Here is a 60,948-nt window from a genome sequence, read left to right as displayed (position 1 = left end):
TTCCACAGGGTTGTGGCTTTTCCTGAGGGTTACGGCCAGAGGGATGGGCTTTTCCGCAAGTTTGGGGTCTCTCCTTAAGGTTGGGGCCGGACAGGAAGGGGCTTTTCCTCAGGATTGGTGCTTTCCCACATGGTTGGGGCTAGAGGGGAAGAGGCTTTTCCTCAGGGTTCGGGCTGGAGGGGAAGGTGATTTTCCTCAGGGCTGGGGCCGGAGGGGAAGGGGCTTTTCCTCAGGGTTGGGGCTGCAGGGGAAGGGGCTTTTTCTCAGGGTTGGGGCTCGACTGGAAGGGGCTTTTCATAAGGGTTGTGGCCTGAGGGAAAGGGACTTTTCCTTAGGGGTGGGGCTGGAGGGGAAGGGGCTTTTCCTCAGGGTTGGGGTCAGAGGGGAAGGGGATTTTCCTCATGGTTGGGGTCGGACTAGATGCGGGTTTTCCACAGGGTTGGGTCCGGAGCGGAATAAGATATTTTCTCAGCGATGGGGCTTTTCCTCAGGGTTCGGGCCAGAGGGGATGGGCCTTTGCTCTATAGGTGGAGCCAGAAGGGATGGGTCTTTTCCTCAGAGATGGGGCTTTTCCTCAGGGTTGTGGCTGTAGGGGAAGGAGCTTTTCCCAAAAAGTTTGGGCCTTTTCCTCAGGGTTGGGGCCGGACGGGAAGGGGTTTTTTCTCATGGTTGGGGCCAGAGGGGAAGGGGCTTTTCCTCCGGTTTGGGGACGGATTGGCAGGGGCTTTTCCTCAGGCTTCGGGCCTGAGGGGAAGGGGCTTCTCCTCAGGGTTGGGGTCAGAAGGGAAGGGGCTTTTCCTCAGGGTTGGGGCCGGAGGAGAAGGGTCTTTTCCTCAGAGCTGGGGCTTTTCCTCAGGGTTGAGGCCGTAGGGGAAGGGCTTTTCCTCAGGGTTGGGGCCAGAGGGGAAGGGTGTTTTCCTCAGGTTTGGGTCCACAGGGGAATAGGATTTTTCCTGAGCGTTGTGGCTTTTCCTCAGGGTTGGGGCCGGAGGGGAAGGGGCTTTTCTTCCAGGTTGGGGCTGGAAGGGAATAGGATTTTGCCTCAGGATTGGGACTTTTCCTCATGGTTGGGGCTGGAGGGGGAGGAGCTTTTCCTCAGGGTTGGACTTTTCCACAGTGTTTGGGTCGGAGGAGAAGGGGCTTTTCCTCAGGGTTTGAGTCAGAGGGGAAGGGGCTTTTCCTCAGGGTTTGAGTCAGAGGGGAAGGGGCTTTTTCTGAAGGGTTGTAGCTGGAGGGGATGGGTAATCCTTTATATTTGGGGCCTGAGGGGAAGGAGCTTTTCCACATACTTGGGGCTGGAGTGGAAGGGCTTTTCCTCCAACTGGCGGTCACCGGGGTGGCTCCTCGGGGGCGCCCTGGAGCCCGCCGGGGGTCACCGGGGCGGGTCCTCTGGGGCGCCTGGTGGCCCCGCCAGGGGTCAGCGAGGTGGGTCCTCCGGGGTGCCCGGGGCCCCGTCGGGGGTCGCCGGGGTGGGTCCTCTGGGGCGCCCGGGGGGCTGCCGTGGCTTGCCGGGGTGGGTCCTGCGAGGCGCCCGGGAGCTCGCTGAGGGTCGCTGGGGTTGGTCCTCCGGGGCTCCCATGGGCCCGCCAGAGTTCGCCGGGATAGGCCCTCTGGGGCGCCCGGGGGCCCGCCGGGGGTCACGGGGGGCGGTCCTGCGGGGCGAACGGGGGCCTGCCGGGGGTAGCCAGGATAGGCCCTCCGGGGCGCCCGGGGGCCTGCTGGGGGTCACCGGGCTGGGTCCTGTGGGGCGCCCAGGAGCTCGCTGAGGGTCGCCGGGGGGGGTCCTCCGGGGCACCTGGTGGCCCCGCCAGGGGTCAGCGAGGTGGGTCCTCTGGGGTGCCCGGGGCCCCGTCGGGGGTCGCTGGGGTGGGTCCTCTGGGGTGCCCGGGGGGCTGCCGGGGGTTACCAGGGTGGGTGTTCCAGGGCGCCTGGGGGCCCACCGAGGGTCACCGCAGTGGGTCCTCCGGGGCGCCCAGGGGCCTGCCGGGGGTCACTGGGGTCAGTCCTCCGGGGTACCCTGGTGTCTGCCGTCAGTCACCGGGGTAGGTCCTCCGGGGTGCCAGGGGGCCTGCCAGGGGTCATGGGGGTGGGTCCTGCGGGGCGCCCGGGGGCCCATTGGGGATCACCTGGCTGGATCCTCCGGGGCGCCTGGGGGCTAGCCTAGGGTCACTGTGTTGGGTCGTCTGGGGCGCCTGGGGGCCCACTGGGGGTCACGGGAACAGGTCTTCCAGGGCACCCGGGGGCTTGCTGGGGGTCGCCGGGGTGGGTCCTTCGGGGCGCCCGGTGGCCCGCCGAGGGTCGCCTGGATGGGTCCTCCAGGTCTCCCGGGGGCCCACTGGCGGTCACAGGGGTGGGTCCTCCGGGGCGCCCGGGGGCCAGCCGGGGGTCTATGGGGTGGGTCCTCCAGGGCACCCAGGGACCCGCCGGGGGTCGCCGGGGTGGGTCCTCCGGGGCGCCCAGGGGCCCGCCGGGGGTCGCCGGGGTGGGTCCTCCGCGGTGCCCATAGGCTTGCTGGGTGTCACCGGGGTTGGTGTTCCGGGGCGCCCGGGGTTCTGTCATGTGTTGCCGGGGTGTGTCCTGCGGGGCGCTCGGAGTCCAGCCAGGGGTCACTGGGGTGGGTCCTCCGGCACGCCAGGGGGCCCGCTGTGGGTCGCTGGGGTGGGTCGTCCGGGGCGCCCGAGGGCCCGCCGGGGGTAACCGTGGTGGGTCCTGCGGGGTGCCTGTAGGCGTGCCGGGTGTCACCGGGGTAGGTCCTCCGGGGCGCCCGGGGTCCCGCCGGGGTTCGCCGGGCTGGGTCCTGCGGGGTGCCCGGGAGCTCGCTGATGGTTGCCGGGGTGGGTCCTCCGGGGTGCCCAGGGGTCCGCCGGGGGTCGCCGGGGTGGGTACTCCGGGGCCGCTCGGCGGGCCTGCCGGGGGTCGCCGGGGTGGGTCCTGGGAGGCGCCTGGGGGCCCGCCAGGGGCCCCCTTTAAATATTTTCAAAGCTGAAGTAAAAGCCTGGGGATTGTTGCTTCTAGAAACACCCCAGTTCTCTTGTCTGCACTCTGCATGGTGTTGAGCTGAAAACCAGATGGAAAAAAAAATGACATACCTGCTGCTTGTCCTGCCCTGTCTACTTTGTTGTTTTTTGCCCCTCCCCTTTCCCAGGTGATTGGGTTTGGGTGCTGGGCGGGGCCAAATGGTACATGAGCCCCAGTCATTGTGCCTGGGCTGCTCTTAGGGGTAAGTGCTTTGTTTTTCCTTCTGTCAGTTGCAGGGTTCTTTGGGTGGGTTCGAGTCTATGGACTGATGCGTACCAGTCTCTACTTGGAAATGCACATCTCTTTGAGGTAAGGGCTAGAAGGATCTGTTAGAGGAAAGCAATCTATATAGTAGGAGGAGGTGCCTTTATTGCATGCAGCTCTTGTTCAGGTGAGTAATTGTTAGAGCGTGTTTACGGATAGGGTGGTAATGTTAGCTTGTGTGTTCTAGGTCCCTTAGGATTTTGACAGATTGATTGGGGCTTCCTGTGAGTCTTGGCCTGTATGTCAAATATTATCCAAGTTCCAGCTGTGGCGGTAAAGTGATGGAGCAGGGTTTAGGAGAACTGGATCATGGAAGCTCCCTGTGCAAGCATGTATCTGCAAAGAGCAGCAGGAGGCAGGTAAGGTGTAGTCTTTTCCAGGGTTAGGGGCAGCTTGTTATATTTCTGGAGCTTTTGCCTGTGGTTTGGCTGGCTGTGGAGTCTTTAGACCTTGCAGCCTTCTAGATGTTAAGTGCTTGGAATTCATGTACTAGAGGTATGTTTAGGAGGGGTTGCTGGCTAACATGTTTGGGAAATGGTGGGGTATGGTTCCTTATTTTGGGGTTCTATTTTAATCTCTAGATATATCAAGGCATTTGCATAACTGTCCAGAGGAGTCACAAAGAGCCTCAGTATGCATGGCAAGGGCCTTGACTGCATAAGGGCAGTATGAGGAAGAGGCTGAGCAGGGTCACCTTTTTCATCTGTGAAGGGTAAGTCTGTGATTATCCCTGCTGGGGCTGCTGTGCATTCATGGCCTTTTGGCCTTTGTGGACCTGAGGGTGTTTTTTTTCTGGCTCTGGTCTCTGTGCTTGAGACCTCTGCAAGGAGCTGTAGTGTTTGCGTGTCCATCATGGGCGTGGCCTTCTCTCTTTGTTTCTTGTAGGCCTTGTCATGGGCATGGACTAAGCTGAAAACTTGAAAGAGGCACGAGGTTGAGTGGATGGCAGTGTGGGCCTTGAGTTGGTGGGTGGATTGTTAGTCTGTTTGGCCTGTTGGGCAGGCTTTGCAAGCACTTGTGACAGCATTGTGCATCTCTTGCCATGTTCCTGAGGGGCATCAGCGGGTCCAGTTCCTGAAATGCTGACCCATCAGCATAGCCTTTTGGTTTTCAGATAGCCTACTCAAGTGTGTGATTTTCCCTGTGAGTGATGTTATTTCATGGAATTGGTTTTTTTCTTTTGGCGTGTCATCTGTGATGCACCTAGATTTTTCTTCCTATGCAGAAAGAAAGCTTTAATGCCAGCTGAAGAAGATCAGTTACTTGCTTGGTTGTATGGTCCTCTCAATATTCAAAGCTGAAGCAAAAGCTTGGGGATTGCTGATTCTAGGAACACCCCAGTTCTCTTGTCTGCACTCTGCATGGTGTTGAGCTGAAAACCAGATGGAAAATAAAAAAAGAAAACCACAGCTGCTGCTTGTCCTGCTCTGTCTACTTTGTTGTTTTTTGCCCCTCCCCTTTCCCAGGTGATTGGGTTTGGGTGCTGGGCGGGGCCAAATGGTATATGAGCCCCAGGCAAGGCCTGAAGGGGAGCTCATTGTGCCTGGGCTGCTCTTAGGGGTAAGTGCTTTGTTTTTCCTTCTGTCAGTTGCAGGGTTCTTTGGGTGGGTTGGAGTCTATGGACTGATGCGTACCAGTCTCTACTTGGAAATGCACATCTCTTTGAATCACAGAATCATCTAGGTTGGAAGAGACCTCCAAGATCATCTAGTCCAACCTCTGTCCTAACACTAACAAGACCTCCACTAAACCATATCACTAAGGGCTACATCTAAACGTCTTTTAAAGACCTCCAGGGATGGTGACTCAACCACCTCCCTGGGCAGTCCGTTCCAATGCCTAACAACCCTTTCAGTAAAGAAGTTCTTCCTAACATCCAACCTAAAACTCCCCTGGCACAACTTTAGCCCATTCCCCCTCGTCCTGTCACCAGGCATGTGGGAGAATAGACCAACCCCCACCTCTCTACAGCCTCCTTTAAGGTACCTATAGAGAACAATGAGGTCACCCCTGAGCCTCCTCTTCTCCACGCTAAACAACCCCAGCTCCCTCAGCCGCTCCTTGTAAGACTTGTTCTCCAGACTCCTCACCAGCTTCGTTGCCCTTCTCTGGACTCTCTTGAGCACCTCCATGTCCTTCTTGTAGCGAGGGGCCCAAAACTGAACACAGTACTTGAGGTGCGGCCTCACCAGAGCCGAGTACAGGGGCACAATCACCTCCCTAGCCCTGCTGGCCACACTGCTTCTTATGCAAGCCAGGATGCTGTTGGCCTTCTTGGCCACCTGGGCACACTGCTGGCTCACATTCAGCTGCCTATCAACCAGTACTCCCAGGTCCTTCTATCCCCGGCAGCTTTCCAGCCACTCATCTCCCAGCCTGTAACGCTGCTTGGGGTTGTTGCGCCCCAGATGCAGGACCTGGCACTTGGCCTTGTTGAACTTCATACAGTTGACCTCAGCCCATCGGTCCAGCCTATTCAGATCCTCCTGCAGAGCCTTTCTTCCCTCGAGCAGATCGACACACACACCTAACTTGGTGTCATCTGCAAACTTACTGAGGGTGCACTCGATCCCCTCATCCAGGTCATCGATAAAGATATTAAAGAGGACTGGCCCCAGCACTGAGCCCTGGGGGACTCCACTAGTGACCGGCCTCCAACTGGATTTGGCTCCATTCACCACAACTCTTTGGGCCCGGCCATCCAGCCAGTTTTTAACCCAACAAAGCGTACGCCAGTCCAAGCCACGAGCGGCCAGTTTCTTGAGGAGAATGCTGTGGGAAACGGTGTCAAAAGCCTTACTGAAGTCAAGGTAGATCACATCCACAGCCTTCCCCTCATCCACCAAGCGCATCACTTGGTCATAGAAGGAGATCAGGTTCAGATTTTTCTCACTATGCACAAAGAAAAGTTTAAGCCAATGCCAGCTGAAAAAGATCAGTTTTTTGCTTGGTCATATTGTTAGCGTTCATGAAGACACATAATCCACAAAGTGATTATATGAAGGTGCTTTATTAGGCGCCGGAAGTTAGGGGCATGCCTGCCCAAATCTAACTTCGTCTGATTTGTTCTCTTAGTTCTCTTTTATCTCCTAAGATACTACATATGCATTAGGTTTCACAACTCATCTATGCATATTCATTTCCTAGCTCCGCCTAGCCTCGCTTCGTATGCTAATTATCTTATCAGTCCTTCTGCGCTTGCGTATTACTCTCTGGTGGTCGTCCGGGTGGTCGTCGGGATGAAGTACGATGTCTTCATCAGAGTTGAACTTTTTAACCTTTCCTTTTCACGCATGCTCTCTGAGCCCTTGGTCTCAGTCCAAACCGCAAGGTTGGTTTGACCCAGTTCCCAGAGTCCAAGAAGCCCCAGTTATCTAGATGTCTTGCAAATTGAGCATTCTTTTAATCCTCCTTACTCCTCATCATGAATTGGGGCATTCTCATGTTACCCTTGCACATAGTTTTTGTATCTTCCAAGCGCAGCCTCGGAACAGTACATCGCAAATGTAACATACTAAACAATATTGTATTATTTCTTCTTCTATTACTAACATTTCCCCCCTTTGAAAGCATTTCACTCCTTTCGAGGAGGGCAAATGCTTTCACTAACTAACTAAAATATTTTACACTCAGTGCTCACCAATAATATAATCATGGAAAATTACATCATTAAGAATCAAGGAAATTACAAAGATTAGGATTGTCACAACATTTCATAAGTCCACCACTTCTGCTTTATGTTACGTTCACCCTTCTGGTTGGGTTCACTTGATCTGAAACTGATCTTGTCTATTCGGTTTTCATTCAATTTCACTTCCTGGGTTCCTCAGATTCTTTCTCTGAAATCCAAAGTTGTTAGATGCCGGTGGAGGATATTGAGGATGTGGTTCCATTTGCTGAGCAATAGTTTGCATCACTGTCCGGTTCCAGGTTGTCTTCCTTAGAATCAGACTTTTCAGCATTATAAATGTTAACCAAATTAGTACCCCTACAATCACCAATATAATTATTGTCTCCAGTAAGGACTTAACCCAATTACTAATATTCCATCCACTAAAAATTTTATCCAACCAGCTTGTTGTCATATCTTTCTCTTCCTGTTCTGCATCTTGTTCCACTCAAGCCAGTTGTTCTATGACATGTTCTACATCAATAGTCACATTTGAAATGTGGATGCAGCAATGATCAATATGATCTTTTAGAAATCCACATACTCCATGTTCCTTTAATAACAGTGTATCTAATGCCAATCGATTTTGTAGCACCATTTTAGTTGTAGATTGTAGTTGGATATTAAGGTCTCTAAAGCCTTCTTTCGTGGCTCTCGTGCCTACTCACTTGTCCTGTAAGTTTATAAATCATTTCCCTATTTCGATAAGTAGCTACCTGTGCAAATAGAGATTCTAACGCCCAACTGAATTTTACTCCATCCGAGGGTTCATGCCATATATCTTCATCTGCCCCTTCTTCTAAACTTCTTTTTGCCCTACTAATTTGTAGGGTTTCCAACTTTCCCTTAAAAGGAGACTTTTTCCATATTGGACGCAGTGTGGGGAGGGAGTCCTAGAGTTATTTCTTTTACTTCCCCATCTATCGGCGGGTGTGTAGTCCAAGTTCCATTACTGGCTGCCCATACAAATTGTCCTGGACTTTTTATGGTACTATAGCTACAATCCACTGCGACTTGACCAGCCTGGCTATTTCTTTCCGAATTGTACTTAATTCCTCGGCAAGCACATCCTGCCCTAAGAGCTATCAATACCGGAAGTAAGTGCTTGATATCTTCATTATTACTGTCGCAAGTATATTTCTTCTCACAAGTCCACCAAGCTACCTTTGTTGACTCTTGTCTACCACTACTGTCAACCCGGCTTACTGTATAAAACTGATCAGTTCCATTCTGCTTCCCCTGCCATTTAATACACCATGATGTATTCCCTCCATACTGGAATTTCTGCAATAAACTTACTGTCCAATCACTATCCCACCCTTTCATTCCTTTTGGCTTATTTTTCTCTTGACATTCCCAAACAATCTTTTCTCTAACTCCTTCTACTACACGTAGTTCGTCGTAATAACACTGTCCCACATTCTTAAATCTGCCTATTGTTATGCAATGGTAGTTCTTCTTTTCACATTCAGACCTTGATGTTGGGGGGCTCAGTTTCCTATAGTATTGTGTAACATTTATCCTCTCTAGAACTTTCACTTCTTTACATTGAATTGTTTCATTTCCTTTTACTTGGGGCAGTGGGGAGGTTATTATACCCCACTCAAGCGGGTCCCCCGTTGCTTTTGGGATGGGCAAACAAGCAGTAATTCTATCAGTTCCTTTCATTATGGCAAAATCTTTAATCAATCCTACCAGTAAATTCTCTGATGGTTGCCTGTGTGGGATCTGTACCACTTGTGTCCATGGCACCTGGCCCTCTCTTTTTCTTCTAGATCCTTTCCAGTGGGCTACCAATATTCCTTTATCCAATTTCGGATATACCAATATTTCTCTTATCCCGTAATCTGTGCTATTTTCATGTGTTACCATGCACCGGTAGTTTCCTTTGTTGACTTTAGTAACACTAAACAGGGTTCAGGTGGTAGCTCCTCTCAGTTGTTGGCCCAATTCTATGGTTTTACTTACGTATGCCTTCCCCTTCCATCCAGCCTTCAGTCCTGTATTGTCCCTGGTTGTGTCTACGTATATTTCCTGGCTATGTCCGGAGTCACTTGTTTTTTCCCAGACCACCTGTAGAGAGCTAATTGTTATTGGTTTATCGTTGTGCATTCCACATTCCAAAGTAACATTTTCTCCTCTGAATATTTCCTCTTTCTTATATTTTTCTGGTATTTCTAGGAACCCAATTACAAGGTATTTACACAAAACAATTACTGTTATCGTTACTGTTGTTAAGAACCCCAACATTGTATGGTTATACGCGCTTCATCTGTAGTTTTGTATCTCCGATTGCTCGCACTGACCAAAATTCGGGAACCTTTTTCACCCGAGTATAATGAATCCAAGCATCCACCCCTTCTACCTTTAAAAGTAGTCAATAATACTTGATAAGGTCCAGCCCACCGTTCTCTCAGGGGTTCTTCATTCCAGTTTTTAATGTACACTTGGTCACCTGGCTGAATGTCGTGGACAGGATTTTCCAGTGCCAACGGTCGGTTCCACACCAGAACACTTCGAAGTTGAGCTAAAGTTTTACCAAGAGACAATACATAATTATAAACATCCTGGTTCCCTGTTATATGCATATTAGGATTTGGTTCTGGGGATTCATAAGGCTTTCCATACGTAATCTCGTATGGGCTTACTGACATTCCACTCCTTGGCTTTATCCTTATTCTCAGTAAAGCTATAGGCAAAGCTTGTGGCCATTGTATTTTGGCTTCCTGGCAGATTTTACTGATCTGTCCCTTTAGAGTTTGGTTCATCCTTTCTACCTGTCCACTAGATTGGGGTCTCCATGCAGTATGTAAATTCCAAGAAATTCCTAATAGCCGACTTACGTCTTTAACCACAGATGAAACAAAGCGCGGCCCCCTATCCGAGGATATTCCTAATGGTACCCCAAACCTCGGAATGGTTTTCCATTATGTAACCATTTTACTGTCTCTTTAGCTTGATTGGTGCGACAGGGAAGGGCTTCTGGCCATCTGAAAAAGGTGTCAACCCCTACTAACAAATACCTACATCCCCTAGTCCTAGGTAACTCTACAAAATCAACTTGCCAGTAATCTCCTGGTTCTATTCCTACTCTAACTCTTCCCATTTCAGCATGTTTTCTTGCTACTGGATTATTTTTCAGACAAATCTCACACTTTGACATTACTGATTTTGCCATTGTTAACATATGTGTAGAGATAATGCTACGTTTTAAAATGTTACCATTGCCTCTGCACCCCAGTGACACTCATTATGTCTTGTCTGAAGTATTTCTCGCATCACCAAGGGGGGTATTACTACCTGGCCCATAGCAGTTACATACCGTCCATCAGAGTTCTTTCGGGCCTTTAGGAGATTTGCTAATTTCTCATCCTCTGGTGAATATCTTGGTTCCTTGGGAAGATTAAGACGAGTGGGGCCTACCTTGAGTGGTACCAAAGCCATTACATTCCACACCTCCCGAGCAATTTGTCGAGCTGCTCGATCTGCCAGCCGATTCCCTTCTGATATTTTCAAGGTTCCTCCTTGATGAGCTTTACAGTGCATAATAGCCACTTGTTTTGGTTTTTGCACCGCATTTATCAAATTTAACACCTCCTCTTGATACCTTATATTGGCTCCTTGTGAGGACAACAGCCCTCTTTCTTTCCATAATGCTCCATGAACATGGACTACTCCAAAAGCATACTTTGAATCTGTCCAAATATTTACCATCTTCCCTTTACTCAGTTCCAGTGCTCGAGGTAGGGCTATCAGTTCCGCTCGCTGTGCTGATGTTTCAGGTGGTAAAGGTTTTGCTTCGATCACTGTCTTCAGGGTTGTTACTGCATACCCTGCATATCGTGTTCCATTCTCCGCAAAACTACTACCATCAGTAAAAAGTTCCCAGTCATACCTTTCAAGGGGTACATCCTTCAAATCCTCACGGCTCGCATGGGTATGTTCAATTATTTCCACACAATTGTGTTCCAACGGTCCTTCTTCTGGAACAGTTCCTAGAAAGACTGCTGAATTTAACAGGTTAGTTGTTTTCAAGGTTACGTCATCTTGTTCAGTTAGTATTGCCTGATATTTCATCATTCGGCTGGGTGATAACCAGTGGCCCCCCTTTTGTTCTAAAACAGTTGTTACCATATGTGGTACAAAAACTTCAATATGTTTTCCCATTTGAAGGCAAATAATTTTCTACTATCTTTATCAAGAGGTATGCAAAAGAAGGCATCCTTTAAATCTATCACAGTAAACCATTTATATATCTCTCTCACAGATGTTAACAATGTGTAAGGATTAGCCACTACCGGGTGAATGTCCTTTGTTATTTCATTTATTGCTCTAAGATCTTGTACCAATCTATACTCACCATTCGGCTTCCTTACTGGAAAAATTGGAGTATTGTATTCCGATTTACATTCTTCCAGAATCTGATGTTTGAGAAATTTGTCAATAATTTTCACTGTCCCCTGCCTAGCTTCTATCTTAAGTGGATATTGTTTGATTCAAACAGGTTTGGCTTCCCATACTGTTGGTATAACTGCATTTTCTACTTCTCTTGGAATATTAACAAAGGGTTTATCTTTGATCATTAGGATTTGTCCTACTTTGGACTCAGGTACCTTCATTATTAATTCTCCATCCTCAAAGGTTATTGTTGCATCTAATTTAGCTAATAGATCCCGTCCCAAGAGTGGAATCGGGCATTCTGGTACATACAAAAATTCATGGGTTAGTTCCTTACCCCCAAAACGCAAATCAAGGGGTTGTAAGAATGGCCGTTCCTCCTCCTTCCCTGTGGCTCCAATTATTGTAGTTGTCTTAGTTCCCAATCGTCCTTTTAAACTATTTAACACTGAATATGTTGCTCCTATTACATTTAACACTGAATATGTTGCTCCTATTACATTTACAGACTAATTAACACAGAGAAAGAAGCTCCTGTAACCAACAACAACAAAAATTCAAGCCTCTCTCTTCGTTTCCTAGCTTTATTTCAACTAGTGGACCTGCTAGGGTAGATGCCCCAGGTCCCTGTCATTTCTGACTGTTGTAAGTTTATCCTGCAGCCTAAGACAAATTCTTTCTGATATCAGGGGCCGATTGCCCTAGAAAGAGGCTAGCCAATTGCCTCTGTTTGTTTTCTGAAGCCAGGTCCAAATTTTCTGTCTTTTTTTTTTTTTTTCCATTGCATTTCAAAGTTGGTCCAAAAATTCAAAAATTCCATAGGGTTTTCTTTTGGACCTTGTTGGAACAGATTCTCAATTCCCAATTTAACCAGATTTTGGTATTTACATAATTTCCGGGGTGGTAAGGGTCTCGGGGGGGGGGGGGGGGGGGGGGTCGGTCAGGGGAATGCAATGGTTGAAAGTTCCCTGAGCGGTCCCATTGGCAATCTGAGCTTACACAGGAACTCAGGTTGTTTTAAGAGTTAGCTGCTTTTCTGTTTCCGTGACAACTCTCTCCCGGACCCATCACGGTCCCTCCGCCCCAGAGGGCTCACACCGCGATTTTGAGATCTCAGCCTCGGGTTGAGGCGGAACTATTAACATTCCTACATCCTCTTCCCCTGCTCATTCAACTTCAAACAGCTCTGTTAAATACTACATGCCACACAGCCTTTAACACCTTCAACAACCCTTTTAACACTTCCTTTATCTTCCTCCAGCCTGTACTTTTCTAATGCCAACACCAAAGCCTCAGTCAGGGGCCAACTTAATTCCATACCTTTTCCCTCCAAGATGCTGAAACAACATATCAGTATACAACATTTCATCCTATTTTCCTTCTCTCCTCAAAAACAACATTAATTGCAAGACACTGTTATAGTCAATTGATCCATAAAGTGGCCATTTAGTTTATACAGTGGCCACAACTGATTGCAATACTTAGTGGAAATCCTCTTGCTTTCCGCGCCCCCCCCCACTCCCCCTTCCGACAATATCCTTGCAATGTGCCAATATACACCCAAGGAGGCTTTCTTTAAAACGTCTTTGTTTTGGATATTACCCATTTCCTTGATTTCCCATTCCCTTTTATTTATTTATATTAATTACTGTCCCTTGTTTCAATTTCCACGCAAACCTTTTTATTGCAGGTTTTTACTATGTTTTCCTAGTCTTCTCAAATGTCCCAATTCTCTGGGATTAAACACCACATACAAACTTCACTATTTCAGATTATTAATGAGCCCCGTTCCAATCGTAAATCCACAGGACTTCGGAAAAACACCTGAAGCACTCAGCCTTCCGTCTTCTAGACAAACAATACCACCTTTTCCACAAAATTTACATTTCAACAAGGCCGAATTTCAAGCCGAATGCTAATTTTTCTCATGCACTTTGTTAGTAAGCCTACACAAAACAAGGAATCACTCCTGTGTATCCATCAAGACGGGGGTTTAAAAGGTATTGAGGCCTAAATAAATTTGCTCTCCCCCTTCTTACCAAATTCGCAGGGCTCAGGCCCGAACCACCAAAGAAGTGACTCTCCGTTCTACCGCTTTGATAATCAGTCAGCCCCCCTCCCCCGATACTTGGGAAACTGACCAAACACCACCGCAAATATACCGAAACTTTTAAACTGTTACTTAGATAATGCTCCCACCTTCCTCCTTGTCACACTCAAAACATTTAAGAACGAAATAGGATTGCAAGATGCACCGCCGGGCCCGTGTATTGGGCACCACCAATCAACATTTGGATAAAGCAGCACTTCTTTTCGGTCTGTCATGCGCTTCGTTCATCTCCGGCCGCTCCCCTCGCGGAGAATACGGAACCGCGGATCGGAACTCCGCACTCGCTTCGTAGCGATGCTGCGTCTCACTCACAACACAATCACGCAATCACACAGAGAGGCCCCTTGCACTCTCGCTCACAAAATAACATTAATTGTAAGATAGTATTGTACTGTAAGGTTCCGTTTTCTGGCCAACTTTCTTGATCTTCTAGTTCATACTGTGGCCACCAAACATTACAGTAATCAACCAGTTTACCCTTTCGTGACTCCTGCCCGAAACACCCCTCCTTCCAGTGTGCTAGTAAACAGCCCAAAGGGGAGGATCGCGGTACCGAAGCATTACCGCCCAGAATACTTTTAAGTTTTTCCATTATCAGCTATAGCTTTTACCGAACCGAACCAGATGCTGAGCCTGCAGCAAAACCAGACCACTGATGCCGAACCTGCAGCGCTTTCGCGACTGTCTGACGGACGGCGCCTAGGCTTACCACGGGAATTCCCTAGCCCAACCGTGCGTGGCTTTCGCCGCGTCTGACCGGCAGGCTCCCAGACCAGATCGGTACCGATTACCAGAAAGCACCTTTTTCTTACCCTTTCAGAGGTACGTTGTGAGCAGCGGGGGTCGGTCGCGGCCGATGGCTCCCCGAGAAACTCCTCGGTGCCGGCTGGAGCGTGATCAGTTCGCGAGCCGCCTCAGCAGTGCCCACGAGGTCCCACCTGGGTCGCCAAAATGTTAGCGTTCATGAAGACACATAATCCACAAAGTGATTATATGAAGGTGCTTTATTAGGCGCCGGAAGTTAGGGGCATGCCTGCCCAAATCTAACTTCGTCTGATTTGTTCTCTTAGTTCTCTTTTATCTCCTAAGATACTACATATGCATTAGGTTTCACAACTCATCTATGCATATTCATTTCCTAGCTCCGCCTAGCCTCGCTTCGTATGCTAATTATCTTATCAGTCCTTCTGCGCTTGCGTATTACTCTCTGGTGGTCGTCCGGGTGGTCGTCGGGATGAAGTACGATGTCTTCATCAGAGTTGAACTTTTTAACCTTTCCTTTTCACGCATGCTCTCTGAGCCCTTGGTCTCAGTCCAAACCGCAAGGTTGGTTTGACCCAGTTCCCAGAGTCCAAGAAGCCCCAGTTATCTAGATGTCTTGCAAATTGAGCATTCTTTTAATCCTCCTTACTCCTCATCATGAATTGGGGCATTCTCATGTTACCCTTGCACATAGATTTTGTATCTTCCAAGCGCAGCCTCGGAACAGTACATCGCAAATGTAACATACTAAACAATATTGTATTATTTCTTCTTCTATTACTAACAATATTGTCCTCTCAATATTCAAAGCTGAAACAAAAGCCTGGGGATTGTTGCTCCTAGAAACACCCCAGTTCTCTTGTCTGCACTCTGCATGGTGTTGAGCTGAAAACCAGATAGAAAAAAAGAAAAAAGAAAAACAGCTGCTGCTTGTCCTGCTCTGTCTACTTTGTTGTTTTTTGCCCCTCCCCTCTCCCAGGTGATTGGGTTTGGGTGCTGGGTGGGGCCAAATGGTATATGAGCCCCAGGCAAGGCCTGAGGGGGAGCTCCTTCTGCCTGGGCTGCTCTTAGGGGTAAGTGCTTTGTTTTTCCTTCTGTCAGTTGCAGGGTTCTTTGGGTGGGTTGGAGTCTATGGACTGATGCGTACCGGTCTCTACTTGGAAATGCACATCTCTTTGAGGTAAGGGCTAGAAGGATCTGTTAGAGGAAAGCAATCTATATAGTAGGAGGAGGTGTCTTTATTGCATGCAGCTCTTCTTCAGGTGAGTAATTGTTAGAGCGTGTTTATGGATAGGGTGGTAATGTTAGCTTGTGTGTTCTAGGTCCCGTAGGATATTCACAGATTGATTGGGGCTTCCTGTGAGTCTTGGCCTGTATGTCAAATATTATCCAAGTTCCAGCTGTGGTGATAAAGTGATGGAGCAGGGTTTAGGAGAACTGGATCATGGAAGCTCCCTGTGCAAGCATGTATCTGCAAAGAGCAGCAGGAAGCAGGTAGGGTGTAGTCTTTTCCAGGGTTAGGGGCAGCTTGTTATATTTCTGGAGCTTTTGCCTGTGGTTTGGCTGGCTGTGGAGTCTTTAGACCTTGCAGCCTTCTAGATGTTAAGTGCTTGGAATTCATGTACTAGAGGTATGTTTTGGGAGGGGTTGCTGGCTAACTTGTGTTTGGGAAATGGTGGGGGTACGGTTCCTTGACTGCATAAGCGCAGTATTACCTAGAGAGTGAGCAGGCTCACCTTTTCTATTCGTGAAAGATAAGTCTGTGATCGCGGCGCCTTTTGGCGCGGCGCCGCCCGCCCGGGCACATTTTGGCGCGGCGCCGCCCGCCCGGGCACATTTTGGCGCGGCGCCGCCCGCCCGGGCACATTTTGGCGCGGCGCCGCCCGCCCGGGCACATTTTGGCGCGGCGCCGCCCGCCCGGGCACATTTTGGCGCGGCGCCGCCCGCCCGGGCACATTTTGGCGCGGCGCCGCCCGCCCGGGCACATTTTGGCGCGGCGCCGCCCGCCCGGGCACATTTTGGCGCGGCGCCGCCCGCCCGGGCACATTTTGGCGCGGCGCCGCCCGCCCGGGCACATTTTGGCGCGGCGCCGCCCGCCCGGGCACATTTTGGCGCGGCGCCGCCCGCCCGGGCACATTTTGGCGCGGCGCCGCCCGCCCGGGCACATTTTGGCGCGGCGCCGCCCGCCCGGGCACATTTTGGCGCGGCGCCGCCCGCCCGGGCACATTTTGGCGCGGCGCCGCCCGCCCGGGCACATTTTGGCGCGGCGCCGCCCGCCCGGGCACATTTTGGCGCGGCGCCGCCCGCCCGGGCACATTTTGGCGCGGCGCCGCCCGCCCGGGCACATTTTGGCGCGGCGCCGCCCGCCCGGGCACATTTTGGCGCGGCGCCGCCCGCCCGGGCACATTTTGGCGCGGCGCCGCCCGCCCGGGCACATTTTGGCGCGGCGCCGCCCGCCCGGGCACATTTTGGCGCGGCGCCGCCCGCCCGGGCACATTTTGGCGCGGCGCCGCCCGCCCGGGCACATTTTGGCGCGGCGCCGCCCGCCCGGGCACATTTTGGCGCGGCGCCGCCCGCCCGGGCACATTTTGGCGCGGCGCCGCCCGCCCGGGCACATTTTGGCGCGGCGCCGCCCGCCCGGGCACATTTTGGCGCGGCGCCGCCCGCCCGGGCACATTTTGGCGCGGCGCCGCCCGCCCGGGCACATTTTGGCGCGGCGCCGCCCGCCCGGGCACATTTTGGCGCGGCGCCGCCCGCCCGGGCACATTTTGGCGCGGCGCCGCCCGCCCGGGCACATTTTGGCGCGGCGCCGCCCGCCCGGGCACATTTTGGCGCGGCGCCGCCCGCCCGGGCACATTTTGGCGCGGCGCCGCCCGCCCGGGCACATTTTGGCGCGGCGCCGCCCGCCCGGGCACATTTTGGCGCGGCGCCGCCCGCCCGGGCACATTTTGGCGCGGCGCCGCCCGCCCGGGCACATTTTGGCGCGGCGCCGCCCGCCCGGGCACATTTTGGCGCGGCGCCGCCCGCCCGGGCACATTTTGGCGCGGCGCCGCCCGCCCGGGCACATTTTGGCGCGGCGCCGCCCGCCCGGGCACATTTTGGCGCGGCGCCGCCCGCCCGGGCACATTTTGGCGCGGCGCCGCCCGCCCGGGCACATTTTGGCGCGGCGCCGCCCGCCCGGGCACATTTTGGCGCGGCGCCGCCCGCCCGGGCACATTTTGGCGCGGCGCCGCCCGCCCGGGCACATTTTGGCGCGGCGCCGCCCGCCCGGGCACATTTTGGCGCGGCGCCGCCCGCCCGGGCACATTTTGGCGCGGCGCCGCCCGCCCGGGCACATTTTGGCGCGGCGCCGCCCGCCCGGGCACATTTTGGCGCGGCGCCGCCCGCCCGGGCACATTTTGGCGCGGCGCCGCCCGCCCGGGCACATTTTGGCGCGGCGCCGCCCGCCCGGGCACATTTTGGCGCGGCGCCGCCCGCCCGGGCACATTTTGGCGCGGCGCCGCCCGCCCGGGCACATTTTGGCGCGGCGCCGCCCGCCCGGGCACATTTTGGCGCGGCGCCGCCCGCCCGGGCACATTTTGGCGCGGCGCCGCCCGCCCGGGCACATTTTGGCGCGGCGCCGCCCGCCCGGGCACATTTTGGCGCGGCGCCGCCCGCCCGGGCACATTTTGGCGCGGCGCCGCCCGCCCGGGCACATTTTGGCGCGGCGCCGCCCGCCCGGGCACATTTTGGCGCGGCGCCGCCCGCCCGGGCACATTTTGGCGCGGCGCCGCCCGCCCGGGCACATTTTGGCGCGGCGCCGCCCGCCCGGGCACATTTTGGCGCGGCGCCGCCCGCCCGGGCACATTTTGGCGCGGCGCCGCCCGCCCGGGCACATTTTGGCGCGGCGCCGCCCGCCCGGGCACATTTTGGCGCGGCGCCGCCCGCCCGGGCACATTTTGGCGCGGCGCCGCCCGCCCGGGCACATTTTGGCGCGGCGCCGCCCGCCCGGGCACATTTTGGCGCGGCGCCGCCCGCCCGGGCACATTTTGGCGCGGCGCCGCCCGCCCGGGCACATTTTGGCGCGGCGCCGCCCGCCCGGGCACATTTTGGCGCGGCGCCGCCCGCCCGGGCACATTTTGGCGCGGCGCCGCCCGCCCGGGCACATTTTGGCGCGGCGCCGCCCGCCCGGGCACATTTTGGCGCGGCGCCGCCCGCCCGGGCACATTTTGGCGCGGCGCCGCCCGCCCGGGCACATTTTGGCGCGGCGCCGCCCGCCCGGGCACATTTTGGCGCGGCGCCGCCCGCCCGGGCACATTTTGGCGCGGCGCCGCCCGCCCGGGCACATTTTGGCGCGGCGCCGCCCGCCCGGGCACATTTTGGCGCGGCGCCGCCCGCCCGGGCACATTTTGGCGCGGCGCCGCCCGCCCGGGCACATTTTGGCGCGGCGCCGCCCGCCCGGGCACATTTTGGCGCGGCGCCGCCCGCCCGGGCACATTTTGGCGCGGCGCCGCCCGCCCGGGCACATTTTGGCGCGGCGCCGCCCGCCCGGGCACATTTTGGCGCGGCGCCGCCCGCCCGGGCACATTTTGGCGCGGCGCCGCCCGCCCGGGCACATTTTGGCGCGGCGCCGCCCGCCCGGGCACATTTTGGCGCGGCGCCGCCCGCCCGGGCACATTTTGGCGCGGCGCCGCCCGCCCGGGCACATTTTGGCGCGGCGCCGCCCGCCCGGGCACATTTTGGCGCGGCGCCGCCCGCCCGGGCACATTTTGGCGCGGCGCCGCCCGCCCGGGCACATTTTGGCGCGGCGCCGCCCGCCCGGGCACATTTTGGCGCGGCGCCGCCCGCCCGGGCACATTTTGGCGCGGCGCCGCCCGCCCGGGCACATTTTGGCGCGGCGCCGCCCGCCCGGGCACATTTTGGCGCGGCGCCGCCCGCCCGGGCACATTTTGGCGCGGCGCCGCCCGCCCGGGCACATTTTGGCGCGGCGCCGCCCGCCCGGGCACATTTTGGCGCGGCGCCGCCCGCCCGGGCACATTTTGGCGCGGCGCCGCCCGCCCGGGCACATTTTGGCGCGGCGCCGCCCGCCCGGGCACATTTTGGCGCGGCGCCGCCCGCCCGGGCACATTTTGGCGCGGCGCCGCCCGCCCGGGCACATTTGTCTCAGATGGAGCTAACGAGCAGCTGAGGTAAAGGAGCTGGGATGAGGGAGGTATTGTAGCAGGTACGCTGTGGCTGTGCGGTGCCTCAGGGTGTGCCTTTTCTCCTGTCTCTGCAGGTGCCTAGTGCAGTCTTGGACAGGGAAATCCCCGTGTCACGGAGCAGTGAGGGAAGGTGAGCGTGTTGTCAGCCTGGTTGTCCCTTAACCGAAGTGAAGGGATGTAGTGGGTTTATGTGGCAAGGTTTTGGTAGCAGTGGGCTCTAGGGGTGGCTTCTGTGGGAAGAGCCTAGAAGCTGCCCCACGTTAGGTATGGGCCCCACTGCCGAGCGGAGCCAATAAGTGATGTTGTTTGCGCATCTGTGAGAGCATATTTAAGAAAGGAAAAAAAAAAACCACACGCTGTGCCACGCAGCAGCTGGGAGAGCAAGAGGAGTGAGGAACAGCCTTGCAGGCGCCAAGGTCAGTGAATAAGGAGGGGGAGAGGTACTCCAGGCGCCGGAGCAGAAGTCCCCGGCGGCCTGTGCCGAGGACCATGGTGAAGCGGGCTGAGTGAGAGAGTGATTGTGGTGGAGCTCGGTTGCCCACCCCAGTAAAACTACCACAGGGGAAGACGTTCAAGTGTTTCCCTCTGAGGGTCTGAGGTGAGGCTGTTTGGGCCAGAGGAGCGGTGTGGCAGGTGGTTGCTTGCAAGCACAGCGGTCATTTTGTCCTTTTGTGTTGCCAGGTGGCATGAGTGATGCTGTCTACTCCTTTTGAGCTTGGATCTAATTTCCAGGTACAGAGGCAAGTGGACTGCTGTTTTAAAATGATAAAATGAACTATGGAGTCACTTCTGTTGTTGAGGGATGGGTGCTAATGGTGGCAGCTGAATGTTTATCTTCTGTGTTTTTCTTTGTTCAGGCGGAAACGCAGTGTGTTTCGCAGTGTGCGAAAATGCAGGGCTGTCCCCCTGCAGCCTATGGAGTACCACGGTGGAGCAGGGTTCCACGCTGCAGCCGGTGGAGGAGACCACGGTGGAGCAGGTGGAACTGCACTGACGGAGGCTGTGGCCTGTGGAAGACCCCTGCCGGAGCAGATTCCGGGCCGGACCTGTAGACCGTTGAGAGGAGACCACGCAGGAGCAGGTGAGCTGGCAGGAGCTGCTGCCCATGGGGGACCCAGGTTGGAGCAGTTTGCTCCTGAGGGATGGGCCTCGTGATATGGACCTACATCTGGAGCAGTTCTTGAAAAGCTGCTGCCTGTGGGTAGCCCACACCAGATCAGTTCACCAAGGACTGTATCCTGTGGGAGGAACCCCACAGCACAGGGGATGAGGGCGTCCGAGAAGGAGTGGCGGCGCAGAAGCGCTATAGGCTGACCATAAACACTGGTCACCTGCACCGCTGGGGGGGAGAAGGTGGAAGAGGGTGTTTGTGGGGGGAAGGTGCTTTTGGTTGCTTTCCTTCGTTTCTCGCCTCTGTAGGTTGTGTAGTAATAAGCAATAAATCTTACTATCTTCCTATGCTGAGCGTGTTTTGCCCGTCACGATATTTACTGTGTGACCTCCTCTCCTCGTCCTTATCTCAACCCTTGAGCCCTTTTCATCATATTTTTTCCCTGTTATTCTTTTGAGGATGGGGAGTGAGAGAGTGATTGTGGTGGAGCTCGGTTGCCCACCCCAGTAAAACTACCACAGGGGAAGACGTTCAAGTGTTTCCCTCTGAGGGTCTGAGGTGAGGCTGTTTGGGCCAGAGGAGCGGTGTGGCAGGTGGTTGCTTGCGAATACAGTGGTCATTTTGTCCTTTAGTATTCCCAGGTGGCATGGGTGATGGTGGCTGGTCCTTTCGAGCTTGGATCTAACTTCCAGGTACAGAGGCAAGTGGACTGCTGTTTTGAAATGATAACATTAAATATGGGGTCACTTCTGTTGTTGAGGGATGGGTGCTAATGGTGGCAGCTGAATGTTTATCTTCTGTGTTTTTCTTTGTTCAGGCGGAAACGCAGTGTGCGATAAAGGATGTCATGAGCCGAGCTGCCTCTGGAGTGACTCTGGTGGGCGATGAAGAGATGTAGCAGTTGCTTTTGGGGTGCGGTTGTCACTGCAGTTATTTTACGACATCAAATAGAGTAAAATTCCAGTTTGCCTTTTTGAGGTGCTGTAAGTGGCTAAAGAGAACAGATGGAAGCATCTGCTCTGTGGGGTAGGTAAGCTGCTGAGGTAAAGGAGGGGATGAGAGTAACTGACCTAAGGGTGCTGTGGCTTTTGCTGCTGTGGTTGCTTTCTCTTCTGTTTCTCAGGTGCCACAGGCAAGGTGGACTGTGATAGTCTTCAGAATAGGAGCAAAGCAGGTCACTTGAATGCTGCCTGGTTCCTGAGAAAGGGGTTGTAGAGGAGAGAAGCTTTCAACATGCAAAGCTGAAGCAAAAGCATAGGCATTGCTGCTTCTAGAAACACCCCGGTTCTCTTGTCTGCACTCTGCATGGTGTTGAGCTAAAATGCAGATGAAAAAAAAAAACACAGCTGCTGCTTTGTCCTGCTCTGTCTACTTTGTTGTTTTTTGCCCCTCCCCTTTCCCAGGTGATTGGGTTTGGGTGCTGGGCAGGGCCAAATGGTATATGAGCCCCAGGCAAGGCATGAGGGAGCTCATTGTGCCTGGGCTGCTCTTAGGGGTAAGTGCTTTGTTTTCCCTTCTGTCAGTTGCAGGGTTCTTTGGGTGGGTTGGAGTCTATGGACTGATGCGTACCGGTCTCTACTTGGAAATGCACATCTCTTTGAGGTAAGGGCTAGAAGGATCTGTTAGAGGAAAGCAATCTATATAGTAGGAGTAGGTGCCTTTATTGCATGCAGCTCTTGTTCAGGTGAGTAATTGTTAGAGCATGTTTACGGATAGGGTGGTAATGTTAGCTTGTGTGTTCTAGGTCCATTAGGATTTTGACAGATTGACTGGGGCTTCCTATGAGTCTTAGCCTGTATATCAAATATTATCCAAGTTCCAGCTGTGGTGGTATAGTGATGGAGCAGGGTTTAGGAGAACTGGATCATGGAAGCTCCCTGTGCAAGCATGTATCTGCAAAGAGCAGCAGGAGGCAGGTAAGGTGTAGTCTGTTCCAGGGTTAGGGGCAGCTTGTTATATTTCTGGAGCTTTTGCCTGTGGTTTGGCTGGCTGTGGAGTCTTTAGACCTTGCAGCCTTCTAGATGTTAAGTGCTTGGAATTCATGTCCTAGAGGTATGTTTAGGAGGGGTTGCTGGCTAACTTGTGTTTGGGAAATCGTGGGGTACGGTTCCTTGACTGCAGAAGAGTAGTATTACCTAGAGAGTGTGAGAAACACTCCGTAGCCAATAACTTAGGCTCAGGCGAAGATCTCAGTGAAGTAGTAATTTATTCTCGATTGCAATGGCGGGCGCCCCACAAGCAGGAGAGCGCACCTACTGGTTCCAAAACACAGTTTATATACTTTTTGATGACAGGACCCTCCCGTGTTTCCCCAGTGGAGTGGGTAATCCAGGTTCACAATCTATCTGATGCTTCACAGACAATGCCTGGCCTTCAGTTTCCGGCCTGTTTTTGAGATGGTAATGTGTTCTCCCCTTATCTGGCTTGACTTAACATAGTGATTTTTACCTGATTGCTCTAAGGAGTCTGGTTGTCTGCATTTTACGAGGTCACCTGCTGAGGTTTCTTATCACTGTAAGCATATCACAATACCACATTCTTTCCTTCTAAACAATGTAACACTGCAAAAACAACATTTCTATTGCCACAATTCCCCCCTTTTCTCTTTTTATAATTTGTTGATTTTTGCAAAATTTTTCTCTAAGATGTAATTTGGTAGATGTCTTCCTCTTCTTCACTTTCTTTGCTTTCCATTTTCTCTAATATCATCATCTTATCTGAGTAGGGTGGTGGATCCATGGTCATTTGTTTCAAAAGTGCAGTTTCAGTTAACTGCTGGACAAGTCCCCTTACACAGGGGATAATGCAACAACCTTGACTGTAGTAGCAGGAGTTTTGACAGCCATTGGATGTAAATATGGACACTACCATCCCTTTCCATTTACCAAACCAAGATTCCAACCATCCTGTGATGGAAGTGTCTGCTCCTGAGTTTTCTGCCAATTCATTTTCAAGGGTGGTAAGCCCTTGCAATGCTCTAGTTACTGTGCCATCCGGGGCAGTATTGTTAGGGATAAAAGTACAACAACGGTTGCCCAGCATCACGCACACACCACCTTTCTCCGCAAGAATCATATCTAATGCTATTCTCTTTTCCCAAGCCATTTTGCTGGTGGCATCTGGTTGTTCAGTGATTCCTCTTATCGCATCTCTTGTATAGTTCATGAATCTCTGCTGATTATAATAAATATAATTAATCCAATCCACATTTTTATTAATTGTTACCCACCAGAACAGTGACTCAAACCCTCCAGCAATTTGATTCCTGGCTTTATGTTCATCAGGAAATCCTCTAGGCACCCCAATAGAATCTATGTACGCTCTATCATCAAATGATACTCCTAAGCTTCTTTTACTTCTTCTGGGTATTTGGGATGTTTCTCTTTCAAATGCCAGGGTGAAGGGTATAGGTAATTGAACAAGTGCACAAGTGCCTTCCCAGTTAGATGGCAGGGTGGACCGTAAGATCTTCCCTCCACAGTACCACCAGAGATCTGCCCTGGGGATCTCAAGTCTTGAATAGTTTCCCATCAAGTCCTCGGTAGCATTCAAGGTCCTCGTGCACAAGGCAAATTCTCCCAGATGCCGGGTAGCACTCACACCCTGCCGTGAGAGGCAAGCTGCATGGTTACCTATAGCTGTGGAGAATACAGGGGGAGCCCTGATATTGCTATCATGCAAGGAAGGGAATAGCAAAGAGAGAGACTTACAGGCCTCATTTCCCCAGGCAGTCTTTTCTTGGTACAGTGCAATCATACATCGCATTCCCTGGGAATCCTTGGTCCACCCCAATGGGCAGGGCATTATCTGGGCAATCGGTCATCCCGAGGCACAAGCATAGCAATTGCTATGGTTGAGACTCTGGACAGGATATTTGACCCATTCTATCCAGGCATTCACATCCCCATACCCTGTTTCAATCTCAAATGTTTGAACTGCTGCGTTTCAAAGAGGGCCTCCTGTTTTCTCTCCTGTTTTCTCCTTGAGTTTCTCCCTTTCTCTGATGGAAATAGAGGATCGTTTCCATACAGCTATTCTCAATCTGGCTGTTGGGTCTCTCCCAGTTATTTGTTCTCTCTGCTCAATTGTCGTTGGGCATTTAAATCTCCACAAGCTAACACCTCACAAGCACCAAACATGACAGATAGTGGTACATAACCCTCTGTCACATTCACCCCTATTTTGACGGGGTATCCCATCTTACTATTATCTGGTCGTGCCTTTTCCAAGTTGCCAATTGACCAAGGCTTTCTCTGAGGCCTACAATCATTAAAAACAAAATTAATAATTGATTTTTCCCTGTCATTATTTTTAAACCTTAGGTTTCCAAATAATTATCAATACAAAGAATAAGATATACACTACTACTATAACAAACCCCCCTTGGGAACACTTCAATTCGCTATAGGTCTGTCCTTTCTCTCAATCACAAGTCACACTCATTAGTTACCTGTGAAAATAAAAGGTTAGTTTACAATTGCAAGCTCTTATCCCGCTCAGAGTCCACTATGAGATTTTTCTCTTCGATTTCAGCTTCCAACAAGTCTTCTGTAGGAACAGCTTCCCAGGTACTAGGGTCGACGGATGCCTTCACTCAAGTATAGTGAGTCCAACCTTTTCCCGCAGTTCCTATGGCTGTTTCAGTGGTTAGTAGTACTTGGAAGTGTCCTTCCCATTCGGGCCGGAGTTGATCCTTTCCAGGTCCGAATCAGGACCCAATTTCCCACGGGTCCTGAGAAATGACAAAGAAGAGGACAACCCCAGAATACAGTTCTTAAGAAATCTCTCTCGTTTCGAATTGTGGTATCTCATCCCTTCTGCCCAGATAGGGTAATCCGAACAGCATCTCATACGGTGAAATTCCTATATCGTTTCTTGGTGCTGTTTGAACCTGTAGGAGTGCTAAAAGTAAACATTTTACCCAAGGAAGTTGGGTTTTTAACACTAATTTAGTTAACTGCTTCTTTAATGTCTGGTTCATTCGCTTTACATTCCCAGAAGAGGAGGGGTGCCTGGGGGTGTGAAAATCCCACTCAATCTCTAAGACCTGCATTAACCCTTGCAGTACTTGTGAAGTAAAATTACTTCCTTGATCTGAATCAATGTTTTCAGCTATCCCATATCTAGGGACTATTTGCTCCAGTGATACCTTAGCCACCGTGTTTGCAGTGGCAGATACAGAGGGGAAAGCTTACACCCATCCAGTCACGTGGTCAATTAGGACAAACAAGTACTTAAATCTCCCTCCTTTAGGTAACTCAGTAAAGTTTACCTGTATACTTTGTAAAGGTCGAATCCCTGGCTCCTGTCCCCCTCTAGGTGAGTTACAAATGACCTTTTTATTTGCCTTTTGACATGTGGTACATCCTGTGCATATTTGCTTCACTAAAGTGTATATTCCTACACAGACATACTTTCTTAGCACAACATCACACATTGCTTGCATCTCCCAGTGACTCTCTTGATGTAAAACATCATATTTGCCTCATTGGTGCTTTATTCAGCATTTCTCTCCCATCAGGGAGTATCCATTTTCCCTCAGACTTCGTGGCTCCTGATTCGTTAAAGAAATCTCTCTTAAAACTTTTTAGTTCTTTCTTAGTTTTCAACAATTCCCTGAAAACTCTCTCGACTTATTCTCCGTTTTCCCTCAGACATTAGATGCCTTAAATACCTGACTTCTCTTTCTACATACTGTAATTTATTTTTCAATACTCCCAAGCCCTGCTTTCCCAGAAAGTTGAATAGCTTGTTAGTAGCTTCCTTCACAACTGTTTTCTCCTGTCCTGACAATAAACGATCATACACATTTTGTAACAGAAATTCCTCCTTGGGAGGTTGGAATTGCTCCAAAATCTGTTCTAGAACTTTGCCCAAATTAATCGGTGGCCCTGTAAACCCCTGAGGTAAAACTGTCCATATGTATTGTTGCTTCCGCCCCCGCTTCAGAGTCTTTCCAGTCAGAGGTGAATATATCTTTGCTGTCAGGGCCTGAGAGCACTCCATTAATACCACTGTTATTCCAGTCTAACAATTTACTATTTGAATGCCCAATTTCATCATCAAATCCCTTCCCAACAAGTTAGTCCCTGCCTTGGGTACATACAATAATTGCCCAGAGATCATCTTATCCCCTAGTCTCAGCTTGGTATCCCCCAAAGGTGGCACTGTTATCCCAGCCCCTTCTACCCCCATCACTTTTTAGGGTTTCATTAGTTAATTTAATCCCTGATACTTTACAGGCCAGTAATGACCTAGCTGCCCCAGTGTATTGGGTTTGATGGCAAGGTTTGGGGGGGGCTGCAGTGACAGCCCCCCACGTGGAGAATCCAGAAACCTCCCCGTAGCAGATAAGGGACAATTTCATCCGGCCCCAGAGGGGCCCACCGCTGCCCAGAGCCAAGCCATGAGCAACACAGTCTGTGCCTCTGTGAGAGCACATCCACGAAAACAAACAAACAAACAAAAACCTGCTGCTCAACAGCAGCTGGGAGAGCGAGGAGCGAGAAACCTCCCTGCAGACACCAAAGTCAGCACAGAAGGAGGGGGTGGAGGTGCTCCAGGTGCCGGAGCTGAAGCCCCCTGTGGCCTGTGGAGAGGCCCCTGGTGGAGCAGGCTGCCCCCCCCGTCACCCCCCCCCCCTTCTCGATACTTGGGAAACTGACCAAACACCACAGCAAATATACCAAAACTTCTAGACTGTTACTTAGATAATGCCTACATCCTCTTTCCCTGCTCATTCAACTTTCCCAACTCATTCAAAAAACAGCTCTGTCAAACATTACATACTACACCTTTAACACCTTCAATAACCCTTTTTAACACTTCTTATCTTTCTCCAGCCTGTACTTTCACCAAAGTCTCAGTCATTAGCCAACTTAATTCCATACCTTTCTCCCTCATCCCATTTTCCTTCTCTCCTCCTTCTTCCACTCCGGATATTCCTACCTGAAGTAGCCAGCCTGCCCACACTTAAAACATCCCATCAAAGCCTGTCCCTGCTAAGATTCAGGCCGCAACACGGGTAGCTTTCCTTGCCTGCCATTCCTTCATCTCTCTTCCTCTCTTTTCCATCCTGGCCCTGACTCCCCCTGAAGATTTTCTTCCTCTTTCTCCAACCCTCTGCCTGACTACTTGCTACACTGTCAATACCATTAGTTTCACTCTCTGCTTTTCCTTCTCATCTCCCCTCTTGACACACACGTTCAGGGCCTCCCACAGGAGGGCCCCCCAGTGACTGTTCACTACATCCCCCCACCTTCTGGAGCATTTTCTGTGTATCTTGCCAGGCTTCAATCACAAAATGAACTTTCAAGAGTCCTTGGGATACCGGGTCCTCAGGATTCATCCCCAAGTACTTTCTCATTCTGACCCCAAGTCTCTCATATGATTTCTGTGTTGCACACTAAGATTATTCCAGCCAGGATCGGCAAGTGGTTATTTCTGCCTTGCCGGTATTACCCCTGGTCCTGGAGGATGAGTTCTTTCCCATTTTTGTATAGCAGCTCTCCTCCTGATCATTCCCATTTCTTTCCCTGTAAACAACATATTTATATACATAATTCCCCCCCCCCAGAGTATAAGTTAGGTCCTAGGAAACTCCTAACCTCTCTGCTGGTAAGGAGGGGGGGAAGTTCACTTAAGAGGATACACACAGTTAGTGTTAGTACTGTTAGTATCAGGGAAGGCAAAATTCTCAGTACCTCTTCTACCTTGTTCTAATTCTTGCCAGAGCCTAGAGTACGCTCTTCTCTAGGGACAGTGTTAATTGCAGTCCCTGTCTCCTTTCCTGGAGCGGCTGCTGCTGCCACTGGTGCAATATTAGGATTATAGGGAGCATAACTTGGCTCCTCCTCCAAAAAAAAGGAATCTTATTGTTTACACGTAAATTTAAAGCCTGAATTTTTATCAGGCCTGTATTTTGGCCAAAATACTGCTGTTTCCTTAATTGGTTCTTTTGTCCAGACTAATACACAATATTTAACCATATATTTTTTTTTTTATCATCTCCTCTAATTTTGAGATTATATTTCCAATTTCTTATCATTCTTCAGGAAGAACTTTCGGTAGGCACTCCCCCAGGGATATTTCCCTGTCCCCTGGAACTCATATTTCCCATTTTTCCTAGCCCTTGTCAGTGTGCTGCTACAGAAATTTTCCTCCTGCAGGGTACCACACACTAATGTTCCGATTCTGGAAAATGGGGGTGTACTGCCAAGCACTTCCCCGTGCAAGGGCTACCGCACACCTATGAGTTTACCAGTTTCCCTGGTGTACTTCCAAGCACTTCCCTGTGCAAGGATTACTGTACACCAAATTTCCCTGGTGTACTGCCATGCACTTCCCCGTGCAAGGACTACCGCACACCAAATTTCCCTGGTGTATTGCCAAGCACTTCCCTGTGCAAGGGCTTACCATACACCAAATTTCCCGAGACTCTTCCTTTCTCTCCCTTATCTCACGCTTCGTCCGTCTCTGGCCGCGACCCTCGTGGAGCTACGGAACTGCAGATCAGGACTCCGCACTTGCTTCGTACAAAAGTACGTCTCAATCACACATCACACAGAGTCTCACCCGACCCCCAAGGCAATACTTAATATTTCTTACCTTGGTCTGTGCACAGAGTTACTGGATCAATTCTTAAACCCGGAGTGCCTACCTTCTTCCCTTCCCCACTACTTCATGGATCCTGCCTCTTTATTCAGTCTCGGGCCCTCTGTCAGCTCTCCGCAGTCCGCCACCATCGATGCACAGGACCGCTGAAATCAGCGGGGCATGCCTTCCTGCTGCTGCGGCGGTGGGGCTCCCCGGTAGGTGACTGGCTCCCGGACGAGCCCCCAAATTGTGAGAAACACTCCGTAGCCAATAACTTAGGGTCAGGCGAAGATCTCAGTGAAGTAGTAATTTATTCGCGATTGCAATGGCAGGCACCCCACAAGCAGGAGAGCGCACCTACTGGTTCCAAAACACAGTTTATATACTTTTTGATGACAGGACCCTCCCGTGTTTCCCCAGTGGAGTGGGTAATCCAGGTTCACAATCTATCTGATGCTTCACAGACAATGCCTGGCCTTCAGTTTCCGGCCTGTTTTTGAGATGGTAATGTGTTCTCCCCTTATCTGGCTTGACTTAACATAGTGATTTTTACCTGATTGCTCTAAGGAGTCTGGTTGTCTGCATTTTACGAGGTCACCTGCTGAGGTTTCTTATCACTGTAAGCATATCACAATACCACATTCTTTCCTTCTAAACAATGTAACACTGCAAAAACAACATTTCTATTCCCACAAGAGTGAGCAGGCTCACCTTTTCCATTCATGAAAGATAAGTCTGTGATCGCAGCGCCGCCCGGGCACATTTGTCTCAGATGGAGCTAACGAGCAGCTGAGGTAAAGGAGCTGGGATGAGGGAGGTATTGTAGCAGGTACGCTGTGGCTGTGCGGTGCCTCAGGGTGTGCCTTTTCTCCTGTCTCTGCAGGTGCCTAGTGCAGTCTTGGACAGGGAAATCCCCGTGTCACGGAGCAGTGAGGGAAGGTGAGCGTGTTGTCAGCCTGGTCGTCCCTTAACCGAAGTGAAGGGATGTAGTGGGTTTATGTGGCAAGGTTTTGGTAGCAGTGGGCTCTAGGGGTGGCTTCTGTGGGAAGAGCCTAGAAGCTGCCCCACGTTAGGTATGGGCCCCACTGCCGAGCGCAGCCAATAAGTGATGTTGTTTGCGCGTCTGTGAGAGCATATTTAAGAAAGGAAAAAAAAAACCACACGCTGTGCCACGCAGCAGCTGGGAGAGCAAGAGGAGTGAGGAACAGCCTTGCAGGCGCCAAGGTCAGTGAATAAGGAGGGGGAGAGGTACTCCAGGCGCCGGAGCAGAAGTCCCCGGCGGCCTGTGCCGAGGACCATGGTGAAGCGGGCTGAGTGAGAGAGTGATTGTGGTGGAGCTCGGTTGCCCACCCCAGTAAAACTACCACAGGGGAAGACGTTCAAGTGTTTCCCTCTGAGGGTCTGAGGTGAGGCTGTTTGGGCCAGAGGAGCGGTGTGGCAGGTGGTTGCTTGCAAGCACAGCGGTCATTTTGTCCTTTTGTGTTGCCAGGTGGCATGGGTGATGCTGTCTACTCCTTTCGAGCTTGGATCTAACTTCCAGGTACAGAGGCAAGTGGACTGCTGTTTTGAAATGATAAAATGAACTATGGAGTCACTTCTGTTGTTGAGGGATGGGTGCTAATGGTGGCAGCTGAATGTTTATCTTCTGTGTTTTTCTTTGTTCAGGCGGAAACGCAGTGTGCGATAAAGGATGTCATGAGCCGAGCTGCCTCTGGAGTGACTCTGGTGGGCGATGAAGAGATGTAGCAGTTGCTTTTGGGGTGCGGTTGTCACTGCAGTTATTTTACGACATCAAATAGAGTAAAATTCCAGTTTGCCTTTTTGAGGTGCTGTAAGTGGCTAAAGAGAACAGATGGAAGCATCTGCTCTGTGGGGTAGGTAAGCTGCTGAGGTAAAGGAGGGGATGAGAGTAACTGACCTAAGGGTGCTGTGGCTTTTGCTGCTGTGGTTGCTTTCTCTTCTGTTTCTCAGGTGCCACAGGCAAGGTGGACTGTGATAGTCTTCAGAATAGGAGCAAAGCAGGTCACTTGAATGCTGCCTGGTTCCTGAGAAAGGGGTTGTAGAGGAGAGAAGTGTTCAATATTCAAAGCTGAAGCAAAAGCATAGGCATTGCTGCTTCTAGAAACACCCCAGTTCTCTTATCTGCACTCTGCATGGTGTTGAGCTGAAAACCAGATGGGAAAAAAAAAAAAAGAAAACCACAGCTGCTGCTTGTCCTGCTCTGTCTACTTTGTTGTTTTTTGCCCCTCCCCTCTCCCAGGTGATTGGGTTTGGGTGCTGGGCGGGGCCAAATGGTATATGAGCCCCAGGCAAGGCATGAGGGAGCTCATTGTGCCTGGGCTGCTCTTAGGGGTAAGTGCTTTGTTTTTCCTTCTGTCAGTTGCAGGGTTCTTTGGGTGGGTTGGAGTCTATGGACTGATGCGTACCGGTCTCTACTTGGAAATGCACATCTCTTTGAGGTAAGGGCTAGAAGGATCTGTTAGAGGAAAGCAATCTATATAGTAGGAGGAGGTGCCCTTATTGCATGCAGCTCTTCTTCAGGTGAGTAATTGTTAGAGCGTGTTTACGGATAGGGTGGTAATGTTAGCTTGTGTGTTCTGGGTCCCTTAGGATTTTGACAGATTGATTAGGGCTTCCTGTGAGTCTTGGCCTCTATGTCAAATATTATCGAAGTTCCAGCTGTGGTGGTAAAGTGATGGAGCAGGGTTTTAGGAGAACTGGATCATGGAAGCTCCCTGTGCAAGCATGTATCTGCAAAGAGCAGCAGGAGGCAGGTAAGGTGTAGTCTGTTCCAGGGTTAGGGGCAGTTTGTTATATTTCTGGAGCTTTTGCCTGTGGTTTGGCTGGCTGTGGAGTCTTTAGACCTTGCAGCCTTCTAGATGTTAAGTGCTTGGAATTCACATCCTAGAGGTATGTTTTAGGAGGGGTTGCTGGCTAACTTGTGTTTGGGAAATGGTGGGGTACGGTTCCTTATTTGGGCGTTCTATTTTAATCTCTAGATATATCAAGGCATTTGCGTAACTGTCCAGAGGATTCACAAAGAGCCTCAGTATGCATGGCAAGGGCCTTGACTGCATAAGGGCAGTATGAGGAAGAGGCTGAGCAGGGTCACCTTTTTCATCTGTAGAGGATAAAAGTCTGTGATTACCGCTGCTGGGGCTGCTGTGAATTCATGGCCGTGTGGCCTTTGTGGACGTGAGGGTGTGGCCTTTGTGGACGTGAGGGTGTGGCCTTTGTGGACGTGAGGGTGTGGCCTTTGTGGACGTGAGGGTGTGGCCTTTGTGGACGTGAGGGTGTGGCCTTTGTGGACGTGAGGGTGTGGCCTTTGTGGACGTGAGGGTGTGGCCTTTGTGGACGTGAGGGTGTGGCCTTTGTGGACGTGAGGGTGTGGCCTTTGTGGACGTGAGGGTGTGGCCTTTGTGGACGTGAGGGTGTGGCCTTTGTGGACGTGAGGGTGTGTGTTTTTCCGGCTCTGGTCTCTGTGCTTGAGACCTCTGCAAGGAGCTGTAGTGTTTGCGTGTCCATCATGGGCGTGGCCTTCTCTCTGTTTCTTGTAGGCCTTGTCATCGGCATGGACTAAGCTGGAAACTTGAAAGAGGCACGAGGGTGAGTGGATGGCAGTGTGGGCCCTGAGTTGGTGGGTGCATTGTTAGTCTGTTTGGCCTGTCGGGCAGGCTTTGCAAGCACTTGTGACAGCATTGTGCATCTCCTGCTGTGTTCCCGAGGGGCGTCAGCGGGTCCAGTTCCTGAAATGCTGAGCCATGAGCATAGCCTTTTGGTTTTCAGATAGCCTACTCAAGTGTGTGATTTTTCCTGTGAGTGATGTTATTTCATGGAACTAGTTTTTCTTTTTTGGTGTGTCATCTGTGGTGCTCCTAGATTTTTCTTCCTATGTAAAGGAAAGGTTTAATGCCAGCTGAAGATGATCAGATACTTGCTTGGTCCTATTGTCCTCTCAATATTCAAAGCTGAAGCAAAAGCCTGGGGATTGTTGCTTCTAGAAACACCCCAGTTCTCTTGTCTGCACTCTGCATGGTGTTGAGCTAAAAACCAGATAGAAAAAAAGAAAAAAGAAAAACAGCTGCTGCTTGTCCTGCTCTGTCTACTTTGTTGTTTTTTGCCTCTCCCCTTTCCCATGTGATTTGATTTGGGTGCTGGGCGGGGCCAAATGGTATATGAGCCCCAGGCAAGGCCTGAGGGAGCTTCTTCTGCCTGGGCTGCTCTTAGGGGTAAGTGCTTTGTTTTTCCTTCTGTCAGTTGCAGGGTTCTTTGGGTGGGTTGGAGTCTATGGACTGATGCGTACCGGTCTCTACTTGGAAATGCACATCACTTTAAGGTAAGGGCTAGAAGGATCTGTTAGAGGAAAGCAATCTATATAGTAGGAGGAGGTGTCTTTATTGCATGCAGCTCTTGTTCAGGTGAGTAATTGTTAGAGCGTGTTTCTGGATAGGGTGGTAATGTTAGCTTGTGTGTTCTAGGTCCCTTAGGATTTTGACAGATTGATTGGGGCTTCCTGTGAGTCTTGGCCTGTATGTCAAATATTATCCAAGTTAGAGCTGTGGTGGTAAAGTGATGGAGCAGGGTTTAGGAGAACTGGATCATGGAAGCACCCTGTGCAAGCATGTATCTGCAAAGAGCAGCAGGAGGCAGGTAAGGTGTAGTCTGTTCCAGGGTTAGGGGCAGCTTGTTATATTTCTGGAGCTTTTGCCTGTGGTTTGGCTGGCTGTGGAGTCTTTAGACCTTGCAGCCTTCCAGATGTTACGTGCTTGGAATTCACGTCCTAGAGGTATGTTTTAGGAGGGGTTGCTGGCTAACTTGTGTTTGGGAAATGGTGGGGTACGGTTCCTTATTTGGGGGTTCTATTTTAATCTCTAGATATATCAAGGCATTTGCGCAACTGTCCAGAGGATTCACAAAGAGCCTCAGTATGCATGGCAAGGGCCTTGACTGCATAAGGGCAGTATGAGGAAGAGGCTGAGCAGGGTCACCTTTTTCATCTGTAGAGGATAAGTCTGTGATTGCCCCTGCTGGGGCTGCTGTGAATTCATGGCCTTTTGGCCGTTGTGGGCGTGAGGGTGTGGCCGTTGTGGGCGTGAGGGTGTGGCCGTTGTGGGCGTGAGGGTGTGGCCGTTGTGGGCGTGAGGGTGTGGCCGTTGTGGGCGTGAGGGTGTGGCCGTTGTGGGCGTGAGGGTGTGGCCGTTGTGGGCGTGAGGGTGTGGCCGTTGTGGGCGTGAGGGTGTGGCCGTTGTGGGCGTGAGGGTGTGGCCGTTGTGGGCGTGAGGGTGTGGCCGTTGTGGGCGTGAGGGTGTGGCCGTTGTGGGCGTGAGGGTGTGGCCGTTGTGGGCGTGAGGGTGTGGCCGTTGTGGGCGTGAGGGTGTGGCCGTTGTGGGCGTGAGGGTGTGGCCGTTGTGGGCGTGAGGGTGTGGCCGTTGTGGGCGTGAGGGTGTGGCCGTTGTGGGCGTGAGGGTGTGGCCGTTGTGGGCGTGAGGGTGTGGCCGTTGTGGGCGTGAGGGTGTGGCCGTTGTGGGCGTGAGGGTGTGGCCGTTGTGGGCGTGAGGGTGTGGCCGTTGTGGGCGTGAGGGTGTGGCCGTTGTGGGCGTGAGGGTGTGGCCGTTGTGGGCGTGAGGGTGTGGCCGTTGTGGGCGTGAGGGTGTGGCCGTTGTGGGCGTGAGGGTGTGGCCGTTGTGGGCGTGAGGGTGTGGCCGTTGTGGGCGTGAGGGTGTGGCCGTTGTGGGCGTGAGGGTGTGGCCGTTGTGGGCGTGAGGGTGTGTTTTTTTCCGGCTCTGGTCTCTGTGCTTGAGACCTCTGCAAGGAGCTGTAGTGTTTGCGTGTCCATCGTGGGCGTGGCCTTCTCTCTTTGTTTCTTCTAGGCCTTGTCATGGGCATGGACTAAGCTGGAAACTTGAAAGAGGCACGAGGGTGAGTGGATGGCAGTGTGGGCCCTGAGTTGGTGGGTGCATTGTGTTAGTCTGTTTGGCCTGTTGGGCAGGCTTTGCAAGCACTTGTGACAGCATTGTGCATCTCCTGCTGTGTTCCCGAGGGGCGTCAGCGGGTCCAGTTCCTGAAATGCTGACCCATCAGCATAGCCTTTTGGTTTTCAGATAGCCTACTCAAGTGTGTGATTTTTCCTGTGAGTGATGTTATTTCATGGAATTGGTTTTTCTTTTTTGGTGTGTCATCTGTGGTGCTCCTAGATTTTTCTTCCTATGTAAAGGAAAGGTTTAATGCCAGCTGAAGATGATCAGATACTTGCTTGGTTGTATGGTCCTCTCAATATTCAAAGTTGAAGCAAAAGCCTGGGGATTGTTGCTTCTAGAAACACCCCAGTTCTCCTGTCTGCACTCTGCATGGTGTTGAGCTAAAAACCATATGGAAAAAAAAAAAACACACCTGTTGCTTGTCCTGCTCTGTCTACTTTGTTGTTTTTTGCCCCTCCCCTTTCCCAGGTGATTGGGTTTGGGTGCTGGGCGGGGCCAAATGGTATATGAGCCCCAGGCAAGGCCTGAAGGGGAGCTTCTTCTGCCTGGGCTGCTCTTAGGGGTAAGTGCTTTGTTTTTCCTTCTGTCAGTTGCAGGGTTCTTTGGGTGGGTTGGAGTCTATGGACTGATGCGTACCGGTCTCTACTTGGAAATGCACATCTCTTTGAGGTAAGGGCTAGAAGGATCTGTTAGAGGAAAGCAATCTATATAGTAGGAGGAGGTGCCCTTATTGCATGCAGCTCTTCTTCAGGTGAGTAATTGTTAGAGCGTGTTTCTGGATAGGGTGGTAATGTTAGCTTGTGTGTTCTAGGTCCCTTAGGATTTTGACAGATTGATTAGGGCTTCCTGTGAGTCTTGGCCTCTATGTCAAATATTATCCAAGTTAGAGCTGTGGTGGTAAAGTGATGGAGCAGGGTTTAGGAGAACTGGATCATGGAAGCTCCCTGTGCAAGCATGTATCTGCAAAGAGCAGCAGGAGGCAGGTAAGGTGTAGTCTTTTCCAGGGTTGGGGGCAGTTTGTTATATTTCTGGAGCTTTTGCCTTATGGTTTGGCTGGCTGTGGAGTCTTTAGACCTTGCAGCCTTCCAGATGTTAAGTGCTTGGAATTCACGTCCTAGAGGTATGTTTTAGGAGGGGTTGCTGGCTAACTTGTGTTTGGGAAATGGTGGGGTACGGTTCCTTATTTGGGGGTTCTATTTTAATCTCTAGATATATCAAGGCATTTGCGTAACTGTCCAGAGGATTCACAAAGAGCCTCAGTATGCATGGCAAGGTCCTTGACTGCATAAGGGCAGTATGAGGAAGAGGCTGAGCAGGGTCACCTTTTTCATCTGTAGAGGATAAGTCTGTGATTGCCCCTGCTGGGGCTGCTGTGCATTCCTGGCCTTTTGGCCTTTGTGGACCTGAGGGTGTTTTTTTTCTGGCTCTGGTCTCTGTGCTTGAGACCTCTGCAAGGAGCTGTACTGTTTGCGTGTCCATCATGGGCGTGGCCTTCTCTCTGGTTCTTGTAGGCCAGGTCATGGGCATGGACTAAGCTGGAAACTTGAAAGAGGCACGAGGGTGAGCGGATGGCAGTGTGGGCCCTGAGTTGGTGGGTGCATTGTTAGTCTGTTTGGCCTGTCGGGCAGGCTTTGCAAGCGCTTGTGACAGCATTGTGCATCTCCTGCCATGTTCCTGGGGGGGCGTCAGCGGGTCCAGTTTCTGAAATGCTGAGCCATGAGCATAGCCTTTTGGTTTTCAGATAGCCTACTCAAGTGTGTGATTTTTCCTGTGAGTGATGTTATTTCATGGAACTAGTTTTTCTTTTTTGGTGTGTCATCTGTGGTGCTCCTAGATTTTTCTTCCTGTGCAGAAAGAAAGCTTTAATGCAGGCTGAAGAAGATCAGTTACTTGCTTGGTTGTATGGTCCTCTCAATATTCAAAGCTGAAGCAAAAGCCTGGGGATTGTTGCTTCTAGAAACACCCCAGTTCTCTTGTCTGCAGTCTGCATGGTGTTGAGCTAAAAACCATATGGAAAAAAAAAAAACCTACACCTGTTGCTTGTCCTGCTCTGTCTGCTTTGTTGTTTTTTGCCCCTCCCCTTTCCCAGGTGATTGGGTTTGGGTGCTGGGCGGGGCCAAATGGTATATGAGCCCCAGGCAAGGCCTGAGGGGGAGCTCCTTCTGCCTGGGCTGCTCTTAGGGTAAGTGCTTTGATTTTCCTTCTGTCAGTTGCAGGGTTCTTTGGGTGGGTTGGAGTCTATGGACTGATGCGTACCGGTCTCTACTTGGAAATGCACATCTCTTTGAGGTAAGGGCTAGAAGGATCTGTTAGAGGAAAGCAATCTATATAGTAGGAGGAGGTGCCCTTATTGCATGCAGCTCTTCTTCAGGTGAGTAATTGTTAGAGCGTGTTTCTGGATAGGGTGGTAATGTTAGCTTGTGTGTTCTAGGTCCCTTAGGATTTTGACAGATTGATTGGGGCTTCCTGTGAGTCTTGGCCTGTATGTCAAATATTATCCAAGTTAGAGCTGTGGTGGTAAAGTGATGGAGCAGGGTTTAGGAGAACTGGATCATGGAAGCTCCCTGTGCAAGCATGTATCTGAAAAGAGCAGCAGGAGGCAGGTAAGGTGTAGTCTTTTCCTGGGTTGGGATGGGCATGCACCGCAGTGAGTCCGGAGAGTGCCCTGGCTGCACTGGGCATGCACCGCAGTGAGTCCGGAGAGTGCCCTGGCCGCACTGGGCATGCACCCCGGGGAGTCCGGAGAGTGCCCTGGCGCCTCTGGGCATGCACCGCGGGGAGTCCGGAGAGTGCCCTGGCGCCTCTGGGCATGCACCGCGGGGAGTCCGGAGAGGGCGCCGGCCCCGCTGGGGCTGCACCGCGGGGAGTCCGGAGAGGGCGCCGGCCCCGCTGGGGCTGCACCGCGGGGAGTCCGGAGAGGGCGCCGGCCCCGCTGGGGCTGCACCGCGGGGAGTCCGGAGAGGGCGCCGGCCCCGCTGGGGCTGCACCGCGGGGAGTCCGGAGAGGGCGCCGGCCCCGCTGGGGCTGCACCGCGGGGAGTCCGGAGAGGGCGCCGGCCCCGCTGGGGCTGCACCGCGGGGAGTCCGGAGAGGGCGCCGGCCCCGCTGGGGCTGCACCGCGGGGAGTCCGGAGAGGGCGCCGGCCCCGCTGGGGCTGCACCGCGGGGAGTCCGGAGAGGGCGCCGGCCCCGCTGGGGCTGCACCGCGGGGAGTCCGGAGAGGGCGCCGGCCCCGCTGGGGCTGCACCGCGGGGAGTCCGGAGAGGGCGCCGGCCCCGCTGGGGCTGCACCGCGGGGAGTCCGGAGAGGGCGCCGGCCCCGCTGGGGCTGCACCGCGGGGAGTCCGGAGAGGGCGCCGGCCCCGCTGGGGCTGCACCGCGGGGAGTCCGGAGAGGGCGCCGGCCCCGCTGGGGCTGCACCGCGGGGAGTCCGGAGAGGGCGCCGGCCCCGCTGGGGCTGCACCGCGGGGAGTCCGGAGAGGGCGCCGGCCCCGCTGGGGCTGCACCGCGGGGAGTCCGGAGAGGGCGCCGGCCCCGCTGGGGCTGCACCGCGGGGAGTCCGGAGAGGGCGCCGGCCCCGCTGGGGCTGCACCGCGGGGAGTCCGGAGAGGGCGCCGGCCCCGCTGGGGCTGCACCGCGGGGAGTCCGGAGAGGGCGCCGGCCCCGCTGGGGCTGCACCGCGGGGAGTCCGGAGAGGGCGCCGGCCCCGCTGGGGCTGCACCGCGGGGAGTCCGGAGAGGGCGCCGGCCCCGCTGGGGCTGCACCGCGGGGAGTCCGGAGAGGGCGCCGGCCCCGCTGGGGCTGCACCGCGGGGAGTCCGGAGAGGGCGCCGGCCCCGCTGGGGCTGCACCGCGGGGAGTCCGGAGAGGGCGCCGGCCCCGCTGGGGCTGCACCGCGGGGAGTCCGGAGAGGGCGCCGGCCCCGCTGGGGCTGCACCGCGGGGAGTCCGGAGAGGGCGCCGGCCCCGCTGGGGCTGCACCGCGGGGAGTCCGGAGAGGGCGCCGGCCCCGCTGGGGCTGCACCGCGGGGAGTCCGGAGAGGGCGCCGGCCCCGCTGGGGCTGCACCGCGGGGAGTCCGGAGAGGGCGCCGGCCCCGCTGGGGCTGCACCGCGGGGAGTCCGGAGAGGGCGCCGGCCCCGCTGGGGCTGCACCGCGGGGAGTCCGGAGAGGGCGCCGGCCCCGCTGGGGCTGCACCGCGGGGAGTCCGGAGAGGGCGCCGGCCCCGCTGGGGCTGCACCGCGGGGAGTCCGGAGAGGGCGCCGGCCCCGCTGGGGCTGCACCGCGGGGAGTCCGGAGAGGGCGCCGGCCCCGCTGGGGCTGCACCGCGGGGAGTCCGGAGAGGGCGCCGGCCCCGCTGGGGACGCAGTGCAGTGAGTCCGGAGAGGGCGCCGGCCCCGCTGGGGACGCAGTGCAGTGAGTCCGGAGAGGGCGCCGGCCCCGCTGGGGACGCAGTGCAGTGAGTCCGGAGAGTGCACTGGCACCAGAGGGGACGCAGTGCAGTGAGTCCGGAGAGTGCACTGGCACCACTGGGTATGCACCCCGGTGAGTCCGGAGAGTGCACTGGCACCACTGGGGATGCAGTGCAGTGAGGCCGGAGAGTACCCCGGCACCACTGGGTATGCACCCCGGTGAGTCCGGAGAGTGCACTGGCACCAGAGGGGACGCAGTGCAGTGAGTCCGGAGAGTGCACTGGCACCAGAGGGGACGCAGTGCAGTGAGTCCGGAGAGTGCACTGGCACCACTGGGTATGCACCCCGGTGAGTCCGGAGAGTGCACAGGCACCACTGGGGATGCAGTGCAGTGAGGCCGGAGAGTACCCCGGCACCACTGGGTATGCACCCCGGTGAGTCCGGAGAGTGCACTGGCACCACTGGGGATGCAGTGCAGTGAGGCCGGAGAGTGCCCCGGCACCACTGGGGATGCAGTTCAGTGAGTCCGGAGAGTGCACTGGCACCACTGGGGATGCACTGCAGTGAGTCCAGAGACTGCACAGGCACCACTGGTGATGCAGTGCAGTGACTCCAGAGAGTGCACTGGCACCACTGGGGATGCAGTGCAGTGAGTGCAGAGAGTGCACTGGCACCACTGGGGTTGCACTGCAGTGAGTCCAGAGAGTGCATTGGCACCACTGGGGATGCAGTGCAGTGAGTGCAGAGAGTGCACTGGCACCACAGGGGATGCAGTTCAGTGAGTGCAGAGAGTGCACTGGCACCACTGGGGATGCAGTGCACTGAGTCCAGAGAGTGCACTGGCACCTTGGGGATGCAGTGCAGTGAGTCCAGAGAGTGCACTGGCACCACTGGGGATGCACTGCAGTGAGTCCAGAGATTGCACTGGCACCACTGGGGATGCACTGCAGAGAGTCCAGACAATGCACTGGCCCTAATGGGTATGCAGTGCAGTGAGTCCAGAGAGTGCACTGGCACCTTGGGGATGCAGTGCAGTGAGTCCAGAGAGTGCACTGGCACCACTGGGGATGCAGTGCAGTGAGTCCACAGAGTGCACTGGCACCACTGGGGATGCAGTGCCGTGAGTCCAGAGAGTGCACTGGCACCACTGGGGATGCACTGCAGTGAGTCCAGAGAGTGCAGTGGCAGCACTGGGGATGCAGTGCAGTGAGTCCAGAGAGTGCACTGGCACCACTGGGGATGCAGTGCAGTGAGTCCAGAGAGTGCACTGGCACCACAGAGGATAGACTGCAGTGACTCCAGAGAGTGCACTGGCACCACTGGGGATGCAGTGCAGTGAGTCCAGAGAGTGCACTGGCACCACTGGGGATGCAGTGCAGTGAGTCCAGAGAGTGCACTGGCACCACTGGGGATGCAGTGCAGTGAGTCCAGAGAGTGCACTGGCACCACTGGGGATGCAGTGCAGTGAGTCCAGAGAGTGCACTGGCACCACTGGGGATGCAGTGCAGTGAGTCCAGAGAGTGCACTGGCACCACTGGGGATGCAGTGCAGTGAGTCCAGAGACTGCACAGGCACCACTGGGGATGCAGTGCAGTGAGTGCAGAGAGTGCACTGGCACCACTGGGGATGCACTGCAGTGAGTCCAGAGAGTGCACTGGCACCACTGGGGATGCAGTGCAGTGAGTCCAGAGAGTGCACTGGCACCACTGGGGATGCAGTGCAGTGAGTCCAGAGAGTGCACTGGCACCACTGGGGATGCAGTGCAGTGAGTCCAGAGAGTGCACTGGCACCACTGGGGATGCAGTGCAGTGAGTCCAGAGAGTGCACTGGCACCACTGCGGATGCACTGCAGTGAGTCCAGAGAGTGCACTGGCACCACTGGGGATGCAGTGCAGTGAGTGCAGAGAGTGCACTGGCACCACTGGGGATGCACTGCAGTGAGTCCAGAGAGTGCACTGGCACCACTGGGGATGCAGTGCAGTGAGTCCAGAGAGTGCACTGGCACCACTGGGGATGCAGTGCAGTGAGCCCAGAGAGTGCACTGGCACCACTGGGGATGCACTGCAGTGAGTCCAGAGAGTGCACTGGCACCACTGGGGATGCACTGCAGTGAGTCCAGAGAGTGCACTGGCACCATTGGGGATGCAGTGCAGTGAGTGCAGAGAGTGCACTGGCACCACTGGGGATGCACTGCAGTGAGTCCAGAGAGTGCACTGGCACCACTGGGGATGCACTGCAGTGAGTCCAGAGAGTGCACTGGCACCACTGGGGATGCAGTGCAGTGAGTGCAGAGAGTGCACTGGCACCACTGGGGATGCACTGCAGTGAGTCCAGAGAGTGCACTGGCACCACTGGGGATGCACTGCAGTGAGTCCAGAGAGTGCACTGGCACCACTGGGGATGCAGTGCAGTGAGTCCAGAGAGTGCACTGGCACCACTGGGGATGCACTGCAGTGAGTCCAGAGAGTGCACTGGCACCACTGGGGATGCACTGCAGTGAGTCCAGAGAGTGCACTGGCACCACTGGGGATGCAGTGCAGTGAGTCCAGAGAGTGCACTGGCACCACTGAGGATGCAGTGCAGTGAGTCCAGAGAGTGCACTGGCACCACTGGGGATGCAATGCAGTGAGTCCAGAGAGTGCACTGGCACAACTGGGGATGCAGTGCAGTGAGTCCAGAGAGTGCACTCTCTGGACTTGCCGGGGTGCATCCCCAGTGGTGCCAGTGCACTCTCTGGACTCGCCGGGGTGCATCCCCAGTGGTGCCAGTGCACTCTCTGGACTCACTGCACTGCATCCCCAGTGGTGCCAGTGCACTCTCTGGACTCACTGCAGTGTATCCCCAGTGGTGACAGTGCACTCTCTGGACTCACCGGGGTGCATCCCCAGTGGTACCAGTGCACTCTCTGGACTCACTGCACTGCATCCCCAGTGGTGCCAGTGCACTCTCTGGACTCACTGCACTGCATCCCCAGTGGTGACAGTGCACTCTCTGGACTTGCCGGGGTGCATCCCCAGTGGTGCCAGTGCACTCTCTGGACTCACTGCACTGCATCCCCAGTGGTGCCAGTGACCTCTCTTGACTCACTGCACTGCATCCCCAGTGGTGCCAGTGCACTCTCTGGACTCACTGCAGTGCATCCCCAGTGGTGCCAGTGCACTCTCTGGACTCACTGCACTGCATCCCCAGTGGTGCCAGTGACCTCTCTGGACTCACTGCACTGCATCCCCAGTGGTGCCAGTATAGTCTCTGGACTCACAGCACTGCATCCCCAGTGTTGCCAGTGCACTCTCTGGAGTCAGTGCACTGGATCCCCAGTGGTGCCAGTGCACTCTCTGGACTCACTGCACTGCATCCCCAGTGGTGCCAGTGCACTCTCTGGACTCACTGCAGTGCATCCCCAATGGTGCCAGTGCACTCTTTGGACTCACTGCACTGCATCCCCAGTGGTGCCACTGCACTCTCTGGACTCACTGCACTGCATCCCCGGTGGTGCCGGGGTGCTCTCTGGACTCACTGCACTGCATCCCCAGTGGTGCCAGTGCACTCTCCGGACTTGCCGGGGTGCATCCCCAGTGGTGCCAGTGCACTCTCTGGACTCACCGGGGTGCATCCCCAGTGGTGCCAGTGCACTCTCTGGACTCACTGCAGTGCATCCCCAGTGGTGCCAGTGCACTCTCTGGACTCACTGCACTGCATCCCCAGTGGTGCCAGTGACCTCTCTGGACTCACCGCACTGCATCCCCAGTGGTGCCAGTGCACTCTCTGGACTCACCGCACTGCATCCCCAGTGGTGCCAGTGCACTCTCTGAGCTCACTGCACTGCATCCCCAGTGGTGCCAGTGCACACTCTGGACTCACTGCAGTGCATCCCCAGTGGTGCTAGTGCACTCTCTGGACCAACGGCACTGCATCCCCAGTGGTGCCAGTGCACTCTCTGGACTCACTGCACTGCATCCCCAGTGGTGCCGGGGTACTCTCTGGACTCACTGCACTGCATCCCCAGTGGTGCCAAGGCACTCTCTGGACTCACTGCACTGCGTTGCCATTGGTGCCAGTGCACTCTCTGGACTCATTTCAGTGCATCCCCAGTGGTGCCAATGCACTCTCTGGACTCACGGCACTGCATCCCCAGTGGTGCCAGTGCACTCTCTGGACTCACTGCACTGCATCCCCAGTGGTGCCAGTGCACTCTCTGGAGTCACTGCGCTGCATCCCCAGTGGTTCCAGTGCACTCTCTGGACTCACTGCACTGCAACTCCAGTGGTGCCAGTGCACTCTCTGGAGTCACTGCACTGCATCACCAGTGGTGACAGTGCACTCTCTGGACTCACTGCACTGCATCCCAGGTGGTGCCAGTACACTCTCTGGACTCACTGCACTGCATCCCCAGTGGTGCCAGTGCACTCTCTGGACTCACTGCAGTGCATCGCCAGTGGTGCCAGTGCCCTCTCTGGACTCATTGCACTGCATCCCCAGTGGTGCCAGTGCAGTCTCTGTGTTAATGTTGGGGAGAATCGAATGGATGTTTTACTAATGTCTCTTAGGTAATGGGACCTATCAGTATAAGTAAGCATTGCCAAATGTACTTACATTATCAATTAATCTATGTATACTGGATACTTAGGGAGTACATTGAACAATCAAAAGAATCATTGAAGGGGAACCCTGGGAGGGAACAGGTGCAACCTGACCTTGGATAAGGGCCTGGAAATGATGAAATGAGTTGAAGCAGAACCAAGAAACGGAGGGAGCATGCGTCGAGTAAGAAAGGTGAAAAGTTTAGCGGAGAGGAAGACTCCTTACTTCATCTGGACGACCACCTGGACGACCACCAGAGTGCGCCACACATCTGCAAAGGGGAGGGGAGCTAATTAGACTGAAAAGCGAGGCTGCTGTTGCAACCTGTAATGAATATGTATACCTGACGCAATATTGTATGTATAAATAATGGCTGGGAAGTAACGGGACTTGAAGCCAGATTTGGGCACCTGCCCCGGCTTCCAGCGCTGAATAAAGCACCTTCATATAATCACTTGGTGGTTATGTGGTTGCTACGCTAACATTTTGGCGACCCAGGTGGGACAGCGTGGGCACTGCTGAGGCGGCTTGTGTCTCGGTTTCGCTCCAGCCGGCACCGAGGGATTCTCGGGGAGCAGTCGACCACGACCGACCTCCGCTGCTCACGACGTACCACTGGAGTGGTAAGCAAAGGTGCTTTCAACTTTGGGTATTCGGTACCGATTTGGTTGGGAAAGCCTGCCGGTCAGACGCGGCGAAAGCCACGCTCGGTTGGGCAGGGATCTCCCGGGGTAAGCCTAGGCGCCGTCCGTTAGACAGAGCGAAAGCTCTGCAGGTTCGGCATTGGTGGTTTGGTATTGGTAATTGTATTGGTTTGTGCTGAAGGGTCAGCACTTGGTATTATTGGTATGTAGTAAGCACGCTGCTGCTCCGGCAGCTTCTGGGAAAGCGTGCTGCTGCTCCGGCAGCTTTTGTGAAAGCGTGCTGCTGCTCCGGCAGCTTTTGGGAGAGCACACTGCTGCTCCGGCAGCTTTTGGGAAAGCACGCTGCTGCTCCGGCAGCTTTTGGGAGAGCACGCTGCTGCTCTGGCAGCTTTTGGGAAAGCGTGCTGCTGCTCCGGCAGCTTTTGGGAGAGCACGCTGCTGCTCCTGCAGCTTCTTGGTGAGCGTGCTGCTGCTCCGGCAGCTTCTGGGAGAGCACGCTGCTGCTCCGGCAGCTTTTGGGAGAGCACGCTGCTGCTCCGGCAGCTTTTGGGAGAGCACGCTGCTGCTCCGGCAGCTTTTGGGAGAGCACGCTGCTGCTCCGGCAGCTTTTGGGAAAGCGTGCTGCTGCTCCGGCAGCTTTTGGGAAAGCGTGCTGCTGCTCCGGCAGCTTCTGGGAGAGCGTGCTGCTGCTCCGGCAGCTTTTGGGAAAGCGTGCTGCTGCTCCGGCAGCTTTTGGGAGAGCACGCTGCTGCTCCGGCAGCTTTTGGGAAAGCGTGCTGCTGCTCCGGCAGCTTCTGGGAGAGCACGCTGCTGCTCCGGCAGCTTTTGGGAGAGTGTACTGCTGCTCCGGCAGCTTCTGGGAAAGTGTGCTGCTGCTCTGGCAGCTTTTGGGTTTGTATCATAAGCTCAAAATGAAAAAGATCAAAGGAATTCTGGGAAAAGATGTACCTGTCCCACGGACATCCCCGCTGGGGTGTTTGCTAGCACACTGGAAAGAGGGAGGTTTTGGTCAAGAAATGCGGAAAGGAAAGCTGATTGATTATTGTAATATTTGGTGGCCACAGTATAAACTAGAGGACCAAGAAACTTGGCCTGAGAATGGAACATTGCAATATAATACAATTTTACAATTGATGCTATTCTGTAAGCGGGAAGGAAAATATGATGAACTGCCGTATGTGGAATTATTCTTTTATTTGCGCCGAAAGCCTGAATGGCAGCATGCTTGTGGAATAATGGTGCTTGAGGTTTCAACTGAGGAACGTTGTTGTGCATGTACTAAGGAGGGACACTGTATACAGCATCAGGCAATAGAGAATAATAAGTATTATGGGGAAATGAATAATGGAAATATTGATTTGGAAGTTGCGCCGTCGGCTCCGCCGGAAGAGCCAGGACAGGGAGGGAAAAGAGAAAAGGAAGATAGCAGTAGTGATGGAGAATCCCCGACTTTAGTCTCCCCTGTGTCACATAGGACCCGGCAACAGCGAAGGGCAGGAGAAACTATAAATGAACAGGGAGGGAAAATAATCGCTCCCCTCAGGCAAGGAGTGGGGACAGAAGGACCGGTATATGTTAAGGTGCCTTTTTCAGCTGGGGATTTAATGATATGGAAACAAGCAGCCGGCACCTACAGGGAAAACCCAGATAAAGTAGCTAGGGTAATGAAAATGATAATTAAAACCCAAAATCCCGATTGGGATGATCTCCAGGTGATCCTGGATACTTTGATGGACTCGACAGAAAAAGACATGGTATTGCGGGCAGCCAGAGAGGGAGCCCGAGAAGATATACGAAATGGATTAGTGCTTGGAAATCTAGATCAAAACTTCCCCACCGAGGATCCCCAATGGGATTATAACACAGGGGATGGAATAAGGAGGCTGAAGAGATATCAAGATTGGGTACAAGTCGGGGTACAGAATGCCATGCCCCGGACTTATCAAAGGACTTCCAGCTGTTTGTGCATGAGAGACAACGATTGGCATTAGAAGTACTGACCCAGCGACTTGGGAGCTGGAAAAGACCTGTGGGGTATTTTTCTAAACAATTGGATGCAGTAAGCGCTGGATGGCCCTCGTGTTTAAGGGCCGTGGCAGCCACAGTCCTTTTAATACAGGAAGCCAGGAAGCTCACGTTAGGGAAGCAAATTGAGTGTTCGTGCCACATATGGTGACTACGGTATTGGAGCAAAAGGGGGGCCATTGGCTATCGCCCAGCCGAATGATGAAATATCAAGCTATACTAACTGAGCAAGATGATGTAATCTTAAGAACTACTAACTTATTGAACCCAGCAGTGTTTCTAGGAACAACTACGGAGGAAGGAGACCTCAGTCATGATTGCGTGGAGATCATCAAACATACCTATGCCAGCAGAACAGACTTAAAGGATCAGCCTCGGGGGAGACCGGATTGGGAACTTTTCACGGATGGAAGCAGCTTTGTGGAAAATGGGACTCGTTATGCAGGATACGCGGCAACTACATCAAAGGTAGTGATTGAGGCAAATTCCCTACCTCCGGGGACTTCAGCCCAACGAGCAGAAATAGTCGCCCTGACACGAGCCCTGGAACTAAGCGAGGGTAAGAACGTGAATATTTGGACAGATTCAAAATATGCATTCGGGGTAGTCCACGTACATGGGGCATTATGGAAAGAAAGGGGAATGCTATCCTCACAAGGGACTAATATAAAATACCAGGAAGAAATATTGAAATTAATAACAGCTGTACAGAAACCCCAACAGGTGGCCATAATGCATTGTAAAGCTCATCAAGGAGGGGTGTCAGAGATTGCAGAAGGTAACAGACTGGCGGATTTGACAGCCCGGAAGGTTGCACGTGAAGTATGGAAAGTAATGGCTCTAATTCCATCGAAGGTAGGCCTCTCTTGTTTTAAATTACCTAAAGACCCAAAGTATTCAGCGGAAGATGAGAGACTTGCAAATTTGATGAAGGCCCAGAAGAATCCTGACGGGTGGTATGTGACTATGACAGGACAACTCATAGTACCTCCTATAATAATGCGAGAAATCTTACAAATAAAACATAATGAATGTCACTGGGGTGCAGAAGCAATGGTGACCTATTTGAAACGAGGTGTCATCTTGGTACACATGTTAACAATGGCAAAGTCAGTAATGTCAAAATGTGAGCTTTGCTTAAAGAATAATCCGGTAGCAAGGAAACATGCTGAGATGGGAAGAACTAGAGCTGGAATAGAGCCTGGAGATTACTGGCAAATAGACTTCGTGGAACTGCCTAAAGCAAGAGGTTATAAATACCGATTGGTAGGGGTTGATACTTTTTCAGGATGGCCAGAGGCCCTTCCCTGTCACAGCAACTAAGCAAAGGAAACGGTAAAATGGTTACTACGGGAAATAATCCCTAGATTTGGTGTACCGTTGGGTATTTCTTCAGACAGGGGACCACATTTCATTGCCAACGTGGTCAAGGAGGTTAGTAGGTTACTGGGAATCACCCAGAACACCCTATCCCACTTACTCCACCCCCATCCTATAGTACTAGCGTTAACAAGCAGGCATAGAGGAATCAATAAGATAGTAGACTAACGAAGATGCGTTAAGATTATACTTACTAATCTCTATATCAAGTTATACTCACTAACCTCTACTAACCTGATTCAACCTAACAGTAATGAAAATACTTGCTCTTGGTATGAGTGAAGTATTTTCAAAGGGGGGGAATGTTAGTGTTGGGGAGAATCGAATGGATGTTTTACTAATGTCTCTTAGGTAATGGGACCTACAGTATAATTAAGCATTGCCAAATGTACTTACATTATCAATTAATCTATGTATACTGGAAACTTAGGGAGTACATTGAACAATCAAAAGAATCATTGAAGGGGAACCCTGGGAGGGAACAGGTACAACCTGACCTTGGATAAGGGCCTGGAAATGATGAAATGAGTTGAAGCAGAACCAAGAAGCGGAGGGAGCATGCGTCGAGTAAGAAAGGTGAAAAGTTTAGCGGAGAGGAAGACTCCTTACTTCATCTGGACGACCACCTGGACGACCACCAGAGTGCGCCACACATCTGCAAAGGGGAGGGGAGCTAATTAGACTGAAAAGCGAGGCTGATGTTGCAACCTGTAATGAATATGTATACCTGACGCAATATTGTATGTATAAATAACGGCTGGAAAGTAACGGGACTTGAAGCCAGATTTGGGCACCTGCCCTGGCTTCCAGCGCTGAATAAAGCACCTTCATATAATCACTTGGTGATTATGTGGTTGCTAGGCTAACATCTGGACTCACTGCAGTGCATCCCCAGTGGTGACAGTGCACTCTCTGGAGTCACTGCAGTGCATCCCCAGTGGTGCCAATGCACTCTCTGGACTCACGGCACTGCATCCCCAGTGGTGCCAGTGCACTCTCTGGACTCACTGCACTGCATCCCCAGTGGTGTCAGTGCACTCTCTGGACTCACTGCAGTGCATCCCCACTGGTGCCAGTGCACTCTCTGGACTCACTGCAGTGCATCCCCAGTGGTGCCAGTGCACTCTCTGGACTCACTGCACTGCATCCCCAGGGTTGCCAGTGCACTCTCTGGACTCACTGCACTGCATCCCCAGTGGTGACAGTGCACTCTCTGGACTTGCCGGGGTGCATCCCCAGTGGTGCCAGTGCACTCTCTGGAGTCACCGGGGTGCATCCCCAGAGGTGCCAGTGCACTCTCTGGACTCACTGCACTGCATCCCCAGTAGTGCCAGTGCAGTCTCTGGACTCACCGCACTGCATCCCCAGTGGTGCCAGTGCACTCTCTGGACTCACTGCAGTGCATCCCCAGTGGTGCCAGTGCACTCTCCGGACTCACTGCACTGCATCCCCAGTGGTACGAGTGCACTCTCTGGACTCACTGCAGTGCATCCCCAGTGGTGCCAGTGCACTCTCTGGAGTCACCGGGGTGCATCCCCAGTGGTGCCAGTGCACTCTCTGGAGTCACCGGGGTGCATCCCCAGTGGTGCCAGTGCACTCTCTGGACTCACTGCACTGCATCCCCAGTGGTGCCAGTGCACTCTCTGGACTCACTGCACTGCATCCCCAGTGGTGCCAGTACACTCTCTGGACTCACTGCACTGCATCCCCAGTGGTGCCAGTGCACTCTCTGAGCTCACTGCACTGCATCCCCAGTGGTGCCAGTGCACTCTGTGGACTCACTGCACTGCATCCCCAGTGGTGCCAAGGCACTCTCTGGACTCACTGCACTGCATCCCCAGTGGTGCCAGTGCACTCTCTGGACTCACTGCACTGCATCCCCAGTGGTGCCAGTGCACTCTCTGAGCTCACTGCACTGCATCCCCAGTGGTGCCAGTACACTCTCTGGACTCACTGCACTGCATCCCCAGTGGTGCCAGTGCACTCTCTAGAGTCACTGCAGTGCAGCCCCAGTGGTGCCAGTGCACTCTCTGGACTCACTCTACTGCATCCCCAGTGGTGCCAGTTGACTCTCTGGACTCACTGCACTGCATCCCCAAGGTGCCAGTGCACTCTCTGGACTCACTGCACTGCTCCAGCCGCGGCAGCCGCTAAAGCCGCTACCGAGTGGAGCGGCTGCCACGGCTGGAGCGGCTGCCGCGGTTGGAGGGGCTACCGCGGCTGGAGCGGCTGGAGCGGCTGCCGCGGCTGGAGCACCTGCCGCGGTTGGAGCGGCTGCCGCGGCTGGAGCGTCTGCCGCGTATGCCGCGGATGGAGCGGCTGCCGCGGCTGGACCGGCTGCCGCGGCTGGAGCGTCTGCCGCGTATGCCGCGGATGGAGCGGCTGCCGCGGCTGGAGCAGTACAGTGAGTCCAGAGAGTGCACTGTCACCTTTGGGGATGTACTGCATTGTCTGCAGAGAGTGCCCTGGCACCACTGGAGATGCACTGCAGTGAGTCCAGAGAGTGCACTGGCACCACTGGGGATGCACTGCACTGAGTCCAGAGAGTGCACTGGCACCACTGGGGATGCAGTGCAGTGAGTAAAGAGACTGCACTGGCACCACTGGGGTTGCACTGCAGTGAGTCCAGAGAGTGCACTGGCACCACTGGGGATGCACTGCAGTGACTCCAGAGAGTGCACTGGCACCACTGGGGATGCAGTGCAGTGAGTCCAGAGAGTGCACTGGCACCACTGGGGATGCACTGCAGTGAGTCCAGAGAGTGCACTGGCACCACTGGGGATGCACTGCAGTGAGTCTAGAGAGTGCACGGGCACCACTGGGGATGCACTGCAGTGAGTCCAGAGAGTGCACTGGAACCGCTGCGGATGCACCCCGGTGTTTCCAGAGAGTGCACTGGCACCACTGGTGATGCACTGCAGTGAGTCCAGCGAGTGCTCTGGCACCACTGGGGATGCAGCACAGTGAGTCCAGAGAGTGCACTGTCACCACTGGGGATGCAGCGCAGTGACTACAGAGAGTGCACTGGCACCACTGGGGATGCTCTGCAGTGAGTCCAGAGAGTGCACTGGCACCACTGGGGATGCAGTGCAGTGAGTCCAGAGAGTGCACTGTCACCACTGGGGATCTCACTGCAGTGAGAATGTATCTGAATCCCCGGTGGCGCCAGTGCACTCTCTGGACTCACTGAACTGCATCCCTAGTGGTGCCAGTGCACTCTCTGGAGTAACTGCAGTGCATCCCCTGTGGTGCTAGTGCACTCTCTGGACTCACTGTACTGCATCCGCAGTGGTGCCAGTTGACTCTCTGGACTCACTGCACTGCTCCAGCCGCGGCATCCGCTCCAGCCGCGTCAGCCGCTCCAGCCACGGTAGCCCCTCCAGCCGCGGCAGACGCTCTAGACGCTCCAGCCGCCGCACCTGCTCCAGCCGCGGCAGCCGCTCCAGCCGCGGCAGCAGCGGCAGCCGCTCCAGCCGCGGCAGACGCTAAAGCCGCTACCGAGTGGAGCGGCTGCCACGGCTGGAGCGGCTGCCGAGGTTGGAGCGACTGCCGCGGTTGAGCGGCTGGAGAGGCTAGCGCGGCTGGTGCGCCTGCCGCGGTTGGAGCGGCTGCCGCGGCTGGAGCGGCTGGAGCGTCTGCCGCGTATGCCGCGGATGGAGCTGCTGCTGCGGCTGGACCGGCTGCCGCGGCTGCCGCGGCTGGAGCGGCTGGAGCGGCTGCCGAGGCTGGAGGGGCTACCGCAACTGGAGCGGCTGCCGCGGCTGGAGCAGTACAGTGAGTCCAGAGAGTGCATTGTCTCCTTTGGGGATGCACTGCATTGTCTGCAGAGAGTGCCCTGGCACAACTGGGGATGCACTGCAGTGAGTCCAGAGAGTGCACTGGCACCACTGGGGATGCAGTGCAGTGACTCCAGAGAGTGCACTGGCACCTTGGGGATGCAGTGCAGTGAGTCCAGAGAGTGCACTGGCACCACTGGGGATGCAGTGCAGTGAGTCCAGAGAGTGCACTGGCTCCACTGGGGATGCAGTTCAGTGAGTCCAGAGAGTGCACTGGCGCCACTGGGATGCACGGCAGTGAGTCCAGAGAGTGCACTGGCATCACTGGGGATGCAGTGCAGTGAGTCCAGAGAGTGCACTGGCACCATTGGGGATGCAGTGCAGTGATTCCAGAGAGTGCACTGGCACCCCGGTGATGCAGTGCAGTGAGTCCAGAGAGTACACTGGCACCACTGGGGATGCACTGCAGTGAGTCCAGAGAGTGCACTGGCACCACTGGTGATGCACTGCTGTGAGTCCAGAGAGTGAACTGGCACCAGTGGGGATGCAGTGCACTGAATCTAGAGAGGGCACTGTCAGCAATGCGGATGCAGTGCAGTGAGTCCAGAGAGTGCACTGGCACCACTGGGGATGCAGTGCAGTGAGACCAGAGAGTGCACTGGCACCACAGGGTATGCAATGCAGTTAGTCCAGAGAGTGCACTGGCTCCACTGGGGATGCAGTGCAGTGAGTCCAGAGAGTGCACTGGCACCCTGGGATGCACTGCAGTGAGTCCACAGAGTGCACTGGCTCCACTGGGGATGCACTGCAGTGTGTCCAGAGAGTGCACTGGCACCATTGGGGATGCAGTGCAGTGAGTCCAGAGAGTGCACTGGCTCCACTGGAGTTTTAGTGCCGTTAGTGGAGAGAGTGCACTGGCACCTCAGGGGATGCACTGCAGTGAGTCCAGACAGTGCACTGGCACCACTGGGGATGCAGTTTAGTGAGTCCAGAGAGTGCATTGTCTCCTTTGGGGATACACTGCAGTGAGTCCAGAGAGTGCACTGGCACCACTGGGGATGCAGTGCAGTGAGTCCAGAGAGTGCAATGGCACCACTGGGGATGCACTGCAGTGAGTCCAGAGATTACACTGGCACCACTGGGGATGCAGTGCAGTGAGTCCAGAGAGTGCACTGGCACCACTGGTGATGCATTGCAGTGAGTCCAGAGAGTGCACTGGCACCACTGTGATGCAGTGCAGTGAGTCCAGAGAGTGCACTGGCACCACTGGGGATGCAGTGCAGTGAGTCCAGAGAGTGCACTGGCACCACTGGTGATGCAGTGCAGTGAGTCCAGAGAGTGCAATGGCACCACAGGGGATGCACTGCTGTGAGTCCAGAGAGTGCACTGGCACCATTGGGGATGCAGTGCAGTGAGTCAAGAGAATGCACTGGCACTAATGGGGATGCAGTGCAGTGAGTCCAGAGAGTGCAGTGGCACCACTGGGGATGCAGTGCAGTGAGTCCAGAGAGTGCACTGGCACCACTGGGGATGCAGTGCACTTAGTCCAGAGAGTGCACTGGCACCACTGGGGATGCAGTGCACTGAGTGCAGAGAGTGCACTGGCACCACTGGGGATGCAATGCAGTTAGTCCAGAGAGTGCACTGGCTCCACTGTGGATGCAGTGCAGTGAGTCCAGAGAGTGCACTGGCACCACTGGGGATGCAGTGCAGGGAGTCCTGAGAGTGCAATGGCACCACAAGGGATGCACTGCAGTGAGTCCAGAGAGTGCACTGGCACCACTGGGGATGCAGTGCAGTGAGTCCAGAGAGTGCTCTGGCACCAACTGGAGCTGCACTGCTGTGAGTCCTGAGATTGCACTGGCACCAGTGGGGTTGCAGTGCAGTGAGTCCAGAGACTACACTGGCACCACTGGGGTTGCACTGCAGTGAGTCCAGAGACTTCACAGGCACCACTTGAGATGCAGTGCAGTGAGTTCAGAGAGTGCACTCGCACCACTGGGGAGGCAGTTCAGTGAGTCCAGAGAGTTCTCTGGCACCACTGGGGATGCAGTGCAGTGAGTCCAGAGAGTGCACCGGCTCCAATGGGGATACACTGCAGTGAGTCCAGAGAGTGCACTGGCACCACTGGGGATGCAGTGCAGTGAGTCCAGAGAGTGCACTGGCACCACTGGGGATGCACTGCAGTGAGTCCAGAGACTACACTGGCACCACTGGGGATGCAGTGCAGTGAGTCCAGAGAGTGCACTGGCAGCACTGGGGATGCAGTGCAGTGACTCCAGAGAGTGCACTGGCACCACTGGTGATGCAGTGCAGTGAGTCCAGAGAGTGCACTGGCACCACTGGTGATGCAGTGCAGTGAGTCCAGAGAGCCACTGGCACCACTGGGGATGCAGTGCAGTGAGTACAGAGAGTGCACTGGCACCACTGGGGATGCAGTGCAGTGAGTCCAGAGAGTGCACTGGCTCCACTGGGGATGCAGTGCAGTGAGTCCTGAGAGTGCAATGGCACCACAGGGGATGCACTGCAGTGAGTCCAGCGAGTGCACTGGCACCAATGGTGATGCAGTGCAGTGAGTCCAGAGAGTGCACTGGCACCACTGGGGATGCAGTGCAGTGAGTCCTGAGAGTGCAATGGCACCACAAGGGATGCACTGCAGTGAGTCCAGAGAGTGCACTGGCACCACTGGGGATGCAGTGCAGTGAGTCCAGAGAGTGCACTGGCACCAACTGGAGCTGCACTGCTGTGAGTCCTGAGATTGCACTGGCACCACTGGGGTTACAGTGCAGTGAGTACAGAGACTACACCGGCACCAATGTGGTTGCACTGTAGTGAGTCCAGAGAGTGCACTGGCACCACTGGGGATGCAGTGCAGTGAGTCCAGAGAGTGCACTGGCACCACTGGGGATGCAGTTCAGTGAGTCCAGAGAGTGCACTGGCACCACTGCGGATGCACCCCGGTGTTTCCAGAGAGTGCACAGGCACCACTGGGGATGCAGTGCAGTGAGTCCAGAGAGTGAACTGGCACCACTGGGGATGCAGTTCAGTGAGTGCAGAGACTGCACTGGCACCACTGGGGATGCAGTGCAGTGAGTCCAGAGAGTGCACTGGCACCACTGGGGATGCACTGCAGTGAGTCCAGAGAGTGCACTGGCTCCACAGGGGATGCACTGTAGTGAGTCCAGAGAGTGCACTGGCACCACTGGGGATGCAGTGCAGTGAGTCCAGAGAGCCACTGGCACCACTGGGGATGCACTGCAGTGAGTCCAGAGAGTGAACTGGCCCCAGTGGGGATGCAGTGCACTGAGTCCAGAGAGGGCACTGTCAGCAATGGGGATGCAGTTCAGTGAGTCCAGAGAGTGCACTGGCACCACTGGGGATGCACTGCAGTGAGTCCAGAGAGCCACTGGCACCACTGGGGATGCAGTGCAGTGAGTCCAGAGAGTGAACTGGCACCAGTGGGGATGCAGTGCACTTAGTCCCGAGAGGGCACTGTCAGCAATGGGGATGCACTGCAGTGAGTCCAGAGAGTGCACTGGCACCACTGGGGATGCAGTGCAGTGAGACCAGAGAGTGCACTGGCACCACAGGGGATGCAATGCAGTTAGTCCAGAGAGTGCACTGGCTCCACTGGGGATGCAGTGCAGTGAGTCCTGAGAGTGCAATGGCACTACAGGGGATGCACTGCAGTGAGTCCAGAGATTTCACAGGCACCACTGGGGATGAAGTGCAGTGAGTCCAGAGAGTGCACTGGCACCACTGGGGATGCAGTGCGGTGAGTCCTGAGAGTGCAATGGCACCACAGGGGATGCACTGCAGTGAGTCCAGAGAGTGCACTGGCACCACTGGGGATGCACTGCAGTGAGTCCAGAGAGTGCACTGGCACCACTGGGGATGCAGTGCAGTGAGTTCAGAGAGTGCACTGACACCAACAGGAGCTGCACTTCTGTGAGTCCTGAGATTGCACTGGCACCACTGGGGATGCAGTGCAGTGAGTCCAGAGACTACACTGGCACGACTGGGGATGCACTGCAGTGAGTCCAGAGACTTCACAGGCAGCACTGGGGATGCTGTACTGTGAGTCCAGCGAGTGCACTGGCACCACTGGGGATGCAATGCAGTGAGTCCAGAGAGTGCAATGGAACCACTGGGGATGCAGTGCATTGAGTCCTGAGAGTGCAATGGCACCACAGGGGATGCACTGCAGTGAGTCCAGAGATTGCACTGGCACCACTGGGGATGCAGTGCAGTGAGTCCAGAGAGTGCACTGGCACCACTGGGGATGCAGTGCAGTGAGTCCTGAGAGTGCAATGGCATCACAGGGGATGCACTGCAGTGAGTCCAGAGAGTGCACTGGCACCACTGGGGATGCAGTGCAGTGAGTCCAGAGAGTGCACTGGCACCACTGACGATGCAGTGCAGTGAGTTCAGAGAGCGCACTGGCACCAACACGAGCTGCATTTCTGTGAGTCCTGAGATTGCACTGGCACCATTGGGATGCACTGCAGTGAGTCCAGAGACTACACTGGCACCACTGGGGATGCACTGCAGTGAGTCCAGAGACTTCACAGGCACCACTGGGGATGCAGTACAGTGAGTCCAGAGAGTGCACTGGCACCACTGGGGATGCAATGCAGTGAGTCCAGAGAGTGCAATGGAACCCCTGGGGATGCACTGCCTTGAGTCCAGAGAGTGCACTGGCACCACTGGGGATGCAGTGCACTGAGTCCAGAGAGTGCACTGGCACCACTGGGGATGCAATGCAGTGAGTCCAGAGAGTGCACTGGCTCCACTGGGGATGCAGTGCAGTGAGTCCAGAGAGTGCACTGGCACCACTGGGGATGCAGTGCAGTGAGTCCTGAGAGTGCAATGACACCACAAGGGATGCACTGCAGTGAGTCCAGAGAGTGCACTGGCACCACTGGGGATGCAGTGCAGTGAGTCCAGAGAGTGCACTGGCACCAACTGGAGCTGCACTGCTGTGAGTCCTGAGATTGCACTGGCACCACTGGGGTTGCACTGCAGTGAGTCCAGAGACTTCACAGGCACCACATGGGATGCAGTGCAGTGAGTCCAGAGAGTGCACTCGCACCACTGGGGATGCAGTTCCGTGAGTCCAGAGAGTTCTCTGGCACCACGGGGGATGCAGTTTAGTGAGTCCAGAGAGTGCACCGGCTCCACTGGGGATGCAGTGCAGTGCGTCCAGAGAGTGCACTGGCACCACTGGGGATGCAGTGCAGTGAGTGCAGAGAGTGCACTGGCACCACTGGGGATGCAGTGCAGTGAGTCCTGAGAGTGCACTGGCACCACTGGGGATGCAGTGCAGTGAGTCCAGAGAGTGCACTGGCACCACTGGGGATGCACTGCAGTGAGTCCAGAGAGTGCACTGGCTCCACAGGGGATGCACTGCAGTGTGTCCAGAGAGTGCACTGGCACCACTGGGGATGCAGTTCAGTGAGTCCTGAGAGTGCACTGGCACTTCTGGGGATGCAGTGCAGTGAGTGCAGAGAGTGCACTAGCACAACAGGGGATGACCTGCAGTGACTCCAGAAAGTGCACTGGCACCACTGGGGATGCAGTGCAGTGAGTCCAGAGAGTGCACTGGCACCACTGGGGATGCAGTGCAGTGAGTCCAGAGAGTGCAGTGGCACCAGTGGGGATGCACTGCAGTGAGTCCAGAGAGTGCACTGGCACCACTGGGGATGCAGTGCAGTGAGTCCAGAGAGCCACTGGCACCACTGGGGATGCACTGCAGTGAGTCCAGAGAGTGAACTGGCACCAGTGGGGATGCAGTGCACTGAGTCCAGAGAGGGCACTGTCAGCAATGGGGATGCAGTGCAGTGAGTCCAGAGAGTGCACTGGCACCACTGGGGATGCAGTGCAGGGAGTCCTGAGAGTGCAATGGCACCACAAGGGATGCACTGCAGTGAGTCCAGAGAGTGCACTGGCACCACTGGGGATGCAGTGCAGTGAGTCCAGAGAGTGCACTGGCACCAACTGGAGCTGCACTGCTGTGAGTCCTGAGATTGCACTGGCACCAGTGGGGTTGCAGTGCAGTGAGTCCAGAGACTACACTGGCACCACTGGGGTTGCACTGCAGTGAGTCCAGAGACTTCACAGGCACCACTTGAGATGCAGTGCAGTGAGTTCAGAGAGTGCACTCGCACCACTGGGGAGGCAGTTCAGTGAGTCCAGAGAGTTCTCTGGCACCACTGGGGATGCAGTGCAGTGAGTCCAGAGAGTGCACCGGCTCCAATGGGGATACACTGCAGTGAGTCCAGAGAGTGCACTGGCACCACTGGGGATGCAGTGCAGTGACTCCAGAGAGTGCACTGGCACCACTGGTGATGCAGTGCAGTGAGTCCAGAGAGTGCACTGTCACCACTGGTGATGCAGTGCAGTGAGTCCAGAGAGCCACTGGCACCACTGGGGATGCAGTGCAGTGAGTACAGAGAGTGCACTGGCACCACTGGGGATGCAGCGCAGTGAGTCCAGAGAGTGCACTGGCTCCACTGGGGATGCAGTGCAGTGAGTCCTGAGAGTGCAATGGCACCACAGGGGATGCACTGCAGTGAGTCCAGCGAGTGCACTGGCACCAATGGTGATGCAGTGCAGTGAGTCCAGAGAGTGCACTGGCACCACTGGGGATGCAGTGCAGTGAGTCCAGAGAGTGCACTGGCACCAACTGGAGCTGCACTGCTGTGAGTCCTGAGATTGCACTGGCACCACTGGGGTTACAGTGCAGTGAGTACAGAGACTACACCGGCACCAATGTGGTTGCACTGTAGTGAGTCCAGAGAGTGCACTGGCACCACTGGGGATGCAGTGCAGTGAGTCCAGAGAGTGCACTGGCACCACTGGGGATGCAGTTCAGTGAGTCCAGAGAGTGCACTGGCACCACTGCGGATGCACCCCGGTGTTTCCAGAGAGTGCACAGGCACCACTGGGGATGCAGTGCAGTGAGTCCAGAGAGTGAACTGGCACCACTGGGGATGCAGTTCAGTGAGTGCAGAGACTGCACTGGCACCACTGGGGATGCAGTGCAGTGAGTCCAGAGAGTGCACTGGCACCACTGGGGATGCACTGCAGTGAGTCCAGAGAGTGCACTGGCTCCACAGGGGATGCACTGTAGTGAGTCCAGAGAGTGCACTGGCACCACTGGGGATGCAGTGCAGTGAGTCCAGAGAGCCACTGGCACCACTGGGGATGCACTGCAGTGAGTCCAGAGAGTGAACTGGCCCCAGTGGGGATGCAGTGCACTGAGTCCAGAGAGGGCACTGTCAGCAATGGGGATGCAGTTCAGTGAGTCCAGAGAGTGCACTGGCACCACTGGGGATGCACTGCAGTGAGTCCAGAGAGCCACTGGCACCACTGGGGATGCAGTGCAGTGAGTCCAGAGAGTGAACTGGCACCAGTGGGGATGCAGTGCACTTAGTCCAGAGAGGGCACTGTCAGCAATGGGGATGCACTGCAGTGAGTCCAGAGAGTGCACTGGCACCACTGGGGATGCAGTGCAGTGAGACCAGAGAGTGCACTGGCACCACAGGGGATGCAATGCAGTTAGTCCAGAGAGTGCACTGGCTCCACTGGGGATGCAGTGCAGTGAGTCCTGAGAGTGCAATGGCACTACAGGGGATGCACTGCAGTGAGTCCAGAGATTTCACAGGCACCACTGGGGATGAAGTGCAGTGAGTCCAGAGAGTGCACTGGCACCACTGGGGATGCAGTGCGGTGAGTCCTGAGAGTGCAATGGCACCACAGGGGATGCACTGCAGTGAGTCCAGAGAGTGCACTGGCACCACTGGGGATGCACTGCAGTGAGTCCAGAGAGTGCACTGGCACCACTGGGGATGCAGTGCAGTGAGTTCAGAGAGTGCACTGACACCAACAGGAGCTGCACTTCTGTGAGTCCTGAGATTGCACTGGCACCACTGGGGATGCAGTGCAGTGAGTCCAGAGACTACACTGGCACGACTGGGGATGCACTGCAGTGAGTCCAGAGACTTCACAGGCAGCACTGGAGATGCTGTACTGTGAGTCCAGCGAGTGCACTGGCACCACTGGGGATGCAATGCAGTGAGTCCAGAGAGTGCAATGGAACCACTGGGGATGCACTGCCTTGAGTCCAGAGAGTGCACTGGCACCACTGGGGATGCAGTGCAGTGAGTCCAGAGAGTGCACTGGCACCACTGGGGATGCACTGCAGTGAGTCCAGAGAATGCACTGGCACTAATGGGGATGCAGTGCAGTGAGTCCAGAGAGTGCACTGGCACCACTGGGGATGCACTGCAGTGAGTCCAGAGAGTGCACTGGCACCACTGGGGATGCAGTGCAGTGAGTCCAGAGACTACACTGGCACCACTGGGGATGCAGTGCAGTGAGTCCAGAGAGTGCACTGGCACCACTGGGGATGCAATGCAGTGAGTCCAGAGAGTGCACTGGCTCCACTGGGGATGCAGTGCAGTGAGTCCAGAGAGTGCACTGGCACCACTGGGGATGCAGTGCAGTGAGTCCTGAGAGTGCAATGGCACCACAAGGGATGCACTGCAGTGAGTCCAGAGAGTGCACTGGCACCACTGGGGATGCAGTGCAGTGAGTCCAGAGAGTGCACTGGCACCAACTGGAGCTGCACTGCTGTGAGTCCTGAGATTGCACTGGCACCACTGGGGTTGCAGTGCAGTGAGTCCAGAGACTTCACAGGCACCACATGGGATGCAGTGCAGTGAGTCCAGAGAGTGCACTCGCACCACTGGGGATGCAGTTCCGTGAGTCCAGAGAGTTCTCTGGCACCACGGGGGATGCAGTTTAGTGAGTCCAGAGAGTGCACCGGCTCCACTGGGGATGCAGTGCAGTGAGTCCAGAGAGTGCACTGGCACCACTGGGGATGCAGTGCAGTGAGTGCAGAGACTGCACTGGCACCACTGGGGATGCAGTGCAGTGAGTCCAGAGAGTGCACTGGCACCACTGGGGATGCAGTGCAGTGAGTCTAGAGAGTGCACTGGCATCACTGGGGATGCACTGCAGTGAGTCCAGAGAGTGCACTGGCT

At 54.5% G+C, this 60,948-nt stretch overlaps 2 long non-coding RNA genes across 7 annotated transcripts; one reads left to right on the top strand and one right to left on the bottom strand.

The window, feature by feature from the left end:
• The first annotated feature begins 978 nt into the window (after window positions 1-978).
• LOC310881056 lies at window positions 979-6,984 on the top strand. Of its 4 annotated transcripts, none has more exons than XR_014572088.1 (4): window positions 979-3,220; window positions 3,470-3,641; window positions 3,864-3,994; window positions 4,508-6,984. It is a non-coding gene; the product is annotated as an uncharacterized lncRNA (long non-coding RNA). The 4 variants fall into 4 exon arrangements; XR_014572089.1 differs by having other exon boundaries at window positions 3,210-3,327; XR_014572090.1 differs by lacking the exon at window positions 979-3,220 and having other exon boundaries at window positions 3,336-3,641.
• Window positions 6,985-7,081: 97 nt separating this feature from the next.
• LOC310881054 lies at window positions 7,082-15,087 on the bottom strand. Of its 3 annotated transcripts, none has more exons than XR_014572082.1 (3): window positions 14,273-15,087; window positions 8,921-10,959; window positions 7,082-7,221 (listed from the first exon to the last, which is right to left on the bottom strand). It is a non-coding gene; the product is annotated as an uncharacterized lncRNA (long non-coding RNA). The 3 variants fall into 3 exon arrangements; XR_014572083.1 differs by having other exon boundaries at window positions 7,093-7,233; XR_014572084.1 differs by lacking the exon at window positions 7,082-7,221 and having other exon boundaries at window positions 7,756-10,959.
• Between the last annotated feature and the right edge of the window lie 45,861 nt (window positions 15,088-60,948).

Source organism: Anser anser (genome assembly GCF_964211835.1).
Source record: "Anser anser genome assembly, chromosome: 13".
Lineage (NCBI taxonomy): Eukaryota > Metazoa > Chordata > Aves > Anseriformes > Anatidae > Anser > Anser anser.
This window is presented reverse-complemented; position numbering and strand designations above follow the sequence as displayed.